Source organism: Myotis lucifugus, unplaced genomic scaffold, assembly GCF_000147115.1.
Source record: "Myotis lucifugus unplaced genomic scaffold, Myoluc2.0 scaffold_202, whole genome shotgun sequence".
In the NCBI taxonomy this organism is placed as follows: domain Eukaryota; kingdom Metazoa; phylum Chordata; class Mammalia; order Chiroptera; family Vespertilionidae; genus Myotis; species Myotis lucifugus.
Genome location: NW_005871250.1, coordinates 757,591 through 829,679, shown reverse-complemented (window position 1 = coordinate 829,679; position 72,089 = coordinate 757,591). Strand labels below are relative to the sequence as shown.

The following is a 72,089-nucleotide window of genomic DNA, read 5'->3' as shown; positions in this document are numbered from 1 at the left end:
GGGGAAAGCCACAATACAACATCTAAAAGACTTTGGTTCTTCATTCAGACTCATACCTGGAAGCTTAGAGAGGGGTTCCACTGACCCACCCGTTGCCGGGAGCACGTTAGCCTTTTACTTTCCCATTTCACAAATATTTAGGCAGCACTTAAGAAAGTCAGATACTGTGCAGAAATCAAAAGGGTGACAAATTCAAATGCCTAGCAGGTGTCAGGAGAGAAATATTAATGAAAGACGTGGCCCTGTGTGAGACAATAGGGAGTGGTGGGGACTGTGGGGACTTGGAGAAGACAACTCCCATGTGAAAGGGGAACTTGCTGCTCAGCTCCGGTCAATCCTAGCTATGCAGGAACGTCAGATATTTCAACAGAAAAAAAAAAGCATTGCACAATGGTCATTATATTTAGGGGAAAAGTTGGGAGTGGGAGGAATACCTTTTGAATTTTAAAAGCTGGCAAATAAATTTAAAAAGTTTAAAGCACTCCGGGAGCCAAGAAAAATACATCTACACATGGATGCAATCCAGGGGCCAGTGGGTGACCTCTGGGTGTGACAGTCTCAGCCTTTTTGGGGCTTGTGTGTGAGGAGATAAGCCGTGTTCATAAATAACTCCAATAGAGAAGGTGGTGATAAGTGTAGTGTGAGCAAGACACAGTCTAAGAATTCAGAGGAGGGAGGCATGATGGAGGAGCAAAGCCCTACGTGGGGAGTAGGCTTCTCTCCTAAAGCTCTCTGGCCAGGTATCAAGAAACCCACCAAAGTCAATGAGGAAGGAAAGGGGGGCATCCCATGAGCTCAATGGTCAGGTCAGGAAAATAGCTAATGAGGCCAGGCCTGAGCATCACTGTATCCCAGGGAGCATTTTCAAGATGTCCGTGCCTAGCCCTTACCCCAGACATCCCAAGTAGGAATTTCTTGGGTTGAGAATTATGCACCGAAATCTAAAAAATGTCTCTTCAGTTCATTCTCGTTAGGACCCTTCCCTAAGGACCTCTGCTTTAAGGAGGTACCCCCCCAAATGCTAACTACAACAACAAATGTGACTCTTTTTCCCTTCCTGTTCCCTTACATTCAAACTGACTAGGATCCCTGGAGTGTATAGTCTGCACCTGCACATGGGACCCCAGCTCTGGGCTTTGGGAAAGCACTGTATCCGCCCACAAGGGAAGGCACCTTCTTATTCAGGTCCAGTTGGGCAGCCACATCTTGTTACTCACACAAAGGCACCCTGTGTTTGTAGCATAGGGATTGCTGTATTTCCAAGCCATCTGCCTCTAAACATTATCTAAGAACAAATTCTGTAACTCTTACAGTGACGCAGGTTATCAGAAAATGCAGCCAAAAGCATATATTGAATTTGCTTGAAATGGAAGACGGGATTTCTATTCAACACCATGATGTAAATTCAAGTTCACCTACATTTTTCCAACTTATAACTCCAAGTCCTACCAGAATCTTCCCATCGATGCCTCAGTTTTTCAGCTTCTTTCAGGCATTCTTCTTCCAGTTTTCACATCAAAGAAACCCAGCGAACAGGCCCCATGGTTTCACTGTTATTGTTGCCACGTGAGAGGTTTTTCTGGGCTCGGAACCTGCTGCCCCTCTCCCCCCACACACAGATCATCCCTCCTAAGGGGTTGCTTATCTAAACACCCATTTACCCTAACAACCCTGGCTTCAAACTGTGCACCTTCCCAAAGAAGACACGCAAAGAATGTGGTGCTCCTCCGTGGTTTGAATCACATACATTTCAACGTCAAGGAGGCTTTTCACATGCAGAGGGTGCCGGCTTCCCCAGGGTGCCCCTCCTTTTCTTTCCCTTCCAGCTCCCAGGAAAAAATGTGAGTCCTACATGCCTTCTAAGCTGTGAAGTGGAAAAGACTTGGGACAATGGAGAAGCCCCTGTACTATTAAAAATGAGTGAGGCCCAGCTGGTGTGGCTCCGTGGTTGAGCATCGACTTATGAATCAGGAGGTCATGGTTATATTCCAGGTCAGGGCACATGCCTAGGGTTGCAGGCTTGATCCCGACTGGGGGGCATGCTGGAGGCAGCCAGTCAATGATTCTCTCTCATCATTGATGTTTCTATTTCTTTCTCCCTCTCCCTTCCTCTCTCTGAAATAAATAAAGACATATGTTAAAAAAAAAATAGTGACTCCACAGATCACTAGCAGCTGTCTTTAAAATAGAAATAGTTGCAAACTACATGTGCTGCCCAAAATAAGATGAGGGGAATACCCTTGATTCCTGCCAGAGGAACTGCCCCCAGGAAACGGGAAGTTGTCGGTAGGCTGGAGATGCCCAGTCAGCTCGATCACGCCCTGGTGCACTTGACAAAGGATAACAAGCCCTTTAAACACCATTACTTTGTGTCTCATGTATTTTGTAGTTTATAGTTTAGAAATCTGTTTATACCCACTGCCTCCTTTCATTTCACTGCAATCTTGAGCAGCGGGCCAAGCAGAATTATTATACTCATTTTACAAAGAAACTCGGGAGCAGAGAAAGGATTGCAGTGGATAAGTTGTGTGGCTGCCAAATGTCCCTTTACCCTTTTCCTAGTTCTCCCTTGGGGACACCCTCCCCTGTTCTCTGTCGCTGTACTTCGGGAGGCTCTGACAACACCATTCATCACTCCCAGGATGGGGCGTGTGAATCAGGGCATTTGATTCTTTAGGTCCCATCAGTGGCTTCAGGGATGGGCGTGTAGACTTGGCCAGAGTGAATGAGAGGGAAGAGCACTTTCACTGGCTGGTGGAGAGAGGTGCCCACTTTCCTTCTTACCTTCCTGTGAGATCTGGGAAAGAAGCAAACACAGAGGACAGCAGAACCACCCGAAGGTGAAAGATTGGCTTTCCCATCTTGGAGCAATAACCTTTCCTTTTTATTGCTTAAAACTAACTTATGCTGGGTTGGGTTTGCATACTTGGAACTGACGTGTGATTCAAAATACTCATGATGTCCATTTCCCCATAACTTCACTTTGCTGGTGGGCCACATAGCTCTCTAGCCCTCCCCGCCCACCCACCCCCTGCTTCGGGCATCACCCTTCTGTCTGTATTCAAGCGTGTTGTCATGGCAACCTCCCTCCAAATTTCAGGGAGAGCAGTGAGAGGGAGGAAATATAGCTCACTCCTCTTTATGTGGCTACTGACCAGCTAGTGGATTGCATACCCTTGGCTCAAGTGCACACTTCCTTCCTGACCCGCCCCACAGTGGCCAGAGGGTGGGGGTGGGGAAAGGCCGATGGGCAATAAGGCACAGGACATGGCCACTTAAGCAGCAGAAGCTTTCGAAGGGCAGCTCCCTTGGAAAGAGGCTGTAGGCGCCTCAGTAAACCTTCCTGTAGCACCAGCGCTTCCCCGTGGAGTCTCAGAGACCCATACGTTCTTGAGCATCTTAGGATAAAGCCATAAATTGGAAATTTGTGGTCGTTCAAACAATTTTAGTAATTGCATCACCTCCATTACTGCCTTATGAGATTTTGGTGCCTGTATTTGTTGAGTTTGAGTTTATAAGCAAATTGGCCTCGAGTAATAACACTTAATTGTTAAGGCTAATGAGAAAAAAAAGAGGCAGTCTTAATAAGTGATGTGTGCACATCAAGTGACAGCCAAATGACACCGCAGAACTTTAGGGAACAACTGTTTTTGCAACAATGCAAATAGAAAACCTCTGATGGTCAAGCTGAGGTTCAAGGGAGTGGAGACGAGGCAAACCCTCCAGGACTGCGTCAGAGTAAGTGCCAGCAGAGAATTCCTTCCAGCCAAACAGAATTAACCAGCATAATAAATCTTGTCCATGTAAATTGTAGTTGTTTTGTCATTTCAGTTGCATTTAGTTTATAACTTTGTTTTTATTGTTTCCGTAGTGCACACGCTATCAAATGAGCCATTTATTCCTACTCTTTTGTGTTTGTGTGTATGCAGATAACATTGAAATAAAAGAAAGAGGTCAACACTGGGAACTGTGAGAAGTGTCTGTTTCCCTTTAAAGGTGTTGGTCAGCATCTCAAGCTTGAAAACCATCAATGCAGTGTTCCTGCCTCCTTCCTTGTGGTTTTAGCCACACAGTGCCCTTCTGGTGGTCCTTCCTGCCTCTGGCCTCTAACCCTTCTGACCCACCAAGCACAGAGCTATTGGTCCTAATCTACTTTCTTCATGTTGGTTTTAGACTCAAACTCCCCATAGCCCCTGCCTGGCTATCATGTGTAAGTCTAACGGGTCTCCCTAACATTCAAGTTCTGAGCCTGGCCCAACATACCTGCTTTGCACAGACATCTGATAAATAAGGGGTGAATGAGGATTTCCCAATGTGTTCCTCTTTCTACTATAGATGACTAATAAAGTGAGTTCCTCAATTAGGCATCTTTTTTTTTTTCCAACTGAGAAAAAATAAAAATCTTGACTGGTCACAATTAATAATCAATAAATAGTTGCTAAATATATTAGCCATTCAGTCCACCTCTCATTGTTAATGGAAAAACTATATTCTCAGTGGAAACATCCATTAGAAGTCGACTTCAAAAGGAGAGGCCTTTGGGGTTCCAAAAAAGTGTCCAAGTATTAATATTTAAATGTCATTTCAGAAAAATCTGTAATGTTTTGGTCCTCAAAAGTATCCTCTACATCTCATTCTCCGTGACACAAAAACCTTTGACCTTGGTTGGAGACCTTCTACTTCTCCCTACAGTTGGAATCTTCTTGAATTCAAAATTGACAATGTGATCCAAATGCTTATTATTACTATTTCTGCATCCATGTCTCACAGAAAAAGCCAAAGTAACCCAGAAAATCCCAGGGGACTTCCTTAGGCAACACTCTGTACACAGCCAAGTTTCCATGTACAGAAAAGGAACTTATTTTCTTGACGAGTAGATTTGTGTAATTTCAACATAAAGAATGATCTAACTCAACTTTTAGCCCATGTCTTTCCACACATTCGAAGGAGTTGCTGAAAACTTTCTGGTGAGCAGAACATAAACAAATACAAAATACAGTCCTGTTTATCACAAGAAGTCACGAGGAGACCCCCCAGGACTTGGAGGAGCTGGTGCTCAGGGAGCATGCATTTAGTCACCCACTCACCCACTCATTCAGGTCAATCATAGGTAAATATGGTCTTTGTCTTTATAGCGCCTACATTCTGATGGCGAGCGAGGCCTATATTTTACTATTTATTTTCAATTTGTTCCATTAGTTTTTGTTCTGTTTTTCCTTTCCTGCTTTTTTAAAGGATAATTTAATTATTTTGGAATTCCATTTTATCTATTGACTTTTTAGCTATATCCCTTTGTGTTGTTGTTGTTGTTATTATTATTATTATTCAGGGTAGCATTAGGGGATTGCAACTTGCAACCTACATTTTTAACATTTCAGTCTCCTTAGCATTAATATTGTGCCACTTTATGTTAAATGAAAGAAACTTGCAACCACATAAGTCCATTTACTGTGCCCCCTCCCAACACTGGGCCTTTATGCTTTAGTTGTCAGAGATTTTTATATGTAAATATTATAAGCCCCACAATTCAAAGTTAAATTATTTGCTTTAAATAGTCATATGTACTTTAAAGATGTTAAGAGGAAAAAAAGCTTTAAAAAAAATACTGTCCTGTTATATCATATCTGGAATTCTTTTCTTGCTGGAGAGCCACGTTTCAATCTGGTGTGATTTCGCTTTGGCCTGGAGAACTTCTTTTGGTTTTCCTTGTAGCATAGGTTAGTGGATAATAAATTCTCTAGTTTACTTTTACCTGAAAATATCTTTATTTCATCTTAATTCTTGAAGGATGAATGCTTTTACTGATGTAGAATTCCAAGTTGACAAGTTTAGCTTTGCTGTCTCCTTCTCTCTCTCTCTCTCTCTTTTATTTTTATCATTTTCAAGGCAGAGCCTCTTTCTCCTCTGGAATCCATCATCACCAATGAGGAGTCAGAGGTGGTTTCTAGTGTTGTTCCCTGGTGGAATGTGCCATTTCAAAATTTATTTTTTGTTTTCAGCAGTTTGACTATGATATACCTAGGTATGTTTTTCTTTGTATTTATTTTAAATAGTTTGAGATTACTGTTCTCCTTGAATCTGTAAATTTGTTCCTTCAAAGATTTTTTTCTGTTCTAGTCTCTTAATTCTTTCCTTCTCATATTCCTTATATTTTTGTTCATCCTTTTTTTTATATGGCCCCACAAAGCACAAAAAATGTATTACATTATTTTTAGTCCTTTTTCTCTTTTCTTTAGATTGGATTATTTCTATTGCTCTATCTCCAAGTTCATGGAATCTTCTTCTGTAATCTCTCATCAGCTGTTAAACTAATCCAGTACATTTTTTATTTCAGACTAGTGACCTGGTGCATGGATTCATGCACATTGAAAGGAAATTAATTAGAAGGTGGCCGGCAGGTGGGACTGGGCGAGATGGGCTGGACACGCCCTGGAGCCAACTTCCTGTGGTCCCTCCCCCATGTCTGTGGAGTGAGTGGGGTCCCTTCAGCAGGTGGGGTCCCTCGGCCTGGCCTGTGGGGATTGGGCTGGAACTGGCTCTCTGACATCCCCCAAGGGGTCCTAGAGTGCGAGAGGGCACTCTGCAAAGTTGCTGTCATACGGGGTGTGGAATGCAAATACAAGTGTGCAGTAAACCAGATTCGGGTCCAACAGTGTCCCAGCAACAACATAACCCACGGCCGAAGGTGGAATTGCATGGCCCCACAGAAATCGGGCTCCCTCCTCTCTGGTTTCGGGGTGCATCACCCGAGAACCGCTGCTGCCAAGTCACTGCAGCTCAGCAGCTCCTATGTTGAGCGTCTGCCCCCGGTGGTCAGTGCAACTGGTAGGCTGGTCGGACACTTAGCCTTTTATATATATAGATGTTGTGTCTTTCTGCTCTAGAATTTCCAGTTTTTAGTAGTCTTTTTTTTTTGAGATTCCTTATTTGTTTATGTATTACAACAATTATTTTACTTTGCATTCCTGAACATGGTTATAATAGCTGCTTTGAAATTTTTATCTGTTAACTCCAACATCTGGGTCATCTCAGAGTCAGTCTCCTTTGATTGCCTTTTCTCTCAAGTATGAGCCACATTTCCCTGATTCTTTGTATGCTAGTAATTTAGATTGTATCTAGGACACTGTGAATGAAACATTATAATGAGCAGCCATTGAAGTGCTTTAAGGAAAGAGATGTGATACTCCTATCTTTGTCTCAGAAGAAAGTGTGCTGGTTACTGCCTGGAGAACGGAGTGGATGTGGAAGGCTTCTTCAGAAGTCCAGGAAAGGTGTATTATTAACAGTTACTAGAAAGATGCCAGTGCATGTTGGAATTAAGTAGAGCAGGTTGCAATGAGAGACCTGGAAGGGACTTGGACATCGGCTGCCCATAGGGGCATCTTTTTCTGGATGATCCACTGGTACTTTTTACCCAACAGGCCAAACAGAATGCCATTCACCAACCTCCAATGAGAGAAATCTCAGTAATGCCTGATGCTTCCTGCTTTTCACTCTCAACAGTCAACTACCTGCTAAGTTCCAGCAATTCTTCCCTTAAGATTTCCTTTTCACTACTACCACTGATTGCAGAGCCTTATCCTTTTTCACCTAAATGAGTAAAATAGCCTCCTGACAGACACTCCTATTTCCAGTCTCAGTCGTCTCTATCTGTCTTTGTCTCTGCTTCCAGGCCCATCTTTTCCAAAGATACAGTCTACTGAGGTCATTTCTATTCAATAGTTTTTCAGTGCCCCTATTTGGTACAAGAGAAAATCCAAATCCCATAGCATGGCATGTAATGCTTAGCCATGTGACTCTTTCCTCTTATTTTTCAGCAAATGCACCTCTTACCGGCTGGACAAAAAGGGAGGAAATGGTGACCAAGATCTGTCCTCCCTTTGCCAATAGTCTAATGAGGAGGCAGAGACCATCTTCAATTTCATCTTCCTCTACTGCCTCCTCTGCCCTCACTGCCCTCCCTCAATTTCCTCCAGCACACAGAATTACTTTGCCATTACTAACCACTTTATTCTATTTCTTGATACCTCTGAGCCTTTGGGCATGCTGTTTATTCCTCTTTCCTTTTCTTCTTCCCTTTCTGTTAAGAAGACTTAAATCAAATTTCACTTTTGCTAACTCCCCACACCCTTGATACAATCATTTTTCTATCTATTCATTCAAATCTCAACTGAGAATCTCTTTCTTGGGAAGCAGATGTTTTTATAACAGTCCTTCTAACTTCACATTTGACTATCTGTAGCCTCTCCTGTTTCTTGCGGTAAAACTATAAAATCTTTGGGAGCAAGGAGCTGGTCTACTCCATCTTTTGTTCTGTCATCTAGCACATTGCCCAGCTCCCAGTCAACAGTCAATTGTTTATTTACTCTCTGACATTCTTCTCATTTACAAATGGGGAAATAAAAGTCCAGGGCTGGGAAGTGACAAGTCTTGCGAAATGCCTTGGACTTGTTTTTATGATCACTATTTCTAAGGGGGGAGGAAGTGGTCAATATTTCTCTGGGCAATATACGGGAAGGTTTCATGGAAGGGGTGGGACTAAGTGGAAGCTGGTAGAAGTGAGGGTTAGAGGTATGAAATCTGATCAGTATCTTGATGGCTTTCACAAGCTGAATCTATGAACACAGGTTGCTCACTGGAAACCAGAGGGGCTGTAATGAAAAGAGAACTAACCTGCAAGGGCAAAACAAAAATAAACTTGGATTCCCTTCATAGTGTAAACCTCCCTGTTTGGCCCTGGACTCGCCCCCTCTTCTCTCTGGGTACCAACTTCTAATAATAAAATAAACAACACCAGTAATAATAATAATAACAACAACAATAATAACCACTTAGAGTTATTAAACCTTTACTCTGTTCCTGCTACTATTCTAAAGCCTTTATGTTTTACAGATGAGAAAATCTGCTTTCAAAGAGTTGAAATAACTTGACCAAGGTTACATAGCTAAGTGGTGGAGACAGGATTTTTGCTCCAGATGTTGGACTTGAACCTTAACTAGAAAGACTTTAAAGGAGTTTCTGTCACAACAAACATTGGCCATTCTCAAGCTTATTACAAGACTAGAGGCCCAGTGCAAGAAATTCGTGCACCGGTAGGGTCCCTAGGCCTGGCCGGCAATCAGGGCCGATCGAGTCTTTCCAGCTGCTGGCTGCCGGCCAGGGCCTTCCTTCCCCAGCTTCTTTTGTTCTGCGCCGACCCCTGGTGGTCAGCGCACGTCATAGTGAGTGATCGAACTCCTGGTCTCCTGGTCGAACTCCCGAGGGAACACTTTGCATATTAGGCTTTTATATATAGAAATTCCTTTTCCTGTAAGGTGACTTACATGCCTAGCTCCCTCCCAGCTGGAAAAAACTCACCTGGAAAATATAGGGATTATCTCTGTCTGCACACACATGAAAGACATGAATCATTCGAGATACTAGTTATGACCTGAATTAGCTGTGAAGGAAAATCATTATTTTTAAAAATAGTTTCAGCACACAGAAGTCTTATCTGTGTGGTCCTATATGTCACTGCTAGTTTCCATCTTTAAATATTATTAATCATATCAGCAATTTAGTAGAGCACCTGCACATACACTACCTTATTCAGTCAACACAGCCGCTGGTTTTCCAGGTGAGGACACAGGGACTTGGCCAGCAAGTTTCCCCAAAACTCACAGACAATAAAAGGCGATGGTGTTTGAGCTCTAAAGACCCTCTCTGCCATCTTCCCACCTCCGGAACACGGGAACGTCACAATTGCAGGTGTGTCTACCTGTAATTTACGGAAACCACCAGAAATGTACTGAATCGCTGAAATGTAAATGCCTGAATTGCTCAAGTAATAACGATCCCAATGTCTTTTGACTGGCTGCTTAAAAAAAATTGATTTTAGAGAAAGAAAGAAGAAGGGAAAGAGTCAGAGAGAAAAGGGAGGTGGGGGAGAGGGAGGAGAGAGAAAGAGAGAGAGATTTGTTGTTCCACTTATTTATGCATTTATTGATTCTTATATGTGCCCTGACCAGGGATCGAACCTGCAACCTTGGTGTCCTAGTACCAGGACAATGCTCTAACCTACTGAACTGCCCAGCCAGGGATCAACTGGCTGCTTTGAAGCACATTAGAAGCCCAGTGTTAGGAAGGGCTCCAGAGGGCCACCAGGTCCCCCATTCCTCTCCTATCTTCACTGGTTCCACCCTCCAGTGTTTGAGGTGGTGGCTCAGCCTCCCACGGTGCATCCCTTTTGCCTCTGAGCAGCATTGAAGGTTATTAGCCTCTTCTCCTGACAGAAATCGGCTTCCTAACATTGTCACCCGTGGGTCACCCTTGTGCGGTCACCCTCTAGACATCCTCCAGGTAATTGATTTCAGTCCTCAGCACCCTTGATTCTTTCCATTTCCTCTTTGAACTTGTCTGGATCTCAACTTCCTCATCGAGAAAATGGGTAGATGGACTGGTTTTGTCAGACCTCCATAAAGCATTCTTCTTATGACCTTCTGATATTTTAAATGTCCAAATAATTGTACCCCAAAACAGAAAAGCTTGCTCACTGCCAGGAACTCTGAAAAAAAAAAAAAGTATTTCCTATCATGTTGCCCATTGTGTCTTTTCCTTCCTTCCACTTTGTTTGTGTTTTTTCGGAGATGGAGAAGATAGTCCAGAGAAGGTGGGGCCTGCTCATTGTTGACACCGCCATGCACTGGAGCAGGGAGGGGTCTGAAGTGGTCAGGGATGCTGAAAGCCCCAGGCAGCCCCACCCTTTCCCACCTTGGCTTCTAGCTTCGTTTCCAAACTACAGGGAGGTTTCCAGATAAAAATTCTGATTGACTGGCATTCACCCAGGGTCCCACACAGCCTCCTCTCTGGCATCTTCTCGTAGATTCCTCATACATCCAAGTGCGTCTGTGACTTCTACCACATCTCCCCCGGTGAAGGAATCAAGCCTTTCTGAAACACTTCTGAAATTTATTGAGAAGACCACATGTTTAGGAAACCCGATTAGAGCCACATACGGACTAGAGTGTGAAACAACGGTAACAATAAAAGTAATAACAAGTAAGTATTTATTGAGGAGTAAATGTGTTCCAGACCCCAGGCTAAGAACTGCATGTGCTTTATGGTCTTTAATTCTCACAATAACACTATAAGGCAGGTGCTATTTTCATCACCATTTTATAGATGGTGAAACTGGACTTTAAAAGGTTATGCGTGTCACCTACCCAGTGTCAGACAACTGACAAATGGGGGAGCCAGAATGGCAGCCTAGGTATGTCAACTCTGGTGTCTGAACACTTCATTCAATACTAACTGCTTCATTGTTTTAAACAATATTTAAAATTTTTTTGCATCTATGTATCACTTCTTCCATGAAGCCCTCCAGATGCCCCCCAAATCTCATTTAGAGATCTCCACTGTGTTTCATTGCACCTGTGCATCCTTTTATGCTAGTGCTTAGCACACTGTTTAAAACCTTTTTTACTTTCTTCCACTCTAGACAGTAAGTAAACTACTCGAGAGAAAGCAAGAGCTGTGTCTCTTTGTTTGTATTCCTTGCTCCTGGCCCATTTTTCTTCTTTTCTCAGACAGGATTTTAGGGCTGTCTTGCTCTGGATTGTCAACAGCTCTTGGTTTTACAGCCAAAATCAAAAGTTGCTGGATGAGGAGAGACAAACCACACCCAGTCCTAGGCATCTAGGGGATTCTTCTGAGTGTTCCCACAGGGGATGGAAGCTCAGGCTTTGCATTAAAGAACGGAAACAGCTCAGCTGAAAGGTAGCTTCCCTGAGGTTAAGTAGTGACGAGGTGTTTCAGGGAACTTTCTGGAGGACTGACTGCTAAATGTCTGTAGGTTATCACGAGAGACACAGAGAGGGTGTCTGTAGCTGAGCCTGGGCTTGCAGCAGAAAAGGGTATGAGGACCACCCTGAGCCCATCTGAAGGACCAATGGCATCCATTGCATGGAGCAGCCACAGCAGTAATGATGACATAATAATGATGTGATAATGATGGTGGGCCCTTAAGTCAGGTCTTCCCCACTGTTATACCCTTTCTGCTCCTAAGAGTCTTACGCCCCCTAAGGAAGGCACTCTGTCAAGCATGACAGGTTTCATTTGCTATCAACCTTCATGTTTGGGAGAGAGACATTCATTATACCAGAATCAGGGACCACACTCAGGCCCGTTGCAAGCACACATGTCTACCAGTGTATGTGCATCAGAGGTTCCCGGGAGAACATGCAAGAGACTGCTGCAGGCAGCTGCCTCAAGACAGTGAGACTGAGTCTGTTTCTATTCTATCCATCCATTAATTTTGTTCATTAGATTCCACCTGTGAGTGAATCATGTGGTACTTGTCTTTCTCTGACTGGCTTATTTCACTTAGCGTAATATTCTCTGGGTCCACAGATAGAGAACAGACTGACAACTGTCAGAGGGGAGGGGAGTCAGGGGGCTGGGTGAAGGGATGAAGCAAAAATACAAACAAACTCATAGACACAGACAACAGTTGGTGATTACCAGAGGGAAATGGGGGTGGGGAGAGACAGAAGAGGGTAAATGGGGGATAAATAGTGATGGAAAGAGACTTGACTTGGGGTGGTGAACACACAATACACTATACAGATGACGTATTATTATAGAGTTATACACTTGAAACCTAAATAATTTTATTAACCAATGTCATCCCAATAAATCCAGTAAAAAAAGAAAAAATACATTAAATAATTAAATTTTAAGAAAAGATAGTGAGACGGAGATTCTAAGGAGAGGGGGAGGTGCATTTTTCATTGGAAATGTTTTTAGATTGCCTGAATATTATATCGTGAGCTTGTGTCATTTGTATAATAATATAAACTATTAAGCTAATTTATGTAAATACTTGGCTCAGATTCTAAATGACTGGAATTGAATCAGTTCTATGTAGAGACCCAACTTGAGCTTAAGCTGCATTTTCTTTGGGGTTCAAGGGCTGCTGTCAGGGAGCAGGTTGCCTGAAGTTTATGTACATGGGACTTGGAAAAGTCTCCTGAGAAGCGGTGCAGAGAAGGGGGAGAGTGGGATTCGGAACAATAGTGGTGATAAGAGAAATAACAAACATTTCATCCAGGCGAGTACTAAACGCTACAGAGATCCTCTCGTTCGAGCAGCCAAAACAAGCAGGTGTCATTATCTTCCCGGTGGAATCTGAGGTCTGAAAGGTTAAATACCTAACAAGTGGCAAAGCTAAGATTCCATTCCAAGCAACCAGAAGCCACGTGCCAAGTCCTGTCTACACTGGGGGAAGTGAGTAGCATAGAGTGCTGGCCTCCTCGGGCTCCTTCGTGGTAGTGGGGGAAGGAAGCAAGCAGGCAAGCAGACATTCACACTAAACGGTGCTACTTCTTCCTGCTGATCAGCTGAGGAAAGGTGAAGGCCTGTGTTTGAAGCAGGCATAAAAATCACACTCAAGAAATCAAAAGGGCAGATACTAGTATGCGAATTTATTTATTTTTCTAATATAATTCAATTTTCTTTCTGAGTCTTCCTCTCCTCCAAAAAAAAAAAAAGTAGGCACACAAATTTAATTTTCTTTTAAAACTTGGGACTTATTTTTTCCACTCCAGGTACAAAATGAATCAATGCATAATTTAAATGCCATCTCAGGACTATGCCTCACTCTGGGTTCTCCATGCCCCTTCCTCCTGAGATGGCACCTGGGGGTAGGGATGGGGGTGGGGGAGGCATGGCATCATTGGTTTGGGGAGTGAGGGATATCAAAGCCGTGGGCTGGAATCCAGAACCTCACTGAGCTTTCTTGACCCCAGACGCTGGGCACCCTCCGCTGGCCTCAGCTGGATGTGACTCCCGCCACCTGGTTTGTGGGTGTGTCCCTGGCATCTGCTACTGACTTCCACCGACGCCTGTGGACTCTGATTGGGAGATGTCTGCAATCTAGGGCATTCCCAGCCCAGCCACAGTCCCTCTGGGCTGTCAAACCACTCAGCTCTTCCACACTTGCCTCCGGGGCCCTGGAAACTCTCACTAAACTGAGGTGACCAGGGTTCCCCCAACTCCCACCTCCACCCTCACCCCCAGGCACCTCCCTGGGGCACTGCTCTTCTACTGATCTGCCCTGTGGGCAGAAGAGCCATGTGCCTTGCCAACTGTGATGCTCAGGCCTTCCCTGCCACTTCCCGGGATCCACCCCCTGCTCTGGTATCTCTCAAGCCTTTTGAAGTGTTTCCACCTGCCTCCCACCCTTACCTCTGGTTTATATGTACCACTCCTTGTCCTGGCCTGGCAGGAGTTTCCCTTCTTTCATATTCTAATCATCCTAAATCCATGGTCAATATATAATCTATGCTGCGATTTTCCTGGCTTGGCTCCAATCTGGGCCTAGATTTGAGACATGTATTTTTCCCTTCTCAATAAGATAGATTTTTGTTTTGTTTTTCAAATAAATAGTATATTCCTATCAGATTATGTTTTGCTTAACTATGCGCTATAAAAACTTGAGGTACTATTAGGGGTTATTGGAAATAAAAACAACTGGCTTAGTATTTTTAAAAAATATTCCCAGAAAACATTTAAAATGATCAAAGTAGTTATTCTCAGAGATCTGAGTCATTCGAACCATCGTCCAGTTTGCTATATTTGATAAATGAAGAGAAAAGGCAGAGGTAGGCCACTTAATATTTATTGAGTATCAACAATACCTAGGCACTGTGCTAGGTGTTTTGTATTCTTCACTTTCTTTAATCCTCATAATATACCCTTTCTGTAAGTAGCATTCCCACTTTACTGAGGATGAAAACAAGGCTCAGAAGAGATTATATAACTTCCCCAGGTGATCTGGCTAGAAGTGATGACGTCAAGATTCACACTCCATGCAGCTGGTCCCAAACCCCATTTACTTTCTCATTGTCTCCGTAAGCAAATGGTCAACCATTGAATGTTCTGTATGTGTTATTTATAGCAGATGGAGAGCCTTGCGATGATCAACGGCCACAAGGTATTTATGACTGTTTTGCTAGGGAAGTAAGCATGATGTACTAACCCTAAATGTTAGTACATCGATGGCTGTACCTGTGCTTTTCAGACCTCCTGTTGATCCTGGCCTTGACTGGTTTGTTATCTGCAGGTCTGAGCGTCAGTGGTCAGACGGCGAGATTGTTTGGAACCTCAGTCCTGGGTTGACGCAGCATCTTTGTTTACCAACAAAGGACCAATGATGGCATTACTGGGGAAATTAAACCTGCTGTTTGGTGAGCTGCTGTTCAATAGTTTCCAGGAGAGCATTACAGTGAAGAGGGGGCGCTGTCTGTACCCATAAATATGGATTTTCTGCATGGCCCACCTCAGAGGAAAGGCTGCGAGTCACTGTTTCCAGAAAAGAATTGGGGTGGCCTATGATGACATAGGTAAAGAGCTGGAATGATAGACAATGTGTTCTTCATGTATGGGTGCAATCCAAAATTTAAATGCACTCATAGTCCATAAAATGTACCTTTGAATCATTTAAGTTACATATCATATGCCTGTATATATAAGTATAGATACATGTGTGCATGTATGTGTATGTGTGTGTTTTATGGGAGTTAGCATAGTTTAGAAAAGAACGCTGAATATAATTCAGATTTAAATGCCAATATTGGCTTTTCTAACAGCACACTACAAGTCACCGAACTTTTCTGGGCCTCAGTTTTCTTAGGGATCCGATTTAGTGTTTTAAATAAAAAATGTTTAGACCTCCTTTAGTACCGGCTGATTCATATTAAACGTAGATATGCTGCACGCCTTTATGATAAGCTGCCATATTCAGTTCTCCCGGAACTTTCATCTGTTCCCAGTGCGCCTTTGCAACACTTACTGCAGATGAAATAAAATAACGCCTTCTATAATTTTATTAGCTCTGAGAGACAGGGAGGGTGCCTGTTTCATTCCTCACTGTCTGCACCTGGCTCAGTACTGGCTCGTGTTTTTTGTTGTTGTTTTTAATGAATTAATAGATAATAAAAGACAATAATCTGTGACAAATTTTCAAGTGGCATGGGGAGCCTTTATAAAACTAGAAATGACTAAAATTAACCCCAAAAATAAAGAGAGATGTAAACTGACTAATGAATCAAGGGGATACTTTGGGAAAGTTTTAAAGAACTGTTATTGTTACCACAAAAAAGGGAATTATTATTACAGGTAATTTTTCCTTCAAATTTTTACCCAAAATCTCCATGTTTTTAAATAACAAGAAAATGACTTTAAGTCGTTATTTTATTTGGGATTATTCTCAACTGAGTCTAAGCAAATAGAATTCATCCATGTGGTAAGAGGATTATTCTCTGTGATTAAATACAGTTCATCCTGCCATTGCAGAACTGGAAAAATTCAAAGAAAACTACTCAGGCGATAAACAAAAGCAGAAACCATAAAAAACGACGTGATAAAATTCTATCCGCCTTTGACAGAAAGCAGACTCGTAATAAAAGGAAAAATAAGTTGTTTTCTGTCCTCCAGGAATTCAGTGTGATTTTTATATTAAAAAGGTGTAAAGGACTGTTATTTAACATGCAAGAGAATATTTGATAAAAAATAATGAATGTTAAAACCATCCATTCTATGAGCAAATAACTTTGGAATGATGTCTGTGAGCCAGACACTCTGGTTAGGGGAGTGCATAAGGATGAGCCCGAATTCAGTAGTCATAATCACCATCGAAATCATTTTCGTAAGAGCAGACATTTCTTGGGCAATCCTTACATGCTACAGCTGAAAAGCTTCCATAGCAGTAGTGACCAGGAGCTCCTCAGTTTTACTGGAAAAAATATATTTTAAAAAAACCCAAATATTTATATAAATCTAGGGTCACTGGTGGCCAAGGTCCTTGGCCTTGTTGTTGTGGGCACTGTGATGGGCCACCCAGACGTGCCATCAAATTCAGGTCTGAGACACTGACATTTGCTACCCCAGTGACACCAGTGCTACCCATTGGAGGCTGGCAGCTGAGTCTTTCCTCTGGGCAAAGGGAGCTGCCTTGCCCATGCTTATGCCCTTCCCGGGTAGAGCCAGCCCACATCCAGTGGGTGGTTAACATAGAGGCATGAAGGCCTTTCTCCCAGCTCCAGAGCTCCCGAGGGGTGAGCTGAGGTCTTCTTTGTGAGACACTGCGGCCCACCTGCTCCCTCCACTTCCTTTCCCCGAACAGCTCTGGTTCTGAAGGACACTCCAAGCCAATCTCCGTCGCAGGCTCTCTTTTCCCAGAGAACCCAAGCTATGTCACTTTGGAGGAGCCCCATCTAAAAGGGGGAAATGGCCCTAACCGGTTTGGCTCAGTGGATAGAAAGTCGGCCTGTGGACTGAAAGGTCCCAGGTTCAATTCCAGTCAAGGGCATGTACCTTGGTTACGGGCACATCCCCAGTAGGAGGTGTGCAAGAGGCAGCTGATCGATGTTTCTCTCTCATCGATGTTTCTGACTCTCTGTCCCTCTCTCTTCCTCTCTGTAACAAATCAATAAAATATATTTTAAAACATAAATAAGTAAAAGGGGGAAATGGAGCTAAGCAGCGACAGCTGAAATGAGACACCAGAGAGAACCCTGATACCCCCCATGGCTCCCCAGTCCTCCTCTTCGCCTCAATCTTCCTGTTGTGCCGGGTCACATATGGTTCCAAACAATCTCACCGTCTGACCAGTGACGCTCAGACCTGCAGATAACTGCCCAAATGTGGGCCTGCTGAACCAGAGTAGGAGAGGATTTTATCCCCATCATACTTTCATTAATTTAGGGGAAATTAGCTCAGCCTTTTAGCAGCCCAAACATCCAGATGCTCTATCGGAGCTTGTATGCAGCAGAGATTCCTACATCACTTTCTGTCAAGCCAGCTCCCCCTCTTTCCATCCAAACATTGTTTAGACTTCTCAAAAGGCTGCCTCAACTTTATGACTGGCAATATTTCTTACCCCTGTAGACACGTGGCCCTACCGTGAGCCAAGAGTGGGAAGGGGTTGGGCAAAGGGAAGTGGAGAGGTTTTTGCAATTTATAGTGTGAAAATAGTATTTGGAACAGACTTTTTCCCCAAAGGGCACCCGTTGTCCACCCATCCTATGTTCAGGCCCCTTGAGAATTGCAGAGGATGTCTCTTTTACAATGGCTCGGAGTTTCAATGGCTCCTGTTTGGAGCTTTTAATCTGCTCTAATGTGTACTGTGCAGAAGTCCCAGAGACATTTGCTTTGCCGGTAATGTGGCTGTGTGGGACCATTAGATGCTCTGGGGATCAAGTCTCACTGAGAGAATTGAAGTGGTGACAGATCTAGAGTAAGTTAATTTCCTTTAGTTTCTAACTGTGCAAAGTCTGAAGCTAGATGGGACTTGAGAGATCATCTGGTGCTCGAATGGCATACACTCCACTCCCCCGACATCCCTGCCCTAACAGCCCAGGGCAGACATTGCTAATCAAACCCTGTGTGTCTGCACACAGAGCCCCTGTGCTGACACTTTGCCAGATCTTCTTCCCCAGGACCCAAGTGATGTCTGTAATTCTCAGCACACCACAGCAGACAGCTACCACCTAATTGGTCTGGCAAGCTAGATAAACTTAATTTTTTTTTTTTTACTTTTCCCAGTCACCCTCCTCTCTTAAAGGGGTGAAATCATTGACCCAAATTTATATTATGATTAGTATGTGAGCTTAAACGCCTGATTCCCAACTCAGTGCTCTCTCCATCTGCCCCTTTCTGAAAACTTTTCAACCATTATAAGCCTGCAAACTGGTCAGGTATACAGAAATCTGGGCCCAAATTTAACATTACTGAAGGCTACATAGCCATTCCTCACGATGCTTGTAACATATATGGGATCATGGAGGCCATCTGGAGGCGAGGTGGCCAAGCCTGGCTCCATACCACAGGGCCTCACACTTCAATAATAATAATAATAAAATGCTAAGACAAATAGGAGCATGTACGCAGTGACTCATAGCTCTAAGCTAATCCTACAATGGCCCCACCTCACTATTTAAAAACATGAGATAGAGAGAGAGAAATATAATTCCATATATGTGCATCTATTTGGTAACCATAACAACAAGCCATAAATGGGAAGTGACTCCGGACAAGTGGTGTTATTTGATGTCCAGGCCATCCATCTGGCTTCTGAGCTATCACCTGGGGCCTTGAAAAGCAAGTGGCCCTTAGGAAATTTGGACCCTTGAAAATGCTTAATCTCTCCAGCACCAGCATCATTTTCCTCCTACCAGGAGGAGGGCAGAGATGGAGGGAGGCTGGAAAACACTGGCTGACATGAGGTGCCCTGGGAACCAGTCAGAGACCACAGGGTGATGCGTCAGAATCCAGGAAAAGATGGGTGGGATGATCGCATTGTTCTTTCTCCTTGGCACAGAGAGAACTCACCTGAGTCTCCAGCCTCCACTCCAGAGGGACTGAACGCCAAAGTACAATAGACCTTTGGGACAGCAGACACAATTCCAACACTTAACATGTGTGAATGAGGCCCAGAGAGGGGAAGAGATCTAAGAACACACAGCGAGAATGGCTGATGTTTCCAAGAGCAGGTTCTTTGAGGAGTAAAAGAAAGAATCTGGAAATATGTCATCGTCAGAAGCCACAGTAAACTGAAACAACTCACCCAGTGAGAACCACGTGGTTCTTACAGAGCTGCTCACCACAGAAAGCAGATATCCCATCCCCAACCCCAAGCCCGACCCCGCCCCCTGCAATGGGTCTCCCTGCTTTTAAGCTCTGACTCTTACTGAGACATAATGCTAGTTTCAAAGTGACTCACTTTGGAAACAGTCTTTGTGACTCAGCCTCTCTCTCTAACCACTAGCCCAAGCTCCTCAAGTCTTCAGGGGACTCGACTACATCTACCACAAGCTGGCAAGAGAAGCGTCCTCCTTGCATTAAAGATAAATAGGTGTTTTGTGGATGAATGATCAATTGCAAGCAATAAAAGATGAAGTAATTCATAATTAAGCACATTTTCAGCTAAGATTAATGCTCAAATGCTCTATCCCTTTTAATCTTCCTAACAACCCCATGAGTAAAAACAATTATTCTACATTTTCAAGAGATGGTAAGTAACTGGAAACGGAGTTTTGGAGATGGTTAGGTGACTAGCCCAGTGGGCAGAGCCAGGATTTAAAGTTAAGTCATCCTAGTTTCCTCTGTCCTCCACCCTTGCTTCCCAAACCCCACACCCCACATGTAGCATCTTCCACGTGGCCAAGGCACAATTACCTCGGTTCCTTTATCAACACAACAGTTCAGTGGACGGTTGGAGGGGTATCTGTCACATTAAGCAGACAAACAAACAAACAAAGACAGATTTTAGAGATAGAAAATCCATGCGGCCTTGGGGAAATCACAGCCTGGATGTGAGCCTCAGTCTTCCTCATCTGTGCTATGGGGATAGGAAGAGCACCTACCTGATAGGTTTGCCATAAAGATGAAGTGAGATCATGTAAGTGAAAAGTGCTTTGTATAAACTGCTAGGTGTCATTCAGTGAAAAGTGAGTAAGGTCACAGAGAACGACAGAAATGGTAAAAGGACAAGACAAAAGCTTCCCCAATGAGTGGGGTCTGGTGTGAAACCATTACTGGGCTCATAGCAAGTAATCATGGTAATATATGAGAGCTACTTAATACCAAAAGCTTTATGTAGCATAGGTAGAGTTTTCTAGAAACAGTTCTCTTCACATCAATAACCAAAAGCCATGGTTTGAATCTTTTCTCCCCCTTTATTCAGCATCGCCATTTGTAGTTCTCAGGCTCTCATGTATGTTAGAAAGTTGCAGCAGCTTATTTAGACACTATATCTATCTCTTTTTTTATGTGGAATATAAAACCTAAAGTAACAAATGAACAAACAAGAAAAACAAACGAACAAAAACTCATAGACACAGACAACAGTACTGTGGTTACCAGAGGGAACAGGGGTGGGGTGGGTAGTAAAGGGTTTAGGGGGTCAAATATATGGTGATAGAAGGAGATCGGACTGTGGGTGATGGGCACACAATGTAATATACAGGTGATGCATCACCGAATTGTGCACTTGTAACACATGTAATTGTATTAACCAATGCCACCCCAATAGATTTAATTGAAAAAAAACTCTTATCTAATTCTAACAACGCCCTACTGAAGGAGGTGCTGTGTGGTTATGGAAACTGAGGCACAAGATCCATGAAGCCTGACTCCACGGCCAATATGTGAAGGAGCTGATTTGAATGTAGGTCTGGTCAACCTCTCAGACTCACTATGTACCTGACTTTCCCAGACAAATTTCACTGCACCCCAAGTGGAGAGCAGAGCACAGTTACCCCCTCAGGAAAGAGCAATGTTTAGCCCCGAGGAGGGAACCTGAAAAGTCCTTCCCGAGCTCTAAGGCTGCCCTGAGGAAGAGGACGGGCCCACCCCGTGTCTCCGGGGTTCACCTCAAACGACTTTCTCTGCCCGCCCTGCGCGGCTCCCCACGCTGCTCTGAGTCAGCCCTTGGGCTCTTTCTCATTTTTCTCCTTCACATATTTTCCCACAGTGCTTTCCCTGAACTTCTTCTTTCCTTGAATCCTCAGCTCACCCCAGGACCCTGCCTCTCCTTTCTCCCCAACCCCACTTCCCAGTTTTCCTCCCGGCCGCTGACGTGTCCCTGAGTTAACTGAACAGGGTGACCCAGACTCACCCCTTCAGGTTAAAACTGCATTTCACCTTGGAAAAAAAAATAATAAAGTTCATGACTATCAAGCAACATATTGAATACTTTATACCTCAAAGTATTAATAAATTGTGCTAATCAGGCCTGGAAGGAATCACGTCTACAGTGACTTTTATTTAAAAGGTCCTGTGCTCACATCTATGCGCTTCAGAATGATAAATACAATACGATCCCTTTCTTCCCAAATTTACAGCCTAGAGGTTGGGCTGCTGAAATGAGTGTAATAACAGAAATAATCAGGCAGTCCCATTTATTAAAACCATTAGCCCTGTGGGAGAGAAACATAAACAGAGGCCCAGTTATCCCACTAAATCATGCAAACAACCAAAACTTGAACCTCGGTTAAACATTTTTAGTTATTCACTCACTCAACAAATATCTCTTGAATTCCTACTATGTGCCAGCCATTCTTCCCGGCTCTGGGGAAAGCGTGGTGAAGAAGGCAGGCAAATTCCTTTCTCTCTTGGGTCTTATCTGATCCAAGTTTATATGATGTAAGGTGGGCAGTGGTAAAACTGAGGAGAAGTGGCAGAGCCTGGGTCAGAAAGTAGCCATTGGGGGAGGTGGGGACCTGAAGCCAAGAGGCCAGGACGACCTCACTGAGAAGTGACCAGGCGAAGGGGAGAGTAAGTGCAAAGGCCCCGAAATGGAAAGGAGCTTGTCATCTTTGAGGAAAGGCCGGTGTGACTGGAAAGATAGGAGAAAGATCTAGAAATCAGGTTGGGGAAGCAGAAAGGACAGAATGCTGGGCTCCAAGGAGTCTGTATTTTCTTCTGCATGTTTTGGGAAGCAGTAGAAGGGTTCTGAGCGGAGGAATGACACACGTGATCTGTGTTTTTAAAAAACGACCATGTCACTGGTCGTTACCCAAGCCGTCCGTGAGAGACCAGGTGTCTAAACTATCTGGGGTTTTAACCGACGGTTGCCAGATGGGAGGGAGGTTGGGGGTGTGTGTGAAAAGGGTGAAGGGATTAAGGACAAATTGGTAGTTACAAAACAGTCATGGGGATGTAATGTACAGCATAGGGGATATAGTCAATAATGGTGTAATAACTATGTATGGTGCCAGATGGATACTAGACTTAAGGGGGCGGGCGAGCTCTTCATAAGTTATATAAATGCCTAATCACTATGCTGTGCACCTGAAACTAATGTAATAGTGACTGTCAACCGGAATGGAAACATTAAAACAAAAATAAATAAATAAACCCACTGGGGGTCCCGGGCTTCCCATGGCTCATCTGGGATGACGTCATTAAGGCGTGACTGTGGATTGCATTGTAGAGAAGACAGCTTGGCTCACAGGAAGGGGGAAGTCGTTGCCAGGGTGGGGTAACACGTGATGCAGGCAGAAGTCAAGGAGCTGTGTGAGTTAGTATTCCCCAAAGCTCCTTATGTGAGCACCAGTTTCCAGGGATGGGCATGAAGTTTACACAAGAAAGGGTGAGGAAGCCGGGGAGGCGCTCTGTTCACCGGAAGCCTTCTCAGAGCCTGCGGGGTGCTCATTGGCATCTGGACTCCTCCAGATGGGGCTCACATTGGCAGGGCTCTCCAAACTTATTTGACCACAGAACCCTTCACATGAAACACAGTGTGAAACCCCAGTTTAACGGCTTCAGCTTAAAACCAGCTAAGACCTATTTGGAGATGCAAGCAGGGATGTAATAAGGAATAGACCTTGAAGCTAGGGATCGGGCACTTTGGGTTAATATGAGGCCAAGGTAAACTTACCAGAGTTTGATAAAGTTCATAGTAAATAAAAACAGGAAAAAGTCACTTTTGCTATCCTGTTTAGAACTGTACGATGGAGCAGAGGTCCCCAAACATTCCAGAAAGTTTGCAAGATGATGCACTGGAGTGTGTGAAGAAAATATTATGATGTCTGTTTATATTTATATTGCTCCAAAAAATCTTAAAGAAGTGACTATTCTACTATTGACTACATGATTTGAAAGTGGTACATGCAGATGACTTATAAATAGGTACATTGGGCTTGGATGTTCAAAAATGTTATGAATAGGGATACATGACCACGAAAAGCTTGGCACTAGATGACCTGGAGAAGGAAGTGTCTGGAGCTTGCATTTGGTTGTTGAGGTGCAGAGGAAGGAATAAAATCAGAACGTGATGGGAGTGGGACTTGGGGGCACAGAGTGTTGGGAAGCTGGAGGTGGTTATCAGCAGCAACTATGACCAGATGGGTGAGGAATGGACTGAATGATGACTCCAAGGCTAGGAGCCCAGGAGATGGTTCAAGTTTGTGCTGGGGAAATTGAGAAGGAATAGAGCAAGGTAGCCATGATGCTCCCATATTGCAACACTGCCCAGGACATAATAAGTGTTCGGTAAATATTGGCAAGATCAGTGAATGAGTCAGTGAGTGAGTTTAAGCAAAGAGCTCAGCGAAAGAATGTAGAGTAGAAAAATTTGGGCAAAATGAAAATAATCTAGATCAAGATCCCACACAATGCCATTGCTCAAAAATAAAATACCTCTGATACTTGTTAATTTTTTAAACATGAGATAAATACTATTTTTAAAAGAGCAATTTCTTGGATATATCTATACGTGTTTTATGATAGCCTTTTAAAATGTTATGTCATATACTTTCATTGCAGAAAAATCAGAAAATGCAGGTAAACAAGAAAAGGGGGGAGGGGAGAGATAAAGCTTATCATATTACCACCCAGAGATAACTCAGGCACAGTTTTACAAATATGGGCTTATAATATACACAGCCTTGTAATTTTTAATGATATGTTCTACGCATCTATGAATGTCAATGAATGTTTCCAAGAAGTCATTTTCAACATCTGCATAATATCCCATTAAGTTGAAGTATTACAGTATATTCAACCAATCCCCTATTATTGCACCATTAAGCTGGCTTTTAGCTTATGTGTTTTCATAATAAAGATGCTGCAATACAGATACAACAACTCTATCTTTGTCCATATTCTTAGTTTCCCAGGCTTGCTACCCGGAGGCTGGATTACTTAGGCATTTAAAATATCCTTGATGGCATTTTCCAACTGCCCTCTGGTAATTCTGAATAAAATTTCATAACTTACCAGTATGAGAACTCTTCAGCTGAAACTGCCATTTCACATATTTTCATACCTCACTTGATTTCTGCACCTGCCCTATGGGCAGGCCTTGTTGTCCCCATTTCACAGGTGACGAAGTATTTCAAAGTCACATAAGCCTCTCTCAAGGTTACACAACATCACACCAAACTGCCATGAGGGCTCTTCCCATGGCTCTGGATGAAACGGCAGCATGTTCATGAAAAATGCCTGGGTCCTGATCTGGGCTTTCCTCATCAACAGCAAAATACACGAGCTCAAGTTTCTAATGAGGGTGTTGCAAAATTAAACAATAGATAGCGCCTGTTTGACATTGGATTCTCTTTCCTTGCAGAGAAGGATTTCTGACATCTTGCCAAATAACTAGCTTTGCTCTTGAGAAAGTCCCTTTGTTAAGACATGGTTCCTTATAACTGGCTGGCGCTTCGCTGCCAGTACTGTTGATGGTGTTAGGATAGTTTTGTTCGCCTTTAAACAGAAAAAAGATCAGAGAAACACAGAGCTCAAAACACCCCCGCAGATCATTTTAATTTTACCCCAGCTAGTGGGGATAAAAAAGCCTGTCTATGTCTAGTTGGGAAGTGACTTGTTCAAGGTCATACAGTCAGTGAACAGCAGAGATAGGATTGGAGGGGAGACTCGCCTGACCTCTGGCGAGAGCTCTGGACAGTATCACTGAATCTTAAAATTAGTTTGTAACTTAAAACCATGGAGTCTGTACACATAATTTTGCATTTGGAGAAACTGAGGTTTAGAAAGGGGAAGTAACTTATTCCACGAGGCACAGGTAATTAACAGTAGAGCTCGGGTGATGGCCCAGATGCCCTGACTCCCAGTGACGAGGCTGTTCTCAGACTCCACTCTGCCCTTCTCCTCCCCCTACCCCCCCACACCCGCCCAAGAATCCACACCAGAAAACCAGAAACCAGGCCAGGTTGAGTAAGGCATTCACCTCAAGTGTAAATTTTAAGGGAGCACTGAGATAAATAATATTCTCATGCAATATATTCTAAAGTCCAAATGAATACATAACATCTATAGTGAACAAAATATCCAAATTTTAAATCAAGACGGGATCCATCCCTGCATCTGCATGATTCACCTCACCCTAATCCTGGCCCTGTTGGATCCTGTCTCTATTTTAAAATTTGACATTTTGCTCATCATGGATATGTTTGCATTAATTTTTGTGCCTGAGGCAAGTGCCTCACTCACCTCGCCCTAGACCCAACCCTGTTAGGGACCTGCAGAGCCTGGGCCAAAGGAGACCTTGTAAGTCAGTCTCCAGTGATGAGAAAGATTGCTCACGAGGAGCTGTAGGGCTGTGACTAAGGAGACCAATCAGACAGAAGAGCCCTCCAACCAGGTCCTGGGGCCACAGAGAAATGGCAACTAAAGAAATTGTGATGGATCTGAAGTTGTTAATAACTCAAGTTCTCATGATATCAACTTGAGCCGTTCAAAGATGAATCATTTAGGAAGCTCTAACGTTTGGTACTTGGTTTCACAAAATCAGCTGTTCAAGCACTGGGTGTGATCAACTGGTTTGCCAACTAATACGAAAAAAATCTGGGCCTTTTCATTGACCACAAGCTTAACATGAGCCTGTGATGGGAGGTGACGGCCAGAAACCCAAATGGAGTCTTGGGCTGTCCTCATGGGCACATGGTATTCAGAAGCTGGGAGCCTAATTTCAGAGCCAAGAGGACAGAATCCTCAGGAAAAGGCTATTTGAGGCTGGAAGGTGCTTGTTATGGATTAAATTGCACCACCACCCCACCACCCAAGCTAAAAAGTTGAAAGTCCCAACTCCCAGTACCTGTGAATGTGACCTTATTTGAAAATAGGGTCTTTGCTGATGATCAGGCTAAGGTGAGGTTATTAGGGTGGGCCCTAATCCAATATGATTGACATCCTTATGAAAGGGGAACTTTGGACACAGGGAGAAGGCCATGTGATAATAGGCAGAGATCAGGGTGAGGTATGTATAAGCCAAGGAATACCAGATTTTGCCAGAAAACCAGCAGGAACTAGGAAAGAGGCATGGAACCAATTCTCCCTCAAAGTCCTCAGAATCAACCCTGCCAACACTTTGATTTTGGACTTCCAGCCTCCAGATCTATGAGACGATGGATTTTTGTTACTTTAAGCCACCCAATGTGTGGCCGTCCAAGGAAACTCACACAGTGCTCCAGAAAGCATCTGGCCTAGGAGCACTTTTTTGCCTGAAAGAAGCAGGGAAACCCCCTCCATTCGGGTTCTCATAGACAAAGCCGTTCCCCTATCACAGGGCCTGACACATAGGAGACCTGCAGTGACTACTCATTAAGAAAGAAACGAATTTCAAAATAGCCTGCTATTATTAGAGGGAAAAAGCAGTGGACGCCCCAGGTTACCTTCCTTCAACTTCTCACTCACACTAAGCATGAACCATTTTAGCCTCATTGCAATTTCAGGGGATGAATCATAGGATGTCAGACATAGTCAGCGGCATCATAGAGATTATGGAGTTCAGCCTACGGAGGAGGAAAGGAGGATTTAATGAAGAAGGGGACTAGTTCTTTCCATATGCATTTCTCCCTTCCATACAGGGGAACCCTTTCCCCTTTTTTCCCAGCATGCATTAACATATCCCCTAGTACTTGGCTGCATCTACAAGCTTAAAATTTAAGTGAGAAATTATTCAAGCTCACCAGAAGCCAGAAGGGATATGATGCGCGCTGGTTGTTCTCATGAAGGAACAGCAATGCCTAGTATTCATGGAGCCCTGCACAAAGCACTTAGATTGCTTTTTATCATTTAAGGCTCACAGCAGTGCTACTAGGTAGGTCTTATTTTACCCCTGACTTCTGTGTGAGTAAAGCAGGTGCAGAGAGGTAAAGCAACAGCTGCCCAAGGGGTAGGATTCAGATTGAAGCCAGGTCAGATGGCTTCTGAAGTCCATGTTCTTAGCCTGCTCTGCTGTGCTGGGACTGGACAGGCTCAAGAGACCACAGAAAGCAGCAGAAAGAGGTCTGTCTGGAACCAGAGAACTTGGGTACCACCTGTGCCCAGCCACCAACTGGTTGGCACCTTCAGCAAATGGCTTCACCTCCCTGGGCCTTAATTTCCCCATCTGTGAATTGCAGTGGCTGGCTTAAATCATGGAGGCTGAAGTCTTTCCATAGTGGACTATAGCTTTATTTACTCATTCCACAAATATTTAGTAAGTGTCCATTATGTGCCAGGCACCATTCCAGACGCTGAGAATATAACAATAACCAATATAAACAAAGTCCCTGCATCCATGGAACTTGTATTTTAGAAGTGGGGGTGGGGGGAGGGATACAAAATAAACAGGTTAAAAGTTCCAGAAGAAGATAAGCCCCAAGAAGAAAATAAAGTAGGGTAAGAGACTGAGAGTGGCAGGTGCAGGACGGTGGCTATTTTATATGGGGTGGGTGGGGGGGGGCTTTGAATAAAGAATGGAATAATGCAAATGAAGGCATAAGAAATAAGCAAACACAGGCTACATGAAATTGGAAGTAAAGGCATTATTGCCTTAAGAGAGTCCACAGCTAGTAAATGACTATTGAAAATTCCTCAAATTTAAATCAGATGCACATGGATTTAAGCCTCCCCTGCCCCCTTTGTCAGTAAATCTTTCATCATGAATCCAATTTCATGATGTAATCTTAGTATAATTTAGTAGCCTCAAAATTAGATAATATGCTCAGATTCAATTGCAATTACTAATTGTTCTAAACTAAACTGAGTGACTCCTGGCCAGAGTAGGTTACAGGGAATGGCCAGCAATAGATGAGTATATGTTATTGCTGGTGTGTCCGCTAATCAAGGTTAAAAATGTCTTGATTGAAAGATCTCAGATGATCTGGGGCCATTCAGATTGTGTTTGACCCAAGTTTACATGTTAAAAGCTTTTAAGAAGAAATGGTTTGTAAGGTCCATGGATTCTACCTTTTCATAGCTCTGACATCGGTTCATGTCTGTCTATGTCCACCACTGTTGCTCAGGTCCAGGCCACCACTATCTTTCATCTCTGTCTCCACTCTTAGTCCCTCTCAATTCATTCTCCACACTGTAGTGGCCAGGATGGTATTTCTAAAACAAAACATGTGACATGGCAGTATCATGTCACTCTCCTCCTGAAACTTGCCAATGGTGGTGGCTACACAACTCATAATGGTGGTGATCACACAACTATGTGCATCCATCAAAATCCATAGAACTGCATTCACAAAGACACTAACTTTTTCTGTATGTAAACTATACCTAAATAAAACTGACTTTAAAATCTCCAGTGACAGTCATTGCTCTCGAGGTAAAACGAACCTTTCTCAGGGTAGTGATATCATGCAGTTAGATATTCATCGTGGGCCTGGATTCAAAGCCCAGTCCCAAACATCACTTGTTAACTGGGTGACCTTGAGCAAACCACCTGAATTCTCTGTACTCATTATCCTTATTAGTCAAAATGATAATGATAGTACCTAGCTCTTAGAGCTGTCATGATGATTAAGTGAGGTAGTTCCTGTAAGTATAAAGCATTTAGAACAGAGCCTGTTGTGGAAGTGCTCACTCAGTGTACAATATTGCTAACAAGCTTTGTAATACCCACAATTAGAAGCTGTGTTCGTTTTCTAGGCTTGCCATAACAAAGGACCACAAAATGGGTGGCTTAACCAACAGAAGTGTATTGTCTCCCAGTCCTGGAGGCTAGGAGTCCAAGATCAAGGTTGGCAGGGTTGGCTACTTCTGGGGGCTGTGAGGAAGACTGTGTTCCAGACCTCTCCCCTAGCAATCGGGCATCCCTTGGCTTATACCTAGATGCATCACCTCTATCTCTGTCTTCATGTTCACTCACATAGCATTTTCCCTGTGTGTGCATCTGTCTCCAAATTTCTCCCTGTTCATAAGAACACCAGTCATACCCTCCTCCGGTATGACTTCATCTTAACTAATTACATCTGCAACAACCCTATTTCCAAATAAGGTCACATCGTGTGATATTGGGGATAGAACTTCATGTAAATTTTGGAGAGACATACTCAACCTGTGACAGGCCCTGGCATATCGTGTTATCACCTCTGCCAATAATATCTCTTCCAACGACTTCCCACACCCACAAATTTGTTTGGCAAACTCCTAGTGAGATAGGTATTGCTACTTCAGTTAGAAACTGCTTTCTTGGAAAAGTCCTCCCTAACATGTTGCCAGTCCACCAATTCCATTAGGGCCTTTCTCATGTTCTTCCAGAGTCCCTGTCTCAATACCTCCCACAACCCTTGTCACTTTGCACTGTACTTGCTTGTTTACCAGCCTGTCTCCCCATAAGACTTCAAATAACTCACAGACAAGAACTGCTTAATATTGAGCCTCAGAGCCCAGATGGATTCTTAGTAAATATTTGTTGAGTTAATGAATGCTAATGTGCCTTTTCATATTCTGGGCATCACCTATTTTATGTTTCTATGAATGTTTAGAAGAAGAAAACTGCAAAAATTAGGAAGCAAACGTTTTTAAGCAACATATCAGTTGGTGTTTAGTTTGAAGATCAGAAATCTGCTAGGTATTTCAAATAAAAGGTATTTAATACAGGGAATTGATTGAACTGTCGTTGGATGGATATAAAAGCAACAAAGGGAATGCTAAGAAAATCTAGATATGAGTAACTGCAGGAAACTGCCATCACTCCTAGGACTGGGGGAACAGAAGGGGAATGGAAAGGTTGCCAGAAACTAAGAGTGAGAGGGCGGTGCCATGCATGGCTGAGGCCGAGATCGCAGAGAGGCAGAAACCACACGGCCGTAGCTTGGACCTCTGATAGAGCGTGCTCTGCAAGTTGCTGAAGGTAGAGTTGCTGACTGTCCTCTGCTATCAGAGGGAAACACAGGGTACCTAGCAAGGAACTCCAAGTAGTTTGCAGACGTCTAGCCCCAGCATCACAGGGCAGAGATAAGAAGGTGGGGAAGGAGCTGAGAGTCAGTTGGTACATACACAGCACAAGCAACGAACCTGATACAAAGCTGGGGTTAGAACTGTAATTAGGAAAGATTCTGCCCAGGGGGTTCTAACCCTGGCCCTGCCACAGGCTGACCATGTCCTCGGACAAGCAGCTTCCCTCCTCTGGCCTTCACGCTCCCCATCCACGGCGGGGGGGGGGGGGCGTAATGGGTCCCCCCCCCCCCCAAAATATAGTATACTTTTAAAGGGCGTCTTTCCCGGGTAGAGGGGGGGTTCCAAGGGAAACCCCCCGGGGTGTGTGGAGGGATTTTTTGACGGGAGTTGTGGGGAGGGATCCCGAACAAGGTTTTAACCCTTAAAAAAATGAAAATTTTTTTTTTTTCCGTAATCAACTGGTCATCAGAAAAATTTCCACGGTTGGATGGGGGGGGGGGGGGGGGGGGGCGGGGCGTGCTGAGCTAGGTGATCTCTAAGGGCCTTTCCAGGTATGAGCAGAGATGTGACAGGAGAAGCACCAGGAGTTGCTGAGGATTTCTGAGCGATGTTGTCATGAGGATCCTAGCACAGGCTTTAGCCATCAAACAAATCTGACATTTCCTTTTCCCCTTTCTGCAGCCACTGTTTACATGTCCCAAAGAAGGCAGAGGAAGGAAGTCAGGGCCGCATTGCTCCAATATGGTGACTCCCTTAGACAAACTGATTCCAAAATACCCATTAAGGGGAATGTCCCACATTCAGTTAAATGAACACATAACCGAAATGCAGGGGTGGGGGAAGGACGGGGAAGGAGCACGTGGGGAGGAGGCCAGTGAAAAAAAGCACATTTTGTGGAGACACACAGACTCTAACTCAACCATGTTTTTCAGGTCCTCTCATCCTGGCCTTGCTCTGCCTTGTTGGGAGTTCAGTCGTGGGGTAGGGGGTCTCAGTTCAAATCTCAACAGAGCCACATGCCAGCAAGGCATTTATTTTTGCTCTTTTGAGCCTGACTTTCGTGCCCTGCACTTCTGACTACCTCTCAAGATCATAAGGATCAAATGAGCTTATATGTGTGCAAGTGTTATCTCAGTCCGGGTATTATTGACACAAGTGTGGTCATTTTATGAAAATGCATTAAGCATGAAAATGCATTTATAAAAATCTATTGCGTATGTTTAAGATTTTGCACATACATGTATGTTTTCGACCTCAGTAAGAGAATTACTAAAAAAAAAACACCCAACAACACACTATACAAAGTAAAAGGTTACTTAAATATAGTTTAATTTATGAACTAATGGCAGTATCGGGTGATAAGAAGTGACCTACTTAGATAACAGAGCCAACAGTGTGAGTAAATATATAAAGGAGAGCTAAGCACTCTAGATTTCACAGACATAGCTAAAATTCTGTAGGCATATCCCTTACTTAATTCTAGCTTTGAAAAAGGAGCACATTTCGTGTAGAGAATCTGGAAACTATAGGAAAGCATGGAGAAAAAAAATAGAAATTAACCGTAAGTTCACTCTCTCACACACATACAAAATGAAAACTTCTCCGTGAATTGCAAATGCTAATGGATTATGAGGGACTCACTGGTGAGAATGTTCTATATTCTCTTCCTTCTTTTCTACTTCTTGACAGACTCAGAAATTGAGAATTCTTATAAGGCAGGCAGGGGTACAATGCAGGGACCTACAGAAACCAGGAAGGTTTATAACCAGTGTAACAGCTGGGATGAGCCTGTGCAAGTGCCATGATAAATGGCAGCTGACCACTGGCCTGAAAGACAGAGGTATTAGGGAATGGTGGAGACTGTGGCAAACTCAAGACCATGTGCCCAACGGACTACTTTGCTCCAACCCATGATTCTGTAGTCCTGGTGTGTCTGGGTCACTGATGCTTTAAAGAGAAGTTGGTCATCTGGAATTTTATGTGAAAATCCCCAATTTTTTTTTAATGTTAGTACCTAATTAATTTTTTAACTCTGTGGGCCAACCCAAAGACATCTGTAGGGCAGATGTGGCCTATGGCTGCCAATTTGCCACCTCTGCTAAAAGCAAAAAAGGGAAGGGAAGGGTTCATTCAAGGTCTTGGGCAGGAAAGTAGCAGGAGCCGAATTCTTGAGGCAGCACACGAGAAGGAGATACTAGAGTGGGGAAAGACTAGGTGGTGAAAAGAGAAAATTCCAGATGAGTGATGACTGGAGCAATGGAAAGGGAAGCTGGAGAGGAAAGGAGGGGGTGTGGTGTTGGGAGAATCGATGCAGGGAGGGGCCTGGAGCCCAAGAGGGGTATCAATGTAGCAGTGTTCAAGTTTGAGGAAGGAAGTGCCTTTTTCGGTAACAGACAACTACCGAGGAGGAACTGCTTAGCATTAGAGAGGCCTTCTCCCTAAATAGCAAAAAGACTAAAAAAGCCATTGACTCTGGGGCTGCATGTGGGCTGAGCTGTCTGGACCAGAAGTTGGGGGGAGGCAAGAGGAACAAAGTTAAAACCAAGTCCTCTACCTTGAAGGGACTGGGATGCTTAGTTTGAATTTATAAAGGCACAAGGGAAACCTGGGAGTTGGCGGGTTTGCTTGCAAAAATCATTCACTGAACATGTCCATGTGGCAGGGGTTCCTGCTGGGGCTAGGTTTGGGGACTACTAGTATAGTGATCAGCAAAAACAAATAAAATCCATGTTGTTCCTGTCCGGAGGGAGTCTTCTGGACAGATAGTGAGTGAATAATCTCACAAATACATGCAAAGATGCAAAACTGAGATAAGTGTTGAGAAGGAGAGGAACATGGGTAGTGAGGGTGTGTCCCACAGGGTGGGGACCTAGACTTCCAGAGGAAACGAGGATTCAGCTGAGGGCTAAGGGATGAGTAAACACTCATGAGGTCAACAGGGGAAGGAAAGGCTTGTAGGTATGGGGAACAGCATGTGCAAATGTCTGACTCACAGGAAGGACTGAGAAGGCCCGTGTGGAGAGCGCACCAGGAGGGGCTGTGGGGTGGAGGAGGGATGAGGCTGGTTCTGTGCGGTCTGCAAATGCCTCCAGAGAGAGGCCACGGACACACTTTTCATTAGAGACTGATGGCGGTGTTTGGAAGTTGTTGTTTGCTTTTAGTTCATTAAAGTAAAAATCCACCATTTATTCTACACATCCCGGGCCCCGTCCCAAATCATTGTCTCACCAATCCACACAACAGCCTCCGGAGATCTGTGTCCCCTTCCCATTGCTGGGTAACAAACACCCCCAACCCTTAGCGGTTTCAGCAAGAACCATTTTATTTTTGTCTCTGGATTGTGGAAGGGGTTCAACTGGGTGGGTTTTTCTTGGAGCTGTTATGCGTTTACAGCCAGATGGTGGCTAGGGCTGGAGTCACCTTAAGGCCAGGGCTACGCGGGAGTGACTGGGGGCATTGCTTCCCTTGGGGCTCCTCCAAGTTTGGGCTTCCTCATTGCCTGGCTGTCTCTGGGTCGTGTACATGGAGGAGGTCTTCCCCCAGAGCAGGTAATTCAGGAGAGCTAGGCAGAAGTGACAGTCCTCATTAGGACAGGCCCCGAACTGCCACAGTGTCACTTCTGCTGGATGCACTGGGCACAGCAGTCACGAGTCAGACCAGAGCAGCGGTTCTCAACCTGTGGGTCGCAACCCCTTTGGGGGTCGAATGACCCTTTCACAGGGGTCGCCTAAGGCCATCGGAAAACACATATATAATTACATATTGTTTTTGTGATTAATCACTATGCTTTAATTATGTTCAATATGTAACAATGAAAATACATCCTGCATATCAGATATTTACATTATGATTCATAACAGTAGCCAAATTACAGTTATGAAGTAGCAACGAAAATAATTTTATGGTTGGGGGTCACCACAAATGAGGAACTGTATTAAAGGGTCGCGGCATTAGGAAGGTTGAGAACCACTGGTCCAGGGGGTGAAATAATAAACGCCACCTTTTGCTGGACCATGGCGTGGGCTTATAGGAGGAATCAGTGACCGTCATCTTGGAGATAAGCCATCACAGCAATTACAATTACCAGCCCCAGTTTACAAGTGAAGGGATCAAGGTTGAGAGAGAAACCTTCCCAAGATCACAAGGCCAGCAGCAAGAGGCACAACCAGAACGCAGACCCAGGTTGACCCGACTCCCAGACATCCTGGATGGAACCACTGTGATATTCCTGTAACGGGGCAGGACGGAGCAGTGGGAACGTCAGGTTCTGCTCCCAGTGCTGCCGCCGGCTCACTGTGTGACATTGTCCTCCTCCCCTGTGGGCCTCAGGCTCCCATCCACACCGGGAGGGCTGGGCGGCCCTAGGATTCTGGGGTCCAGAACTTTGATTCTGGTAATAGCTATTCTGTGTGCTGCACCCTCTGAGCTGGTAGGAGGTCACCAAATGGCTCCTTTCCCTGTTAGGGCATCAACATGTCAGCTCCAGGGCAGGCCGGCAGCCTCTGCTCTTCCTCCTTCCCTTTCCTCTTAGCAACGCTCACTTTGCAGCCCTGGCTGCTGTGTTTACCCAGCCTCTCCTCCACTCTCCCCTTAACTGCAACCATAAGCAGGGAGCAGGGCTCTCAGTCTCTCCCTCCACAGTTCCACAGCCTCCCTTGAGCAGCTGATTAAATTCTTGACTCGGAAATTGACAGGGGCTGAGGCCAACATCTTTTTCCTGCCAGACAGGGCACACCAGGCTTTGCCGCACTTGGCAATAATTGGTCCGTCAAGAGTGTGTCGAATGAGAGCTTGTGTAGGTGAATCCACGCTCTCATTCTGTGCAAACCGCCCAGCTGTGCACGAGAGGGCAAACCCACTGAGGCCAGGAATTGCACCTGACGTCCTCACACTGCATCCACAGTGCCTGGCCCATAGTCGGCAATCAACGAGTATTTGTTGGTGGCATCAGCTAACATTTTTAAAAATCCTTGGCATTTAATTCTTTAAATATCCATTTTATGGCTCGATTTGTCCTCAAAAATATTTGAGTTTAATTTGCCTCTTCTTGTCTATTCTCATTTTTTCTATTTCTTTCTCCTTATTGGTTTTTGTGAGTTGAATATTCCACCCCCACCCCTCCCCTCCTCCCCCCGCAACATTCCCTTTCAGCTTAAGCCAGTGAAATGTAAACGTGCCTCCAGGCTTTTTGCTTGTCTTTTCAGTCTCAACTAAAATGTCAGAATGAAAAACTGGAGCAGAGGTTGAGAGTCAGAAGCCACAGCTTCTAGGCCCATTTCTCCTGCAATCTCTGTGGCCTTTCTCAAATCCCTCCCTCACTGTGGATCCCAGCTTCCCCATCTAGGCTCTGAAAGGGCTGCAGTATCAGTGGGTATCCTTTTAGCAATGGAAGGCTTGCACAAAAGTAATTTTATGCAGAAGCAGGATATAAAAAGCAGGTACACGTGGAGCAGCTCTGATAGGAGGAACTGGTTCTGTGCCTCCCCCACCTGCCCCCACAACCCCACCTACGCTGAAGCAGGGACTTGACTGAGCTAGGCAATCCTTAAGGGCACTCCAGTTCTGGAGCAGAATGATTCATAGCCGTGTTAATGCACTGGACTGTCACGAAAGGCCCACATCAGTACAGAGGGGCAGGGGCACGCACTTGTGTACACTCCAAACAGAAAACAGGCCCCAGAAGCTGCTTTAGCAAGCTCAATCTTTTCTCTCACAGCTTCCTCATTTGTTCAAGTTTTTATTTTCATTTCCTGATTTCTTCTCACATCCTTCCTCTTCCGCCTCCAAAGAAGTTACTAAAAATTATAATAATTTCTACTTCTTTGCTGTTTTCTGCTGCACATCCTCTCCCCTTTCCATGCCCTCTCCACATTTAATATCAATAGTTAATTGAGCACTTACTATGTGCCAGGCCAGTTCTAGCCACTTTGCAGACATTAACTCATGTGATCCTCACACCAACCCCATGAGGTTGTGATATACTATCATCAACACCTCAATTTACAGCTGAGGGCATCAATTTACAGGGAGAATAAGTAACTTGTTCAGGTTTTAGAGCTAAGAATCAGAGAAGCAGGACGTCAAACCAAGCAATTGGCTCGAGCTGCTTGCTCCAGACCTGCTCACAGGACCAGGCCTGGCCTGGTCTTCATCTGAAACCATGGCTTTGCTTCTCCCACTCCCTGACTGGTTTCTCTTGGGAGCCCTCCCTTCATCCATCACTTGCACACAAACCTCATCTCAGCAGCAGCTGCCAGGAAATCCAACCTAAGACATCTCCCAAAAATCCACGCCAAAAGCTACCACTATCAGTTCACACAAAGGATTTTTCCCCTGTTGGATCAGTTTATTTATTCATTTAAGTACCACCCTTCAAGAAACAAATGTGATGTCATGAAATTGAAGGTGTGCTAGCAATCCAGAATGATGACAATGACGATGGTGGTGGTGATGATGATGATAATGACAAGAGTAAACACTTTTTTTCTGGAAACACTGTGCTAAGTTCCTTAAACACATGATTTCATGTAACCATCAGACGCTTCCTCTGAGAAGACAGCTATTCAGGGAACACCTCCACTATAATGACAGCCACTGACAGACACCTCACCTCAAACCTATCTTCTAATCATTAGAATATTTTAACTTCCATTTTGATGACCAATCAAAACCTCAGATTTGACATGGCCATACCTGAATCCATTACCCTTCCTGTTCTACGGACACTCGGTCCACTGCTCAGCTCACCCTGTTTGGCAATGGCCCCCACTCCTCGGACTCACCTCCCAACCGCCAGCCACTCCAAGTTCTGCTGATTTGCTCTCCTGCCCTGTTGGTTCTCTCTCTTCTTTCCAAACCCAGCTTCTCACATGTTCTTTCTATTCCCTCAACAAACATCCGAGGGCTTTGAGCCTCATTTTAAATAGGAACACTTGGAGGCCTGGAGGGTTTAAACATACTGTCTGAAGCCTTCAGCTGGTTCAGGGCAGAACCAGGACTGGAACCCAGATCCACCTGGCTCCAAAGCCCATGCTCTTTCTATCACAGCAGTGCATCTCATTAGCACAAGTCTAGGGCTGAGATACCTTTAAATATAATAAAGTTATTTTAAATCCTTCAGCAACACTACATTAAATAACAGTGTACTAAGTAGGAGTTGTTCTCCTTTCAAATTTTTTTTCAATCTTGTAAAATAGATGGAGGAAGCCCCATTTAGTGTTACAATACCATTAGTATCTCCCCAAGGCTCACTAATCTTCCTTTTTAATAAAAAGAGAACAGGCCTCAGGTTCAGAACTTTGGCAGGGAACAAAATTTAGCTAGAAATAATTAACAATGTTTTGTACTCATGGTTACCTTCTATTTATGGCAGATGACACCAGTTTTTTTCCACGTGCAGTAATGGAAGTAAAACAAAATTTTCTTTAAAAACAAATGTATTTGAGTTTGAGAAGCAAGTTGATGTCAAGAAAAATATTTTGTAAATAACAGTACACCTGCTACTCAGAATAGCAGGGTTCCCGATGGGGAAGTATGGGGGAAAGAAAACTGGAACCGAGCTGTTTCGTAGGATATTGATAGTTGTCACTTGCCAAGTCCTCAGCAGCTCCTCAGAGTCAGGAACTCATCGCCTCAATGGCCCTCAAGCTGCTTCCTTCCCACTACAGGCTCGTTCAGTTTAGAACGAGAAAGCCCTTGGGTGCCCCCTAGCCCAAACTCCTACTCCCGTTCCATGGATGAAGATGGAGGCTCGAAAAAAGAAGGTGGCTTTTTAAGGTTATAGATGCCAAGTTGTTCTGGGACCAGAACCTAGTTCTACCGATCCCCATCTATGCTCTCTCCTCTACACCAAACTGCTTCCGTTGCAAAGAAACATTCATCAAGACACACTCTTCATTCCCATATCTGAAGGAGAACCCACTCAATCAGTCCCGCTCAGATTCAACAAGGGAATCAAGCCCTATGCCCTAAGGCACCCTGTACAGAATAGGGAATGACTTCATCTCTCTCTATGTCCCTAGGAAGGTAATAGCTATGTTCCAGCCTTGGGAGGAATGGTCACTGAAACAATTTTCTGTACGGTTAATTCTCTTGCAAAAACCCAATTGAGAGCCCGACCAGTGTGACCCAGTGGATGAGCGTTGACCTATGAACCAGGAGGTCACGGTTTGATTCCTGATCAGGCACATACCTGGGTTTCAGGCTCAATCCCCAGCAGGAGGCATGCAGGAGGCAGCTGATCAATGATTCTCTCTCATCATTGATGTTTCTATATCTATCTCCCTCTCCCTTCCTCTCTGAAATCAATAAATATATATATATTTTAAAAAACCAACCGAGAAAAGCTACAAGAGTTTAGCCCCTTTGAATGACTGAATTTCCTCAGGCCCAGGAGTCCTTCCTATGACCAACTGAAGTTTCTCCTGCTTTAATTTAATACCATCTCCCTTTGTTCAGCCCCCCTGAAACTCGGAGAATTTATTAGCATGTCTCTCATTAAGCGCTAGCATAGCAGGAAATTAAATCCATCTGGTATAACCAGCTGTTCTGAAAGCTTTCCTGGTTGCTCTGTCGACTTTATGGTTGCCAAGGTGATTGCAAATTGATTGTTTGATGGCTTGTTCTAGAATCATTCCAGGTATTGATGTTAAGGTTAGACGTCAAACAGCCCAAGAATGAATGTTAGAGACCTGCTGTGATGTAAAGCAAACTCTAGAGACTCAAGGGAACAAGGGGTATTTAATCTGAAGAGAAGAAAGCTTAGGAGAACTCTAAGGAATTCTCCCAAAAGTTTAAGGACAGTCTTGGGGAAGAGTAGAGACTTGTTTTGAGTGGCCTCAAGGGGGCAGACTTAAGACCTACGGGTAGATGCCCCATGAAGATGGATTTCAGTTCCATCTGAATAGTTGGAGAAATATACACTGACAAGGGCTGGTGAGCTTGCCTAAACTGGAGAGGGCTGTCTAAGAGTTTGGTGGACGCATTGTGTAAGGGGCTGACTAGACTGGGAGATGTTTCATTCAAAACCACTAGCATCCCACTCAGCTCTGTAACTGCATGATAATGGCGAGTTTCATTATCATTCTTTCTCAGAAACTGAATTTTGTCTCCCTTTTCATAGCAACTTAGATTTAAAATAAATTACTCATTACCCATGTTCAAAGGGCCCTTTCACAATATGATATAAAAAGACACATATGCATTCTATGTACACATTTTGATTCAAAAAGAAGATAACAGTCAGAGCTATCTCTTTCCCAAGGCAGTATGCTAAGCGTTTTACATGCATTTAATCTTATTTAATGTGAATTTCATGAGATGATACTGTACAAAGATAATATTAAAGACAAACATTTAAGACCGTCATTTAGAAAGAAATCCGCAGATGTTTCTCTGCTCCAGGGACTGTAAAAATGGAAGGAATCTTGTCTCAACCAAAACCAGGATAAGATTTTCCTAAGCTGTCCAGCTACTGGTGTGCGGGCATTCCCTGGCTCCACAAAAACTTGCTCCTATTCAAACATTCTTTCGGTCAATCAAGATATGTGTGTGTTTTTCCCCTGTTTGGCAGGCAGGAAACGATAAATCGGTGTCTTAAGGGATTGACAAAATAAGTAATTCTACACTATCAATCACCATAAAAGAGCCTGCTTTTGCTTACATCAGATAAAGGTGTATTTAGTCTACTAAGAACTTCCCAGTTCAGCCGTAGCATTAACTCTGTGAGGCCACAAGTCCTGTAAGCAGTGCCACTCCTCTGCTGAGAAATGACAGGACAGCGTTAGGCACTCAAAGTAGGTGAGGCTAGAAGCAGACCCGCCGGGACCCTCAAACTTCCCTGCTGCCTTGGACTGGACATTTATTACTGCACTTTATTCCTCGTTTGCAAACTGGAGTGGGGGGGGAGAAAGCTAAATGATCTATTAAAACTCTTTCCCATTTTAACTCTCTAATCCTATAATTCTAAAAGGAAGTCAGGATTAGACTCTGGGCATGAAGACAAAACCTTGAAATTCCTACCAACTTGGTGATGGGGGGGGAGGGGAGAGAGAGAGAGAGAGAGAGAGAGAGAGAGAGAGAGAGAGAGAGAGATTGTCTATTCAGTAAGGCTGGTGGGCAAAGGCCTGGAACTTCCTCAATGACATGAGCAGTGTTCCCTCTTGATTTAGTGTTTGTAGGTTTTTTTAAAAGGTGTTTCCCAAAATATTCAAAGTTGTGACTTATGTTTATATCTAAATAATCAATTTGTGCTTATCCTAAAAGGACTTTCTTTGTTCGTTTTGTTATGGGGAGGTTAAACAACAAGTGTATTTATTCCATAGCTTCACAAACAGGAAGGAGCCTTTAAAAGACTTAGTTCCACAATTCGGGGCAGACTTATATTTAAAGAAACGTTGTTGCATAACAGGCACTGCCTCTTCCGAAAATGCATCATGCCAGAACCAATTTTGGAAAACGCAAATATGAGGTGGGTATATTTTGAAAACTATGTGAACATAATAGGGCCCTAATGAATATTGGTGGCTTTTATGGGAACTATTTGTTTTTTAAGTCATCTGTCTTGCAAAACCCATCTCTGCTTGTGAAGGAAGTTAAAGGGGGTGTGTAGGTGAAATTCTGTTTCTGGGCTTTGCTTCTGAAGTATTAGAAGACAAACAACATATTCTGAACTGCTAAGTAAATTATATACATTTTATTTATTACCCATATTTGTGCAGTATTTATAACCCATGTTTGTGTGACATTTATATGTGCAAAAGCCATTTTTACCTTTATGATATCATTCGATTCTCACTCAGCCCAACCAATGGAACTGACTTTATTCCTGGTTTAGAGATGGAGGAAATTAAGCCCTATCTCTTTTACCTGCCTAAGGAAAGTGAGCTAGAAAGTTTTAAGGCAGGGGGTTCTGGAACCCGGGTATCCCAATTCCAGTTGGAGTCCTTCTTCCCTATACCCCATCCCTTTCTGCATTGAAAGAATTGAAAGATGGGTTTTAGATTCAGGCAGGCCTGGCTCAGCTTCTGCCTCTGGCTCTGCCTGGCTGTGTTCCTCTTTGAGCCCCATTTGTGAATTAAGCTAAAAATAGTACCCAACTACCCCCTACTCACACCATGGGACTGTGGGAAGAATTAAATGGAATAATGTATGAAAAGCACATAGCAGAATGTTCCATAAATGTTAGCCATTGTTGTTATTATGTAATCAACAAAGTATGCTGGTTACACTGTAGGAAATACTTAAAAACACACACACCCTACTAATACATTTGAAATCAAACCTGAAAAATGAATTTCTTTTTAATAGTAGAGTCATATACCAGATGGAAAGGATAGTACTGTATTTCATAGACAAAGACCCTAGTTGGAAAGCTTGGCCTGATATTTTTATTTAAGGAGAAATGATCTTTTGCTTTCTGTGCCTGCAAAACGTCCTTAATGCTAGCCAGAGTAATAACCCAAGTCCTTTGAAATTGCTATTTTTCAAAGTCGGAAGCCACAGAATAGCGGCAATTTCAAATGGCTCACCCCAACAGATCAACAAACGTCCCAGCAGATGAAAGGATGTTTCTAGTTGCAATGGGATCACTGAAGAAGTTGAGGTTGAAGTGAAAACTAGTCCATGTTCAAGGCGTTTTCATTCCAACAGAAAAATGAAGGAGTGATGCCACACTCCCAAGAATGAAACATTAAAGCATACCACTTTCTCTCTCCGTCCCCAAACACACACATGCATATAGTACACTCCAGCTCCAAATGAAACCCAAAGGCTGAAACGGTATGTCTCAATGCCTGCAAATTTCCAAGGAGGGCACCAAAGTACTTGACAGCGAGCGCGCTGAGGAAATCAGCAGCTGTTGAAGTCACCTCCTGAGGTCTTGCCAAATGTTTGAAAGGGAATATGCCTGTGTCCCTATGTGTGTGTGCGCGCGCGCGGGAAGGAGAGGGGGACCGCGTGGGAGTCCGGGTGCATGGTGAGGGGTTTGGAGTACCTGGATGGGGCGCTCTGCTCGCCTCCAAGTGAGCGCTCGTGTGTTGTTTACTTCTGTGTGTGCCCATGCCTTTCTGCTTCTCCGTGCTTCTGTGTTTGTCTCTGTGTTGGGCAGGGTGACTTTGCGCCTGTCGGCTTCGGAGCTCGCCAGGGTGTTTGTCGGTGCGCTGCACGGGTGTGTCTCAGTCTATGGTTGTGGTTCCGTATAAGCCCGAGCATGTCTGTCGGGGTGCAAGTGTGCCTGTCGGTGCGTGTCTCCATGGGCACTCGCCTCTGTTTCCGAATGTGGGGGGAGTGTCCGCGTGCCGTCCTCTGACCTGAGATCTCAGTCCCCACAAGCGCCCAGGGCGGACAGGTAGCAGCCACAGAAGGGCCCAAAGCTCCCAGGTTGACTGGTAAGCGTGCCAGCCCTCCGGAGCCAGCCGGGGGAGCCAGGAGGGGTGGTGGCCCGCCCGCCTGACCGGAGTAGCTGGGCTCCGCCCGGGCCCGCCCCAGGAGGGGGCGGGAGAGGGGAGGGGAGGGGAGGGGCAGGAAGAGGTGGGGGCCTCGCCCCTTTGGAGAGGCGGGTGAGCCATTGGCGGAAAGTTCCCGCACGTCACCTGGGAGGCCGTTCCTCTAAAGTGCTGTGCACATAACGGGCAGCGCGCACTTGGAGGCGGCTGCTCTAGATCTCAGGCTGAGACTGACGGGCACCGCGAGCCCTGGGCACCCCACAAGCTGAGTGCAGGACGGGCTCCCACCACACCCACCCCACGGCGGCTGAATGAGGCTTCTAGGCGTCCCGTCGCTGGCCCCAGCGCCCAGCCGAAGGTCCGCCCTCTGAGGCGCGGCCAGTGCGCCCGCAGCCCGTGCGCTCACCTGCCAGCCTGCGCGCCATGGGGCAACCGGGGAACCGCACCGTCTTCTTGCTGGCGCCCAACGGAAGCCATGCACTGGGCCAAGACGTCGCGCAGGAACGGGACGAGACGTGGGTGGTGGGCATGGCCATCCTCATGTCGCTCATCGTCCTGGCCATCGTGTTTGGAAACGTGCTGGTCATCACAGCCATTGCCAAGTTCGAGCGTCTGCAGACGGTCACCAACTACTTCATCACCTCCTTGGCCTGTGCTGACCTGGTCATGGGCCTGGCGGTGGTGCCCTTTGGGGCCAGCCACATCCTTATGAAAATGTGGACTTTTGGCAATTTCTGGTGCGAGTTTTGGACTTCCATTGACGTGCTGTGCGTCACGGCCAGCATTGAGACCCTGTGCGTGATCGCGCTGGATCGCTACTTTGCCATCACGTCGCCCTTCAAGTACCAGAGCCTGCTGACCAAGAATAAGGCCCGGGTGGTCATTCTGCTGGTGTGGATCGTGTCAGGCCTCACCTCCTTCTTGCCCATCAAGATGCACTGGTACCGGGCCACCCACGAAGACGCCATCAAGTGCTACGCCAGAGAGACCTGCTGCGACTTCTTCACGAACCAGGCTTACGCCATTGCCTCCTCCATCGTTTCCTTTTACCTGCCCCTGGTGGTCATGGTCTTCGTCTACTCCAGGGTCTTCCAGGTGGCCAAAAGGCAACTCCAAAGGATCGACAAATTTGAGGGCCGCTTCCACGCCCAAAACCTCAGCCAAGTGGAGGACGGGAGGAGCGGGCACGGACATCGCAGGTCCTCCAAGTTCTGCTTGAAGGAACACAAAGCCCTCAAGACTTTGGGCATCATCATGGGCACGTTCACCCTGTGCTGGCTGCCCTTTTTCATCGTCAACATTGTGCACGTGATCCAGGATAACCTCATCCCCAAGAACGTTTACATCTTCCTAAACTGGGTGGGCTACGTCAACTCTGCTTTCAACCCCCTCATCTACTGCCGGAGCCCCGATTTCAGGAGTGCCTTCCAGGAGCTTCTGTGCCTGCGCAGGTCTTCTCTGAAGGCCTATGGGAATGGCTACTCCAACAGCAATGACAAGACTGAATACACAGGGGAGCTCAGTGGATATAACCTGGGACAGGAGAAAGACAGCAAACTGCTGTGCGAAGATGCCCAGGGCAGGGAAGACTTTGTGAACCGTCAAGGTACTGTGCCTAATGATAGCATTGATGCACACGGGAGGAATTGTAGTACAAATGACTCACTGCTCTAATGCAGCTTTTCTACTTTTTCAGACCCCCTTCCCTGACAAGACACTAAGCAGACTATTTAACTTAAGTGTAATAAATTTAGAATGAAATTGTATAGAGATGTGCAGGAGGAAGAACATCTTTCTGCCTTTTTTTATTTTTGTAAGCTGTAAAAAAAGAGAACACTTATTGGAGTGATTGTTTCTTGTACAGTTCAGTTCCTCTTTGCATGGAACTTGTCCGTGTGTGTGTCTGAAGGGCTTCGGTCCCAGACGACCTGGGGCTGCTATGTTTTGATGACTTTTCTGCGTATCTACCTCATCAGTCCAGTATTAGGGGTAATCTATTGCTGCTGGTAATGTGTATCTGAAGGAGACCTTCCTTCCTGCCCCCTCGGATGGAGGATCCGGAGCAGCCTGGATCTGACAGCTGTGAACACGTTCCTCTTATTTGCTGAAACAGGGTGTTGTGGGCAGGCATTTCAGGGGTAGCTTCAGTTGTTTTCCTGAGCAAAGTCTAAAGTTTACAGTAAATAAATTGTTTGACCATGACTTCATTGCACCTGTTTCTCCAAAACCCCTCGACTGGAGTGTGCTTGCCTCCCCCGCTGGAAACCACAGGTAACTATTTGTAATAACTGCCCGGTGACTTAATGTGGAATGGCACAGGAATGGCATGCCCTGATTGCTTAACCCTTTCCCTGGCCTTTGATTCTGTCGCCTGCAGCCTTGGTCTCTCCTGATGCTGGGGCGCCAGATCAGTTCTGCCTGCTCCCAGCTGAGCTCGTCTCGCTGGTCCTATGGTGATTACTCTTTGTTGTTACATCAGAAACACTGACTCATGGAAATGGAGTTAGGAGCATCTGTTGTGTCCCTTCGTGCACCCCCACCACCCACCTTCTAGTTCTACTTGCTTAATAGCTGCTTATATTTATTGTTTGGCTGTGTCTCGGAGTGGGGATCTTTGTGCTGCACCAGGGCTTGGCATTTGAGGGATAAGTCAGAAGTTAATGTAAAAACAAAAAAACAAAAAGCAAGCAAACAAAAAAAAAACAACTACTAAACTTCACCTCGTAATTTCAAGGGAAACTGAAAGGACATAGGTCAGAGGGAGAAAAGCTGGAAGCCACTTAGCTGATAAACACCCCATGACCTAGAAACAGGGTTCTAACCCCTCCTCTTTCTTTACTTCTGTCCCCTTTCCCTTCTCTCTAACACTCTTCTCACTTTAATATAAACCAAGATTTCTCAACCTCAGCACTAGTCTTTGGACCAGGTAGTTGTCTGCGGTGGGGGAATGTCCTATTCATTGTCTGACATCCCTGGCCCCTACCCATGAGATGCCAGTAACACCCTCTGAGTTGTGACAACCAAAAATGTCTCTAGACATTGCCAAAAACCCCCCGAGGGGTGAGATTGCCCCTGGGAGAGAGAGCCACAGATGTAACTCAAAAATCTAAACCGATTTCTAGATTCTGTCTGATGTAAGCACTTTATTTTGTGCAGCCACAGGGAAGGATTTTTCATGGTTCACCGGCGAGGGACAGACCCTGGGCCAGTGCTCTGTTCACTCCATTCTGCTGCCTTCTGAGCGCACCTTCCAGCTGCCCAGATACTGACTATGGGCTGAACTGTTGGGGAGGGTTTATCAATGGGAGCCAGGCCTGGGAGCTGTTACTGCCTGTTTGTGGAGAGATAATGCTGTTAGAAGGCGCATGAGGGAAAAATCACAAAAGTAAACACATTTCTTCTCTCACCCCCTTTCTATTTTTGCCTGTGTGTCTGAGCCAGGGCTTGGCCCAGGTTTGACCGGGTGGAGCGTCCTCCTTGGCAACGCTAGCCTGGAGATCAGCCTGCAGGGTTCATTGCCATTTCACTCGCTTATAAAGCTGATTCCACGTTTCTCTTCCCTCTGTCCCAGCCACGGTCCCCAACCAGAAAAGCACTGGCCCCTTCTGCTTCCTGTCAGTTCAGTGATGGGTGTCTGGGTGAGCGCTGAGCTCTCTGGAGAAAGTTGGGTGCCTATGATTTTGGAACGGACCGTGGAGAATTGGAGAGTGTCTGCCATTCAGCACCTTTCCTCTTTCTCCAAAGGCTTTCATACCTGTTATCACATTCCCCTTCTCCTGCTCTGGGCCCCACACCTAGAGATGCAGGCAGCTTCTCCAGTTAATCCCCACACTCCTCGTAGCCTCACGGGATCTCGGACTTGGAAGAGCCCATAGAAAGCATTCGACATCGGCAGAGACCAAAAGCCTACAAGGGAGAATGACCTGCTCAAGGTAAGAAGCCAAGGACATGAGAGATGGGGCTACAGCCAGGGTGTCAGGAGGTCCGGGAACTGGTGTATCCTGTCCACCACATGCCCATTGAAATCTGCCCTTACCCTCCACTGTGGAGGCTTTGACGGGGGGCTGTCACATAACAAATTCATTTCAGTGGGGGTGTTTATTGCTTTTACACAAAATTATTAACACAAAATTCAGGCAATAAACAAACCATCTGCTGTAGGGAACAAGAGAAAGAATGTTCTTTGACTCAGCAAGAGTCCTCAGCAGATATCGGTCAGCAATTAGGAAATTATACTGTACATGCTTGTTTGGTTAGAGGAGCATCTGATGTAATGTCAGTTAGAAGTTCAGCTATGAATGTTAATTTAGATCCCCCGGTAAAAGGGAGTTTAGCCATATTCCTGTCCTTTGAAGAATACTTTTAAGAGCGTTGATCAGTTTTAAGGGTCTTGACAAGCAGGAGCATTTTAGGCATGTCTCAGTCCCTTGCTTTCTACCTCCTTTTGTTTCGATTTGTTTCTTTTGGGGCAGGAATTTGCCAGTGTCCCTCTGTGCCTCTGTTTGCTGACAGGTTGGTTACATAAGGTCTGTGTTGGCTTCATGGTCATAAAGTTTTCTTTGCCTGGACAGCAAGTCCTCGCAGTCTGTCAAATGAGAACCTTATCCTGAGATGCAAGTTGACAGGTGTGCAAAGTGGCAGGACAGGGTGGGTCCCCCCTCCCCCTCCCCCTCCCCCCTCCCCCACCCTCCCCCCCTCTCGCCAGTCTCGACTCTCAGATCGTTATTGGGGGAGGGAATCTGGGGAAAAGGAGCTTGGGAATAGGAACTGTCATTACAAGATGCTTAGAATGTTTCCAGTGAACCTACTGCCCAAGGAAGCCTAGACCAGAATCAGTTGGGGGCTAGTATAGAGCATCTACTGTGTGCAGTACGAGAAAAATATAGGGTTCAGTCTCTGCCTCCTGTAGCATCATATTAATAATATTAAACAGATCCTTTGTATGGAATCTTGCAGAATGTTAGGGACTGTGCTAGGCACCTTTTTAGGCATTATGTCATCTTGACAGCCTTCTGATGTCGGTAGCATAATTGTCTGCATCTAACAAATGAGGAAACGGAGGCTCGGAAAGGTTCAGGAACTTTCCAAAGCCACACAGCTGGCCAGTTGCAGAGTCAGGACTGGAACCCAGGACCATGTGAGTCCAGCACCCATGGAGCCCAGCACACATGCAAACCAGGAAGCAGCATGAGGCAGCTTGTCTGCTGCGCCAGGACAAGTGTAAGAACTGGAAATGCAATACCTTGTTGAGAGAAGAGGGAGAGTGCTGTGGGCTGGGGCACGGAGGAATGTTCCCTCCGAAGCATGTGACTGCATGGCTGCCGGGGACTGGGACAGGAAACCAATCACTGGCATGCCCAGTTCGCTTCTCTGAATCTTCGCTTTGTCTTTTCATCAGAGAATTAGTCCAAACTGAAAAGAGGATGTGAAACTTTTAAACAAGCACAGGGTAAAGCAGAAGCACAGCCCGCCTCGGGTCCTGGCAACTTCACTTTTTGTTCCCAGGCTGGGAAGGTCTCCTAAACTGAGCACTTAGCTGAACCTTGTGGGAAACGTGCAGGCCTACGTGGCCCTGTAGTGTGTTACCCATTCTGAAGTATCATCCTGGGCAAGGGAGACAGGTGACCTGACAGCAAAGAGCAAGGAGGGTCAATGCACTTTGAATGAGACTTTTCATCGACAATGTAACGTACACCAAATTCAGCTCTGTTCTAATCCCTACCTCACTGACTGTGCAAATATAATGTGAAAGAGGCATTTTTGACATACCTAAGAGAACAAACTTCCCAAGCACTTTCAAGAACTTGAGAAGTACGGGTGTCTTATGAATAATAGGAGCCAAGGTGAGGTGAAAAGAAGCCTGGATCTATAAAATGGCCTGCACAGGTGGTCTCTAAGCTCTCTGAATATCCATATCTATAGCGATATCGAGATAGATAGATAGATAGATATAGATATAGATATGGATATGGATATAGATATAGAAATGGATATGGATAGATATAAATATTTAGATATAAATATTTAGATATAGATATAGAGGCTAAGTAGAGAGAGCAGTTTATATTTTTAATTAGAGTTGATCACATTTATCATATAAATAATGGTTGAATATCCTGGTGGTGGTCAGCCTGCAGAAGAAGACTATTGGTGCATGATAACTGCCTTCAGATATTTTCAAATCATTGTAGGAAGAAGAGCTTTTCAGTTCTATATGAAAACCAGAAGGCAAGCAGAACCTCAGAGGAAGGTAGATTCCAGCTCAGGTGAAGGAAAGATTTTTCCAAGAGTGAAATAGGTTACCTATCAGCATAGTGAGCCTCCTGTTGTTGGGAGCATTCAAGGAAGCCCAAATGAAGTTCAGTGCAAGACGAAGCACACGGAGTTCCTGCGCTGAGCGGGAGCGGGACTAAGCTCCTTTCAAGTCTGAAAATCCTATGTCCTTGAAAACAATAGACCTGAATGTTTTTAAAAAGTATTCCGACCGTTCCCTAATCCCAGCTACGCTGCTCCCAATTCAATTGGATTTCAGAGGTTTCACTGCATTCCTAAACAGGAAAACCTCTGAGGGAAATCAGGATCTCAACAGTCTTTGGCCCTGAAAATCCAGAAATAGAGCAGGAGGGTTAAGCAGTTTTCCAAACTATTAGACCTTTTCATCAGCTGCTCTTCCCATGCCTTTTGCAAATGACCTACTAACTCCCAGAGAGAGAGTAACGAGGGCTGCACAGTTCTGTCTGCAAAGGCTATTACATCCTTCCCCACCCGCGGAATCATTGCACTTCCTGTGGTCTTTCCGTCACCCTCGTGGGCCTGGAAGGAAGGGAGGCAGGTCCCTGGCCTGCACCGAGCACTTCAGAGCCCTCCGGTCTAAGAGCCTGAGACTTGATAGCCAGCCACTAATTGGCTGGGCAACCCCGGGCAGGTCACTTTCCTGCTCTAGGCCTGTCTCATCATCTCTAGTGAGAAATACCTGGGTTGACATCTGTAAGATTTCAGGAAGTCTTCAGTGCTGCACATCTGGCTTCATTGCTTTTATTTTAAAAGTACTTTGTTTTTCCTTGTTGAAAAGATATTAAAAATTGTAGAACATTAAAAAAAATTATGAAAACACAAAATGAGCTCAATCAAGATAACGTTACCGGCTAGACACAGCCATTGTTGCCTGGGATGCACAGGCTCCCAGTCCTTGCCCTAAGCATGGCTATACAATGTGTATAAATAGATTTTTAATAAAAATGGAATTAGATTATTCATAGATTTTAAACCCACCATGAATACTTTTACATGTCTCTTTGTGTGTGTTTTATGTATCATATGTTCCAGGTATGATAATTCCTACAGGTCTACCGGCCTAGCAGGAACAGTGATCAGCATTTTTGAATTATCACCCCCAGGGCATCTAGATTGGGAGATCTGAGCTGGGGCTCAAGAATCTGCATTTTATACCCCACACATGAGTGAAATCATATTGTTCTTAGCTTTTTCTGACTGATTTATTCCACTTAGCATAATGTTGTCAAGGTGCATTCATGCTGTTGCAAATCTGAAATGCATGAACACAAACAGCAGTGTGGTGGTTGCCAGATGAAAGGGGGTGGGCGGAGAAGGGGGTCCTAATATAAGGTGACAAGAGAAGATTTGAATTTGGGTGGTGAACACGCAGTGCAATATACAAATTTTGTGTCATAGAAACCCACACCTAAAACCTGTATGTTCATGTTGACCAATGTCACCCCCAATCAATTTATTAAATAAATATGTATTTTTAAAAATCTGCATTTTAGCAAGTTTGTCAGGTTTTTCCTACATGGGTGGTCCATGGACCACATTTTGAGGAACAGGCTTACAGAGATGCATTTTATAAATGAAACAGAATGCTCCCTCCCCACCCCTTGCTGGTGGATGAAAAGATGTTTCTATACTTGTCTCTTTGAAAGCTCACTCGCTGCACCTGGGCTCTGACTTTGAAAGCACGGTCTCGGCCCCGGGGAACTCCCAGGGCAGGGTTCCCTCTGCCTTATTAGGTGCCACTGTGCCTGCCTGTGGACTTGGGTTAACATCAGTCTATTCAAGTGATGTGGTGACCAATACCCACTGTTTGAAAAGTGCAACAGTGGGTCTCTATTCCATAGAGCACCTCTTGCGATCAGAGTGGCTCATGATTATATTTGTCTCCATCTTATCAGAAAGGAAACTGAAACTTAAAGGAGTTAAGTTGTCGAAGATCACAGGACTCACTGGAGGAAAGCCAGGTGTGCCGACCCAGAGCCGCTGTGCTCGGGATCAGGTCAGAGAGGAGAGAGACCCTGCTGAGAGGACGTTGCTTATGGGCGCATTTTGGTGATTCTCCAGGGATTTTTCCAGAGAGGCCGGATTAATGTCTGAGCTTGGAGCTAAGGGGGAAGCCCATCTGTGTAAGTAGGCTGTGGCTAAGTAGAAGCCAGGAAGCCAGGCTGCCCTGAGAGTTGGCAGCTCGGTGTCCTTCACCTGAGTCAGCTCAGCAGGACTGAGCTGCCCCTGGCAGGTCGGGGGCAGAGGAAGGCACCTGGACCGGCCCACGGCTTTGCGCTGAGTCAAATCACTGCTTTTGAGTCCGGAAACCCTTGACATCTGGAAATGGAGTGCTGTTCCCAGTTCTCTGCCCAGATCTGTGTCAACATCTCAGGTTTCACATTAGCGATGACCAGGGTGGGCTGGGCACTGAGCAGGCCCTTCACGTTGGAGCCCAGGTGGCCAGAGGCGGGTCAGCCATGAGGGAGGACCAGGCCAGGCGAGGACCATCTCTCCTGCTTGTTCCATTCTTATTTTCCCAGCGCTGTGAGGGGAAGACTGGAGTTTCTGAATGTGTTCATTTATCCAGGAAGTGAAAACAATTTTTGGAAATCACAGCAGCAACATCCATGACGAAGCAAAAGCGGAGTCCCCGGGAGCCCCTGTTTTCTTTCCAGCCTCGCCATTACTGATCTCGCAGCCCAGGCCTGGTGTCCCAGAGCACGGCTGCCCTTCCCGGGGAGTTGCCCTCACCATCCCCATTCTGTCTCCGTTCTCCTGCCCACTTTTCTCTCTATAAAACGCCTATTAGATGTTTCTAAATATTGCAGACAAGCCTGCTTTGTTTGGTTTGTTTTGTTCTGTTGGAGAGGTACTCACTGTTCTCGTGAGATGTATTGCGCCCATAAGCCTGTGCTGCCCACAAACAGTCAGGCTCCCTTGCTGGTTTAAGTTCCCGCCGTGTTTCTCTAGAAATCCAGCTGCTCACCTCGCTCCCTCAGCCCTAGAGAACGGTGGCTCAGGCTCCAGGACCCAAGTGGCCAGCCTTAGAAATCTCTTTCTAAAGGACTGTGGAAGGGCTAGTGGGGTCAGTTTTGGTGTGAATCTCCTGACAGTATTTTATTTTACTGCAGTAGGTCCCAAACCTGGCAGAGAGCCCCAACAGTGATTGGGGGGAAATTCTGAGAAATTGCACATTCCTGATGCCCCTCCCCCTCTCCCTGCACCCTTTCTCCCCCACCTCCACCCCTGAGATTCTGATCTAACAGGCTGTGGTTGAGGGCCAGCGATTGGGTTTTGCCACAGCTTCCTGTAGAGGACGGTGAGTCAGGTGCTCTGAGGATCGCATTCGGGGACCTAGAAATCACACTGCCTTCCCCTTCCCACCCTTCCCTACTCAAGAGGATGTAGGATGAAGGCATGGAAAACATGATCCCGTACAGCTGCGCGCATTCACCAAAATAATGCTGCTGCCAATCAACTCGATTCTAACTTTCCTGTTATCAAATAAAACAATGTAGGTGAAAACAATTTAAAAATACAACATGACTAGAGAGAAGGAAGGTGATAATCAAGAGCCTTGAGCAATCAGGCACTTGATTACAAATGTGTTTTGTGACAACAGTTATGCCTCCCAGTAGCATCGTTGTCACGTGGTCCCAGAGCCTCTGCCTGAAGACCAGGAAGGAGCAGCCCAGGAAGAGAGGGGGATGTTGCTCCATGATGGGCTCCTTGTCCAGTGCCCCTTGCTCTTGGACACTCTGTCTTGGTCAAGGCAAATCACACTGAGGTCTGTGTGAATCAATTTGCCTAATGTACACCCCCCTCCTACCTCAAAATCAGAAGGGGGACCCGCCCAGCTGCAGAGAAGGGTATGACTCATACATATACATATACCTCCCAGATAAACACACTGACACACACACAGACTTGGTCATTGATGCCAACACCCATATCGACACAGATACCCATGTGCATTTTCACATACATATATGTTCACTTGGAGGTTCTTCTGTGTCTACTTCCATACGAATATGCACATCCCTAGAGGACACAGATGCACTGTAATCATTCTTCCTTAGATAAATACACACGCGGGTTCCCCAGCACATTTCCGTGCGCTCCAAATCAGCGAACATGCCATGTCTAGTAGTCATGGTCCCACTGCTACCTCAGTGCTACGTAAGGGCAGGCTCCTACACTGACCCCTCTTCCTGGGTAAGTATATGAACCCTTAATTCAATGCATGGCCACTGTGTTCTTCCTGAGTCTGCGTAATGGGAGAGAGATATTTTGAAAAATTATGCAAAGTTGCAACTGGGATAGCTGCTAACAAGGAGATACAGGTGTTTTGGGGGCATCTTTTAGTAAGACGGAGAGCTCAGTAAAGGTTCTCCTGGGGAGGTCAGGTTTTGGCCGAGAGCTAAGGAAGGCCAGATCATTTCTAGAGAAAGAGAGGAGAGAAGAATATGCCACTCGGGGAGAAAGGCACATGCAAAGGCCCTGTGCTGGAAGGAAGCCCCTCGTGCATAAGAAGTTCTAAGAGAAGGTCAGTGCAGCCGGTGTGCAGAGGGAGAGCACAGCAGGTGCAGGATGAAGCTGCCAAAGGGGGCAGGGGCCACACCTGAAGGTCTTTATCCTAAGAGCATTTAGGAGCCATCGCTATGTGCACAGCAGAGATCCGATTTGAACTTTGAGACGATCTCTGACAGTATGCTCACTCATACGAAAGCACTCTTGCGTAGATCGGTGCACACATATGGGCTCGGAGGCACACTGTGTGTTTCTTAGAAATGCATGCTTCCATTTGAGCGTTCACTGGCAGATGCTGCCTCTGTGAACACACCCGTATGTATTACACACATGGTGTATATAAACCCAGTGGGCGTTGGGAGGCGGGCAGACACCCTCCTCGCAGGGTACCATCAGGACTAGGCTTGTCCTTGGCGAGGGATGGGGAAGTGGCGCATCAGAGCCGAGCCCTCTGACTTTGGAGCCTTGGGCCTTGCGGCTTGGCCTCACGCATGTGCCTCCAGCTCTGCTCCCCCTCCTCTCGGCTCCGAGCACCCAGTGACAAGGTGGGGTTTCTTCCAGAACACGATCATTGACTATTCTTGGCCCAGGCAAGGAGGGGAGGATGGGCAGGTCGGGTTGCATAAAGATTGCCTTGTGCCTTCCCAGAGTCGTAAGCAGAACCTCTGGCCAGCTCCAAGCCCCGCGTGCTCTTTGCAGAGAGTTGGCAATAGAGAGAAGTAAACAGAAGGATGGGAATCAGAGGTCTGTGGGTCCTGGTGGGGACCGTGTGGGGCTGGAAGTAGGATGTTCCCTAAGGGACCACTGCGGGGAATGCGACACTGGAGGAAGGAACAGACAAAGCCCGGCAGGAAAGCCCTCTTCAGGCACGAGGTCTGACTCGGTGCCCTGCTGCCTTGTCTCGGCAGACTCTCGTACACACATATTTACGCGTTAACGAATTTCCCTCCAGTGGGTGTCGCATCTCACAGCAGAGGAAGTAGCAAGTCACTTAGCAGCCACACACCCTGCCTTACTTTCCCTCCAATGAATTAGAACTACACGTGTGTGCATTTGGCTCCCGTGTACCAGCAAAGCCAGCAAGGGCCTGGGCCAGGCCAGAAACAGACTCAGGGAGATCAATAGGAACATTCAGGCCACATTGAAGGCTCACCTACGGCCTTACATCTCGGGGCCATCAAGATGTTCCCAAGTGAATCTGCACAGTCCAAAAACTCCTACCCACGGAGACTGTATGTCTTCAAGTGTGCGCTTGGCAAATGTTTTCTTCCATGATTAAAAGGAATTATATAATGTAATGTGAAGCTCTTTTTATTTTGCTTCAGGCTGTGCAAGGAACATCTTTCTTTGCTCCCAGTTGGGTGCTATTTTGTGCTCTCTTGGCAGCAACCTGCCAGATCCATCAAGCGCTGAGGGCCAGAGCACTGTGCTCAAGGGGACACTGTGTGGTAACTCTCTCTCGTATTGATCCAGCTCTTGGCCGTTCACAGAGGGCTTTCATATCTGCTGTCTTATCCAAACCTCACAAATCTGAGGTCAGCATGGTTGTTCCCATTTCACAGATAAAAAGACTGAGGTTAAAAGACTTGTCTAAGGGCCTGGATTGGGCCTTGAACATAGATCTTTATACTTATCCTCAGGAAGCAACACAAGTTAGACTGCACTCCGCTACCCTCCTGGAACCCAGGGCTCTCCTTGCTGAACTTCTCTTTATTTTATCTTATAAATCAACTAGAGGCCTGGTGCACAAAATTCGTGCATGGGTAGGGTCCCTAGGCCTGGTCGGCGATCAGGGCCGATAGGGGCCTTCCAGCTGCCGGCCGGGGCCTCCCTTCCCCAGCTGCTGGCTGCTGACTGGGGCCTTCCTTTGTTCTGTGCCACCCCCTGGTGGTCAGCGCACATCATAGCGAGCGGTCTGCGGTTGAACTCCCGAAGGGACACTTTGCATATTAGCCTTTTATATATATAGATTCAGCGTTAACACCCCCCCCCCCATACACACACACACCCAGCACTGAAGCCACAGCTGCCAAGCTGCAGATAATCTCCTGCTCCAGGGACAGTCCCCAGGATGCTTTCAATATTGACAAGCCCCAAGTATGGGTGAGTTCATGTTAGGTGGCGGCAGCGTCACTATGTCTTAGAGCAAAAACTCCAAGTCTTTCTGGTCCCGCGTGCCAGACACCAGATACACGTTCACCAGGTCAGAGTGATGGGATGCTGTGTCCTGCTTCCTATACCTGCCCCGCCACTGAGGCTGCCCTTGTTCACGTTGCCTAATTCCTCTGGATCAGGAAGTTTCTGTGGGAAGACCCGGCGTGATCTGCCCCACTCCCACACCCACTGGGCACAGGCCAGCCTGCTGCGAAGGGCCAAGTTCCACACCTCGATAAAAATTGCAGGCTCCCAGAAGTATTTCAGCTTCTGGAAAACGGCTCGTGTTTGGTTGAAATGTTTTATTTTAGTCATAGCAATTAGATGTTCTTGTTTTGCACAGGCATCTACCAACGGAATTGGCTTCAACACAGGTGAGCAGGATTTAATGGGTCTGGGAAAACGTGGGGTAGATGACAAATCCCAACCGTGAGGAAAACTCCCATTGGCAAGCTCTTCTTTTCAGAGCATCAGCTTATCTGGTTTGCTTCGCTTTCCAGAGTGTGATTAAGTCATTAATTCATTTATTCAAAGATCTTTGAACACTTACCTATGCTGGCACCTGTGCCGGCTACCAGAGGTACAACCATGACCAAGGTAAACATGGTTGGTCCCTATTTTTTGAAGCTTCTTACAGTCGAGTGGAGAAGACAGACAATAAAGGGGATTATAAATGATGTTTGGATCAAGCTCCCTAATACTAACACCAGAGAAACTTAAATATACTGATGAACAGGGGTGAGGGAGGAAAAATTGGTTTCTGGAGTTGGCCAGTGGGTTCGGAAAGCTATCTGGTACCTGTCAGCCACAGGCTGGCCACTAACCATTCATAACAATATTACCATTTTCCTTTTAAAAACATGACGGAAAAAAATGGAATTGAAGGTGGCTCCCAAGGTCATCAATTGTCTCAGTCGTAGTCCACCCCTGGGCTACTGTGTCCAGTTCTTAGGGAAACGTCTTTGCAGGGACGAAGGGCATTTGGGCCCTTCTAGGCTTGCCAGATTTAGCAAATAAAAATACAGGGCCTCCAGTTCAATTTGTATTTCAGATAAGCAAGGAGTTCTCTTATCATGTAGGTATGTTCCGAATATTACATGGAAGATACTTATACCCCCCCCCCCAAAAAAAAAAAGATCATTTATCTGAAATTCAATTTAAAGGGGCATCCTGTATTTTAATCTGATGGCCCTACTAGAGAACAGGAGCTAAGATTCTGAGAAAACCCAACACTTCGTCCTGAAATAAATAGTTGAAGGAGCCTGGCTTTTTAGCTTGGAGACAATGTTAGGAAGAACCTGGATTTGTGTAGGGAAGCATTTTCCAAACAGCATTTCTGATGGTCTATATGGAAAACAGTAAGGAGCATTGGGAGAAAAAATAAAAAGCGTGGGAGGTCAAGCACTTGGGAAATGTTGCTCGCCCAGTGCTTTCTGCTGGAGCTCACGCTCTGCACAGCATAGTAACAGTTGTGAACAAACAGTCTTGCAGGAAACGTACCTGGTTGACCCGCTTTCACCTAGCATGCCCACAGAATGCTGTTTACGGGCTTTTGTCTGTTTGTTTTGATGTGTTTGTTTTAGAGAGGACACCTATTCACGGCGGGCAAACTTCTGACTCTGCTCAGCACACTTGGCGGGACCCCGGTATAAAAAGTGAAAGTTGCCTTCAAATGATCCCGAGTGCTGCTGGGAGGAAACCCGTTGAGCTTTTGCAAACCAAAGGGCAGATCTGGACCCAATGCACAGGTAGCAGACGAATACTGGAACTTTCTAAAAATTACAATAGTCTGCAAGGTCGTCAGCTTCCTGTTCCTGGACACATTAAAACAGAAACGCAATGCCATCGGGGACACTAGAGGAAATTCCTGTCCTGTGTGGGACATTCTCAGGGCCTGCTCTGAAAGGTGTGTACACATAAAACACAAGGGGGCTTCCTCCAGCAAACTTTCTTTAAAACTATGTCCCAGGCTCTATTTCTCTTCTGTGGTCTGAGTCCAATCCTTTGGATTCGCTCTTACTGTGTTCCCTTCAGAGCTATGGACCAACCAAACTCCTCAAGGTCAGTCCTTGCCAGCGAATGATCTTTACTCTGCTCTGGGCCTCTTCGTAGCCAGGCCCAAGCACCGTGGGTCTTGGCTGCCAGGAATCCCACCCTGAGCCTCTAGGTGGGGCTTATAAACCTCAGATGCAACAGGGAGCTCACTGCTGAGCTTAGCAGCCCAGGGAAGGGTGGGGTCCGAGAAACCTGGCCCCACAGTCCTCTAGGCTTGTGAGACCTGCCCTCCCCAGCCACACAGTATCCACAGTGGAGTTGAGATCACCACATAGCAGAGGCACTTGGCATAATAGAAGTGAGCAGAAGGTCAGATCCCAACTCTGCCACCTTCCTGAGTCTAGGACGTGGACACATTTCTGTATTTCTCTCTGGAAAGAAAGAAAAGAAAAGAAGTGATACACTGTTTCACAGTCTTATGAAAATTAAGAGATTAAAAGTACATAACAGACCCAGCAGAGTGGACATTCAGTAAATGTTTATTTAATGGATGGTTGTGACCATGATAGCAAAAACTGTCCAAGAAGGTAAAGCTCTTCTTTAGAAATTCACTGATTAGCGTGCCAAGATGTCAGGCCCCTGCCAAGGCCATAAGCTGGAGATCGTCTAGCTCTCTACCCCCTTCCTTTCAAGAGTCTGTGCTTGAGAACAGAAAGTAAGGCCTGGGCTGCCCTGGCCAGTTTGGCTCAGTGGATAGAGCGTTGGCCTGCAGACTGAAGGGTCCCAGGTTCAATTCTGGCCAAGGGCACATGCCCAGGTTGTGGGCTTGATCCCCAGTGCGGGTCATGCAGGAGGCAGCCGACCAATGATTGTCTCACATCTTTTATGTTTCTATCTCTCTCTCCTTCTCCCTTCCTCACTGGCATCAATAAAAATATTTTTTTAAATAAAGTAAGGCATGTATACAACAGCATGCTGCTTTCCTTTCGCAGTCTAGAAAGAGCACTGGTCCTGCGTGGCCCAGTCCTCATCTGCAAGACAAAGGGGTTGGAGTAGAGTTGCTCCTAGGTTCTGTGAACTGTGCCTTTGAATTGGGGTGGTGAATGCAGATACTTAAGTAATATTAATGGTCCATCGTACTTAATGGAAAAAAAAAGATCTCGCCAAACTAAAGCAGTGTGTGTGTGTGTGTGTGTGTGTGTGTGTGTGTATACATGGCAACACACAATATACACAAGGGGCTTTGAAATCACTTTACTTGCCCCCTGCGGTTGTGCCTGAATACAGGTTTGGCAAATAAAGAGTTGGACCCAGACTGAATTATGAAGGAGTGAGATGAGCCCTGACCTCCGAATGGGAAGAGCGGGGTCCGAGTCCCAGCCTTGACTCTGTGGGACAGCTCCCTCCCCATCTCTGGGGGGTGGCACCGCCCCTCCCCATCTTCACGTGAGGGGCTTGGTCCCAGCATCTCCAGGCGCCGTGTCTTGGGAAAGAGCCTCTGATCTATTTTTGTTGGATGTGCATGCTCTCCAGGAGGATTACCATCCGGCTGACTCAACTGGGCTTATTCCTTTTGTCTGATCGCTCTGCTGTCATAAGGCAAGCTCCGCGGCCAGTTTTAGCCCTTCTTGGATTAAGGGAGTGTCCAAATGAAGGTACTGGAGCATTGGTCACGGTTTCTGCCCAGGACACTTGCCTCCCTCTCCCCTCCCCACCCCACCCTGACGCTCCCTTCCATCTGGCACAGGCACAGCCCTCCTGCTCCGTGGATGACACGCTAAGTAGAGTCTGGTTTTCACATTAGCTGAGAGGAGGCCCTGAAGTCAGAAATCCTTGGCACATGAGTCATTTGGTCTCTTTGTGCCTTATTTCCCCAACTCTGAGTAGGCGGAGCTCGCATTCAGTCTCCCTGTGTGAGGCCCGGCAGAGGTGGGCTCCTGCGAGGTGGCCCTTCCCCACGGGCAGGTCCCTGCTTTCACAGGGGGGCTCACTTGGAAAGCCACAGCCCAGGGGGATTCTCTAGTAAAACTCGGTGTCTCTCTGTCTCTCCGCTTCCACACCTGGCCCCCTCCAGACCTCCTGCAGCACCGCCAGCGTGCACTTGCTAACACGCAGAAGTCAGCTTTGCCAAAGAGCCTTCCGTGGCTCCCCATTGCCTTCGGGACAACGGTCTCAGCAGGTGAGTTCGCAGGAAGCGCAGAGGAAACCCACTGCAAGAACGACACTCCCCACTCCCCACAGACCCCTGCAGGCACTGTGTATATCATGGGGGCCTTCCAGGTGCGAGGCTGTGTGCTGGGGATAAGCAGAGACAGGCTTGGGCCCTGTGTTTAGAACAGGGGTGGGCAAACTTTTTGACTCGAGGGCCACAATGGGTTCTTAAACTGGACCGGAGGGCCGGAACAAAAGCATGGATGGAGTGTTTGTGTGAACTAATATAAATTCAAAGTAAACATCATTACATAAAAGGGTATGGTCTTTTTTTTTTTAGTTTTATTCATTTCAAACGGGCCGGATCCGGCCCGCGGGCCGTAGTTTGCCCACGGCTGGTTTAGAAGCTTATACATTTTTCACAAGACAGGTCAACAGGTACCCAACAATAATGTGTATTTTAATGTTTAAGTACTGGAAGTGCTCTTCGAAATCATGGACCTTGCCCAACTGCCTCTCATTTTACAGTAGTGGAAACTGATGTCCCAGAATTGGCAAATTATAAAGAAAACTTGTCTCCTAAGAGGTCTCCCTGCTTCTACTCTGCCTCCACCACCAGGAGCCCCTCTGCACCCTGCAGCCAGAGCCATCTGTCTGAGCAGCATGTCACCTGGCCACTCCCATGAGAAAGCTTTCTGTGGCCCCCACTGGCCTACAATAGAAGCCAAACATCCTCCCAGACCCGTGGTGCCCAGGGTGTCAGGTCCACGCAGCCCCGTCATTCCCTGTGATGAGAATGTCCTTCCGTTTCAGGACTAATGGCCTCTCCTCAGGGCTGTCTCCCTGACCATCCATGCAAGGCAGGTGCACGGCCCCGCTCATTCCCTTCCCATCACCCTGATTGGATGTGTTCAGAGCACATAATACCGTCCACATCCTCTTGTTTGTTTACTGATTTTTCTTCTTTCGTATCTGGGTCGACTTACTAGAGGCTAAGCTGCAGGAGGCTGAGATTCGCCTCTATCACTAGCACCTACAACATACTTGGCTCATAGTTGACACAAGAAATCTTTGCTGAATGACTAAACCAAGAAATGAATACATATCACTGGAAATTTGAAAACGTAAAATAGCATAAAGAAGCAAATAAAATCACTCATACTTCCTCCTTCTGGATATTACTTCTGTTAGTATTTTGGAGTATTTTTTCCGGTCTTTTTTAATGTATATGTATGATGTATAGTGTGTATTTAACAAAATTAAGATTATGTTAAATTATTGTTTGTATCCTGCTTTTTTTCACTTATTATATTGTATCTCCATATGTTGTAAAATTATCTTTTAAAATACTTTTTTAAGTGCTGCATAAAATTTCATATGGATGTAATAAAATTAACTTAAGCATTTCCCTATTGTAGGACATTGATAATTTAATTTTATCTTTTAATTGATCTACTCCCTGCCCAACCCATTCTAATAAAATTTGGTTTTTAAGATACTTCTGGTAACTTTTCCTCACTGTGAGTAGTTGGGTAAAAGAAAGTAACATCTTTCTTTCCAGGAAATGTCAGCAGACCAATCCTTAGTTTTGTATGTTTTCTATGGTCTCTCTCAGTGGGGGATTGACTTAGTTGATGATCTAGTTATTAAGTGAAAAATAAGTGGTGAGTAAAGGGTTGCGTTTCTAAGACTTCCTGTTTGCAGAAACCAGTTTGTGTGCTCATAACTGAATGCTGATCCCCATGACATCTACTGCAGACTCTTGGCCCAGGGACGTCTTCCTGTTGAAATTAATGAACACTCGGGTACAGAAGATCCCAGAGTTCCCTAATACTCATAGGCATAGAATCTTTGGGAACAGAATGAATATGAAAGATAACTAACCCCCTCACCTTTCAAGAAAAAGGATACTGAGACTCAGAGGCAACCTCTTGGCCAAGGTCTCATACAAAAAATGGGGGAGCCTCTCACCTCTCTCCCCTTCCCCTGCCTCCCTCTGTCCCTTTCTTCCTCCTTTTGAGATTAATCTTTCGTGAACTAGACTTCGGAAGAGATTTCACAGAGCTAGATGAGATCTTAGAGATGAACCCCTCCAACCTCTTCATTTTGAAGATGAGGAAGTGGAGGTCCAGACAAGGGAAGGGCGTTGTATCGGGTCACCACCCCACGGGCTTGTGGTGGGGCTGAGATGAGTACCCACTTCCTCTCCCTTCTCATCTATTGGCCTTCCCACTGCCCCAGCTTTGTGGGCCCTATAAAGGCAGCACTTAGTAGCATCTGTCCTTGGCCTGTCTTTCCTTGAATGCTAAGAAATCATGTTATTCCACATAGAGAATTGAGAGATCAGAGCCTTCCATTAAAGCCAGACCACATTTACAGAGTATTGACTGTGGGTTCAGCACTGCAGTCGTGCTGAGAATAAAACAGTGCCTACCATGAAACATCCCTCTGCCAGCATCCTCCCCACCCCACCCCCCCACCCCCCGGCAGCACTGTGCTCCTGCAGAGCACGTGGACCCCATTTCCCGCTCTTTCCACACTGCTCATGTGATCTTTTGATTGTCAATCTCTTCCACTAGACTAAGCTTCTGAGAGCAGAAGCCCTTTTTTCTCAGCACTCTATGCCTTATTTCAAGAATCAGTGCCTGGGACATAATAGATGCTCCATCAATATTTGTTGAATGAATGAATCCAACATAAGTCTCCATGTTAGTTTGGTGGGGCTGCCATAACAAAATGCCACAGACTAGGTGCCTTCAATAATGGATATTTATTTTCTCACAGTTGTGGAGGCTGGAAATCCAAGGTCAAGGTGCCTGCAGGGCGGGTTTCCTCCGAGGCCACCCTCCTTCCACCACTTTACATGAGTTCTCCTCTGTGCACACACATCCCTGGTACCTCTCTGTGTGTCCTAATCTATTCTCCTAAGAAAAGTCATGCTCCAGCAAGAAATGAACTGCCCAAGGCTACACGGCTGGTGGCAAAGCTGACCTCACCACCTAGATTTCCCAGCCCACGGTACACTCTGCTAAACTCTGCCTGCATAAGTATAAGAAAACACAATTTAAAGAATGTTTTTTCCCCATGTTTGCCCATGCTGTCCATCCCGTTTTCACCTACTCTCTGAGTCTGGAAATTGTTCATTTTCCCAAGTTTCAACTCATTGATATCTTTCCATCTGAAACAACTACTATGGTTCAAAATCAGAAAGACCCTAAAGAAATCGCAATCAATGTAGTTCCCTGTGTGGCTTTGTAGAATGTGGCCAAATGGCTCATTGCTACATTTTAAAGACCAGAAGGACCTGTCGTTCTTATATCTCATAGACATTTGGCGATAAACTTAGAGATAAACTACACAGCCACCCTGGCCTGGTTTGTTTTACCAAATAGATATATTAGGTCAGCAAACATCTACTGGTGCCTCCTGCATGCCGGGCACCATGCTGGCATCTCGAGATCCAAAGATATCAGCTGGGTTCCTGGGAGAAAGGTTCTTACATATGGACACACATACATACACACGCATACACGAGTCTGTCTCACATCGTTTCTGCCCTGATTATAGCTCCTTACAGAGATGATTTCCCAGCCCGGGGATGCACTCTGGGCCCAACCAAGAAGACAGAAACCGCTCTAGGTCTTTCAACATCAGAAATGTAATATAAGGAACTGGATGCACAGGTGATAGAAGAACTGAGAAGCTATAAATGGGATGGTGAGGAACCAGAGATTAGCAACGGCAGGAAGAAACCACCGGAGGGACACAAGAGAAGGTGGTGTTACAAGATCAGGGCATGGATTTGGCAGGAGCCGAAGGCACAGAGCACATGAAGCCACTGATGGAGAGGCAGCTGGAGACAGACAGAGAAGACAGAGCCTGCTTCTCTCCTCCTCTCCCTCAACTTCCTGTCAGAGACTCCCATCAGCCCAACTGGCCTTAAAGCAACAGGTTAGGGCGCCTGGAACATGTCGGTCTCTCTGATGCAAAGCAGAGCAGGGGAAAACAAACAGGGGCGGACTGGCACCCTGGTGACCTGGGGCAAGTCCCTTGTCTCTCAGTGTCTTAGCTTCCTCGTTGGTAATCTGAGAAGAACAATGCCTTCCATGTTTATTGTGAGACTTACATGAAATAAAATAGGTGAAAGCACTTTACAAGCTTCAAAAGGCATGTATACAAATGTAAGGGGTTTCATTACAGCTTTTAATCCCACGTGTTGTGAACTGTAGGCTCTAAAAAGAAGTGTGGTGGCGCTCAGGGTCATCAGGAACTTTGCCATGCCTTGCTGATTGCCTAAGGGAAGTGGCTCTCATTCTGTCACTCTGGCCCATCAGCCATCAAAAACCACCAGGACTGGTTTTGAATCCATTGTCACATATCTGAAAGGATGTCAGAGCAGGCCCTCAAGTGTATTGGGGATCTATCTGTGGTTTCGAATCAAAAAGTGACAAATAAAGAGGACTCTAGGAATTACTTCTAGAACGTTTATTCCACTCTGTTCATTTGACAAAGGACCAGAGGGAGGACGGAATTTGCATGGAATTTGTACACTATCAAACTCACAGACACACAGCCCCAGAGGAATCTCCCTCCTTCCTTGACCTTGGGATTTCAAATTAGTCTCATCTGACAGTTTTTACTTTCAACTTCTCCTTCCTCCTTTTCCATCCATCCTTATGCCTCTTTTCTTTCCTTTTAGTCTCTTATTTCTTCTTTCTCATAATGTTTGACAACTCGATTTCACACTTTTTCTTCTCTACACTGATGGAGAACAAAAGCTTAGCACTGAGCCCTGTCTATTTTAAATTAAGAAGGTGTGAACTTTTCCAGATAACTTAATTCCCCCTTTGATATTACGTGTAAGAAAGTATCACCACAAACTTGTTTTGCTGCCAATCTCAGGGCTTACTGTGAAAACCACATGGTACAATCGCTTCCTTTCTACCGGCAGAAAGTACAGGCCACGACCACAGCTTCTGACTGAGTGCCAGGCCACTCGAGCCAGGCCCAGGAGTATCCTCACCTCAGTGGTACAAGGTGGCTTGACACTCTCAGCAAGATGGATCCTATCCTCTGCAACTTTTTAAAAATTTTATTTTATTTTTATATTCGGTTTCACCTTTTGTTGAATTTATGGAGGTGACATTGGTTAATGAAATTATAGATTTCAGGAGAACAATTCTATAATTCGTTGGCTGTGTGTTGTACTGTATGTTCAGTTCACCACCCTGTAACTTTTAATGTATCTCAGTGGCAAGTGACATTGGTCAGTGGATGACAAAGTTAAAGGGTGCATCCCTCACTTGTCAAGTGAAGAGATTGTGCTTTGACCGTCTCTAAGTCCCCTTCTAGGGCTGACATTGAAGAAATCAGTATCCTTCCACCAAAGAAGGCCTGTTATGGTCAGAGAGGCACTAGGACAGTAATGGCCCCCTGAGTGACTCGAGGAATTTCTGGTGGCCCGCTGTGCATTGACATTTTGCTGGCACAGAGTCTGGGGCATCTTCAAATGTCAGAGCCAGAAGAGCGCTAATCATCATCTTCCATGAGTGCACTGAGGAGTCTGGGACCTGAAGCTTATGGGTACTCACCCTCTGATTCCTTCAGTAGAAATTCACTGTGCCCCTGCCATGTGCCAAGCACTGCCCTGGGTCCTGGGGTACAGTAATGAATAGTACAGAGGAGGTATCAGCCCTAACATATGCTAGTGGGGAGAAATGCATGATAACAGGGAAACTAACAAATAAGCAAGATAATGAATGTGTCATAATTGCTTGGAAGGTAATAAAAATATAATGGATTCATTCACTTTATTCAATAGATATTGAATAATTTGGGGTGAAGGGGTGCAAAAGTTGTACTTAAGATCTAAAGCTGGAGAATAAATCAGCTGTGGAAACCAGGGTGTAAAAAAGTTATAGGCTGAGGGAATAGCATGTGCAAAGGCCCTGAGGCAGGGAAGCATGTGTTACATTTAAAAAGTGGAGGGACAGCCAGTCTGGCTGGATTGTAATAAGGGAAGAGTCGTATGAGGAGTGGCTGAAGACGTTAACCTCATGGGCCCTAGTATGGAGTTTGGGCTTTATTCTAAGAATGTGAAGCCATTGAAGGGTCTTAAGCAAGAAAGTGACATAATCTGATTTGGCACTTGAAATAGTCCAGACAAAAAATGATAGACAAAATTAGTAACAATGGAGATGGAAAGATGAGGGGTTTGGGATATGTTTAAACATGGAGCCTATAAGACTTTCTGATCCTTTGGTTACAGAAACTGAGACTCGGAGGACACAAAGAAGTCATCTAGGCTTTTGAACAACTGGGCTAGTGGACATTCTGTTATGATGTGATAATGAACATTAGAGGTGGGTGGGATTAGAGAGACCAATTTGTGAAGGGAAACGAACGTTGCAGGGAGCACAGCTTAAGAGTGTACAGGTATGTGGGTGGCATAAGAATTGGTGTATTGGCCAGTATTAGCTATGCTTTAAGAGACATTGAGAACTTGAATTCAGCAATGGCATCCCACAGGTGTGATTTTTGGCCCTAAGGGACAGTGGGCAATGTCTGGAGACTCTTTTGGTGGCCATGGCTTCAGGTGGGGGTGGGGGGTAGGGAGAAGGGGATTGAGGTCCTTTTTTAAAAAATTTATTGAATTAATTGGGCTGACATTGGTTAATAAAATCACGTAGGTTTCAGGTGTATAATTCTGCAATACATCATCTGCATATTGTATTGTGTGCTCACCACCCCAACTCAAGTCTCCTTCCATCATCATTTACCCCCCATCTCCCTTTCCCTCTGGTGATCACCACACTGTTGTCTGTGTCTATGGGTTTTGGTTTGTTGTTGTTTTTATTTGTTGTTTTTTTTTTGCTAGTCCCTTCAATTTTCTACCCAGCCCTGCACCGCCCCCCATCCCCTCTGACAGCTGTCAATCTGTCTCTGTATCTAAGAGTCTGTTTCTGTTTTGTTTGTTTACTTTGTTAATTAGATTCCACATATAAGTGAAATCATATGCTACTTGTTTTTCTCTGACTTACTTCACTTACCATAATACCCTCTAGGTCCATTCCTGCTGTCACAAAATGTAAGATTTCCTTGTTATTGTTTTTTACGGCCAAGTAGTAATCCATTGTGTAAATGTACCACAGCTTTTTTATCCACTCGTGTACTTATGGGCACTTGGGCTGCTTCCAAATCTTGGCTATTATAAATAATGCTGCAATGAACATAAGGGTACATATATTCTTTCAAATTAGTGTTTCAGGTTTCTTCAGATCAATTCTCAGAAGTGGAATCACTGGGTTATAAGACAGTTACATTTTCAATTTTTTGAGGAAACTCCATATTGTTTTCCACAGAGGCTGCACCAGTCTGAATTCCCACCAACAGTGCACAAGGGTTCCATTTTCTCCACATCCTCCCCAACATTTGTTGTTTGTTGATTTATTGATGATAGCCATTCTGACAGGTGTGAGGTGATAGCTCATTATGTTTTTTTGTTTGTTTTGTTGGTTTTTTTGTGTTTGTTTTTGTTTTGTTTTCTACTTTATGGCACTTGGATTTTAACCAGAAATGCTCTGCATAAACTCACTTTAACTACACAAGGAAATCCCCTATCACCTTGAGATGACAAACATTTTCTAGGAGAATGAAATGTTCTCTCAAGTCTGGTTCTGAAAACATGCAGAGCAATTTACAGTGCGATAAAAAGTAGAATGCTTACCTTGTTCTCAGAGGAGAACAATTCCAGTGCTCCAAGCATTATGCCCTTAAGAAAGTGATGAAAACTGGACAGCTCCTCTGCTCATTGTGGTTTTAAATTGCATCTCTCTGATGATTAGTGGCATTGATGCTGAATGGAGGGGAGTGTTCCACCCAAAAAAGATGGCCCCTGTGGTGTGGGAGACGAACTAAGCACCGGGGTCCTGGCAGCTGTCCCTTCATCTCTCTCCCCAGAGCCACAAACCCCAGCCTCCCCTCACACAACTCTAGTCCAGTTCACCCTCCCTCCCTTGACTGAAGCCCAGGGTGAGTGACTGAAAATAAGATTTTGTGCATTGATCCTTTAAGAGGGTGCCTGTGTCTCTAGTAGACTCCCGTCTCCCTGGCAGACAGAATCCTGGCTGATTTTTCCAACCAAATGTTATGCGGGTGTCTTTTCCTGGCTCTGGTGCTCTGGGCTGGGGAGTCCGGCTTGGAGTTGAGACCCCACACGTCTCTGGGGGAACCTCTGCAGCTGAGAAATCCGTCCGGAATCTCACCCACTGCCCGTGGGAGGGGGCCAGCCCTTTTCGCATCTCCACCCTTCCTACCAGTCTCCATGTGGCTTCGTCTGTAAATCCTTTGTTAAAAGACTTCTCTTCAGAGAGTCTTCAGTTGGTTATTCAGGTAGATTGTCCTACATTTTAGTTGTAATTCCAGGGAGGAGGTGAGTGTGACTTCCACCTCCTCCACTGCCATCTTGGGTCTCCTGGATTGAGGTCCTTCTGACATCTGGTGGGTAGAGGCCAGGGATGCTGCTAAACATCCTTCAATGCACAGGCCAGCCCCCATAGCCAAGACTTATCTGGCCCCAAATATCAACCATGCTGAGGCCGAGAACTGAGTTTTACTGGTTGCTTTGGAGTATTTATGCAAATAAAGGCCCAGAAAGGAGTGTCCTGAAGGTGTTGTTCCAGAGGACTGTTAGGAAGGAGCCTGGACTTGCTTCTGTAGCAGAGGCTGACAGAAGCGGGTGACTATAGGGCTGGCTCAGAGCCCTCTGGGGCCTTGGGAAGAACAGAACAGTGACTGGATCCAACCAGAAAGCATTGAGCCCAGTGGGAGGCCAGGCGGATACCCTGGGAAGTGAGAACTCAGCTGAGCAAGTGGATAGATGGAGATGTGTGGGGGAATCAAGAGTTTCCAGAGGAAGAGAAAGAAGCTGAGGGTCCTAAGGGGAAGGAGGGTAGAAAGCAGGAACACCCCCCTCCTCATGAATTTGGGCTTTGGGGGGCTGATTCTCAAACGGGAGATGCTCTAGAGCACTGGTTCTCAACCTTCTGGCCCTTCAAATACAGTTCCTCATGTTGTGATCCAACCATAAAATTATTTTTGTTGCTACTTCATAACTGTAATGTTGCTACTGTTATGAATCGTAATGTAAATATCTGATATGCAGGATGGTCTTAGGCGACCCCTGTGAAAGGGTCATTCGATCGCCAAAGGGGTCGCGACCCACAGGTTGAGAACTGCTGCTCTAGAGTCTGCTGGTTCCCGTGCCTGCCTGCACAGTAACATCACCTGGGGACATTTTGGAAGTACTCATACCTCGGCCCCACCCCGGAGACAGTTATTACATTAGTCTGGCTTAGGGCCCTAGCTCTGGAATTTTAAAAGTTCCTCCATGTATTCTGGGTTTAGAAGCACTGATCTAATCCAAACATTGAACACCAAGCTGCCTCCGGGGCCAAACAAGTAAAGGAAATGAGAGACAGGGCAAACCCCCCCGCCCCCTTGCCCTCTCAGTGGGCAGCGTGCACTCAGCTATGTAACCCACCGTTGCCTTGTAGAAATCTGGGCTCAGTGTTGCCAAACCTTTCCTGTTTTTCTTTTCTATTTCCCCAAGATGCCTAAAATCCAGATTTTTAAAAAAAATTAGCTCCAAATAACTTAAAATCCCATGCCAACGAAAACATGTATGCAGAGCGCATCAGCCCCGTGGGCTGTCATGTAGCAACCTCTGATCCAGTTCGGTGGTTTTCACACTTTTTTTTTAGCCACAGAAGGTTTTTTCCAAACAAGTTATTTTGTGGAACTGCTATAGATTAAATAAATCCCAGCAGGATGCGGGGGGGACAGGGCAGACCCCCTCAGCCCTGCCTTCCAGCCCAGGCAGTCCTCGCGGCTGCTCCTGAATGAAGCCCCTCACCTCTAGGGAACCTCTCTGGTCCATTTACCAGAATGGAAAACTGAGACCCTTCAGAACATAGTCCCGGGGCAGAACCAGCCCCACGGAGCCATTTGGAAATGTGTGGGGATGTCTGGAATTCTCACGGTGACAAAGCGAACACTGCTGCCATTTGGTGGCCGGTGGCCAGGAATGCAAAACTTCCTGCAATGCCCGGGACAATAAAGATTCATCCCACACGAAATGCCCGCAGCTCCCCGCGGGGAAACACCAGATGAGGAAGCCGCGTCCCAGAGAGGGGACATCAGCTGGCGCGCTCACAGCAAGCGCACGCTGGAACCGTGACCCCCGGCCCACAGGCGTGGGACTTCGTCTGTTATTCATAAGGAGAGGTCACTGGCCAGGCTAGGTTGGCCCTATTCCAAAACACAGGGGTGGGGAGGGGGACTTTAAAACTAAAGCTACATAGCCTCCCAAGGGGTGGCAGCTGACACATAAAAAGCTAAGTGACAACTTTTGAGATGTGGCTCCGGAAAAGGAGATGGGGGCGGCTGTGTCTTAACCCCAGGGGCGGAGGCCCGGGATAGGCACTGGGAGGAGGCGGAGCAGCTGACAGGCTAGCGGCAGGGCTGCCACACAGGTTTGTTGGCCATATTGGTCATTTAATCCCTCAGCCAATGCCAGGTTCAAAAATAGGATGTGGGAGCAGAAGGGGAAAGGAGGGTGTTCCCCGGCCTCCCAGAAAGACAGAGCCAAAGGCGAGCTCGTCCTCCTATTTCTGTCATCACAATGCTGCCTATTATACCGTTTCCCGTTTATAAAATCCTTACTACACAATCGCCATCTCCGTAGCCACGGGGCAAGGGCAGAATTATCCGCATTTTGCAGGCACAGAGATGGGGCCTCAGAGTGGCGCTTAGAAGGCACTGTTTTTTTTTAAGATCGGATTTTCTTGGTTCAAGCCTACGTTAATGGTCTTCGTGAGGAAGTCAAGGCCGGAGAGTGGGGGGTTGGTTCTATTCCCAGTTTGTCATTTAGACCAGCAGTTCTCAAACGGCGGTGGGTAACAGAATCACGGAGGGACTTACTAGAAACACAGCGGACCCTGTCCTACTTTGAGAGGCCTGGCTCTTTATTAGCACCCTGGGTAATTCTCATGCTCACCAACACCCAACCACTCTGCCCCAGCTCAAGGAGACAAGTCCGCCTTCCATGTCCTTGATGTAATGCAATGTCAGGTGACTCTGTGGGTTTCTAGATGCTGATTCTCCCAGCTGGTGATGGAGCAGAGGCAACACCCAGGGGTGTGCTAGTAAGCTAGTATGGCTCTGGGTGTGGGGAGCCTGGTTTGTAATGTGCCTATTTCCACATACTCCACCATGGCCAGTGTCAAGCTCCCAGCGTGACCCCACTGAGTGTGGAGTTGAGAAGATGCGCAGTCGACGCCTTCGAGGCCGGGTAAGCCAGCTCCAGCGCACATCTTCTGAGCCCCATCTCCCACGCTGGGGGTCTTTCCCCTAAAACACCCAGAGCTCGTGAGGGAAGCAAGGACAGCACGGTCTATGACAGCACCATTTTCAGGGAGCAAGAATAGCCACAATGTGACATGGTCTTTGAAGAGCAAGAGACCTGACTTTGAAGCCCAACTTTGTGACTATTGGCTGTGCGACATTGGCTGTGCGACCTCTCCAGGCCTGTGATCCCTTGTATTAAAACTGGAAACAACAACACAGTCCTCACAGGGAAACCTTAAAGGCTGAAAGATACACATGTACATGTAAAACATGGGAACGATGTCTGGGCAACTTATGACACTTAGTGAAGGTTTGTGTGTGCCCCTCCTCTCTCACGGCCCCCACATCTTTAGACCAGATCGGACCTATCCTGTTCCCATCCAGACGGCTTGCTGGGGAATCAGAGACTCAAACAGGGTGACTGCTTCGCTCAGCAAACTGCAGCCAGTTAGCCTGGAAGCC

The 72,089-nt window shown here is 45.8% G+C and overlaps 1 protein-coding gene across 1 annotated transcript; it reads left to right on the top strand.

Annotated features, from left to right (window-relative positions):
* Nucleotides 1–43,292: 43,292 nt before the first annotated feature.
* ADRB2 (adrenoceptor beta 2) lies at nucleotides 43,293–45,317 on the top strand. Its single transcript, XM_006097439.3, has one exon. It carries the CDS (start codon nucleotides 43,539–43,541, stop codon nucleotides 44,787–44,789), a length of 1,251 nt encoding a protein of 416 aa, XP_006097501.1. The 5' UTR covers nucleotides 43,293–43,538; the 3' UTR covers nucleotides 44,790–45,317.
* Nucleotides 45,318–72,089: the final 26,772 nt, after the last annotated feature.

What these genes read in the sequence shown, in the direction of transcription:
- ADRB2 (XM_006097439.3), top strand. Translation starts at nt 43,539, where the DNA reads ATGGGGCAACCGGGGAACCGCACCGTCTTCTTGCTGGCGCCCAACGGA.